A 72,089-nucleotide genomic window follows, 5' to 3' on the forward strand; every position below is an offset into this window, starting at 1 on the left:
TGTTTGCCAGTGTATCACCCTTAGATGCCCCTGTGCAGTAAGAATATTATGTGTTCTAAGCACCTTGGATGCACTATCATCTCTGTAGAGGTCATCAAATGGAAAAGAGGGGCAAATTGAGATGTTCTACACCAGTAAGGCCAGTACACACTGTGTCTGGAACAGACCAAGTGTTGGAACCAACAAACAGTCATGTTATTGTTTGGTCCTGTGTTTTGAAAAGCAATAAATGAATGTAATTAAGCAGACAAAATGGGATCAAATAATCAAATAACATTGCATAAATTACCACTGCAGATGTTAAAAGGAGCTAGGTTAGATTATTCCAAAAATAATCAGTCTATCTCTTTTCAGCCTTCATATGAATACCTAACACTTTTCCTTTAAAGACATACAAGCTGACACAATACCAAACCTTGAATAAGATAACTTTTGTTAGGGAATCAAATAATCATTGTATAGCCACAGAACCAATATCGTTATTTTAAAACACAATCATTATTTTCAAGGTGTCTAGAGTGCCATCAATGAAATGACATTATATTCTGTTCAATTAAAAACTTAACTTGTTGTACCCTGAATGTAACTTTTTTTGCTGGCAGAAAAAATAAACAGCTGCATTTAATTTTGTATTATTGAACACATGGTTCATAGACAAGAGAAACAATAAAGATGTTCAGCCCTTGATGTGCACCATGCTTTTAGTTTAAGTTTTTATGGCCCCTCCTACAGTACCTTTCAGTGTGCATACACTCATCACGTCTGCCTATCCTCTGTTATCCCTAACAATGTTACTGCAATAACTTGAGTGCATTTTCATAAAGCTACTGGGCACTTGGTAGAAAGTAAGATATAACCAAGGTACAGAACCCTATTTAAAAGAAGTAGAATCACACGTTTCTAAATTGGTTAAATCTGGTACCACCGACAGAATTACCTCAATATATTTTTACAGTACAAACTGAATTTCCGTGGCAACTGTAAATGGGATACTTCACACTGCCTAAACAGGTAGTTTCTTACCTGTTTAATATCCTATTATGTGCATTCTTTGTTGTTGCTACATAGATCATTATTGACCAGACGTAAAACATGTCTGCCTTTGATCTTTTGATGTGGCTGAGTGGCTTTAAAGAGAAGGGGAGTGTGGGGCTGATATATTGATGATTAACGAATCTACAGTTAGTGCTACAAATCCACAGAAAACCACAATGAGTCAGAACAATGCAACAGAAAAGTGAATACCCTTTTATTATGCAACAATTATTTAAACAATTACTTAATTAGTATTACACATTTAAAATGTAACACTATTAGGAGAACTAAAGGTTCAGTAGGCATCCTCCGATCCCACGACCAAGCCAGCTTCCCCTTTCACACCCAGGAACTCGAGAGCAGATGTCATTGGCAAAGGCCAGCCCTACAGGTGCCCGCCTGAGCTCACTGGGTGCCTGGCTAGCAGGATCTGCTGTAGTGCAATGAGGAGAAACAGTTCCTGTCAATTATGCCTCCCTAACCCATGGGAGTGTCAGAGCCAATGCGACACTCCCTTCAGAATCCCCAGCGAAGACCAGCAACTTTGCACACCAAAGACACACCTGTGCTCCTCTGACTGTATGACTCACTCTACGCACCACGTGACAGTGAGCCACTCGGGGACCCCCCTCGTGTAGCTTTCTTAAACTGTGTTTGAGGTTGTGTTGAAAAACCTAGTGGCCACCAACTTTTAGTAGAATATTGGTAGTAAATATACAATAGGCTACCCTACTGTTTCCTAGTACATTTCCTAGTACATAATCTTCTTCTTCTTCTTCTTCTTCTTCTTCTTCTTCTTCTTCTTCTTCTTCTTCTTCTTCTTCTTCTAATAATAATAATAATAATAATAATGCAATTAATACCTGGGATGATGCAAGGTTTTCACCAGTAGAATGTTATATTCTTTGTTGTATTGTGGATTCATACTGGTAGCCCATAGTTCGACAAATTCCTTAGTAGATTCTAATCCACGAGCAAGCTTATATTAAACTCTGTATTTGTCTTTTTGAACAAATTTGTTGAACTAACTGATTTGTTTTTCTTTCTTTTTTTTTTTTTTTTTTTTTGATCTGTGAACCAGACGAATTACTTAAAGAGATTTTACTTCAATTCTATACGTGGTTGATAAAGCCTGGTGCAGTCTGTAGCCTGCAGTAATAATATAGGAGACCACTGGCATGAATTCCCAGTTATGCTAATTTAATACATTTTGGGGTGACAGTTTTTTTGTTCTTTGTAGGTACCTATGATATATGCTACTTAAGGCTAGTGTAACAAGAAATGTGTGTGATATGTGCTCACAAGGTCACATTCTCATGACAATGGAGAGAGAATATACAGTTTGTAAACTACATGTAAACCACACCAATGATGAGCCAAATGGACTGGTCCTGTTTTTAAAGGTAACAGATAGAAGCTCACATCCAGTACAATATTACATTAAAGCATTTAAAGAGTTGTTTGCAAAAGGAAAGCATTCTCCATTTGCATCTCTCTTGCACAGACTTGTTTAATGCAGTATTAGCCTTCCTTGTGAAGCGAACCATCTCCATGATAATTTGCATCATCACTGTAGGGTGTGGTTTGTATTTTTACTCAAGACTGCATGTTTCTGCATGAGAGCTAGCATCTACCCCAATTCAAATTAGTTAATCTATTGCATAACGTTACATTTACTGTATGCATTTTAAATCAACAGTAAGTGCAAGACCGACAAGGAATATGTTTACATTATAAATGTCCCAATCGATATTAATATACAACTCTGGTAAGATTCGTAGAGTTAAGCAGGTGAATGGATTGATCTAAAAGGTGGGAAGACAAAGACAAATTTGCTTTAACACCTGGTAGATTTCCATGAATTGCTTGGCATGAAAACTTGTTTTTTCACAGAGCGACACTCATGAAAATGAGATGAAAATGAAGTTTGATCCCGTAACAGGCAAACAGGCGAACAGACCAAGCCTGGGCATGTAGCTGACAGTGAGCTTGTTTTTATAAGGACAGTATGTACTGGATGGCTGCTCAGATGATACAAATTGAAAGAATTAGAACCTAATTTGAATACATTTGAACTAATTTGGTCTTATACAGACACACCAATAGTGCTGTTTTTTTTGTTGTTTTGACGAGTATTAATAACGTTTGTCAATATATTATTATGGGGGGGGGGGGGGGGGGGGCAAAATTTGCCATGACAACGCCACTGGTGTGAAAGGTATTGTCGCAGCTAAAAGAGTTTTATCCCTGGACAAATCACATCGCGCCCACTGTATGGAGACCTTTACACTACCACATTCTTTACTTTTGGAGGTATGAATGATATATGTTACAATTTGGTATTAAGCACTGAGATATATTTTATAAATTTAAACATAAAGTATAGCTCTTAGTCTCTAAGCACCAAACATAAGTCAACAGCTCTCACTGCACTCATGCTGGCTAGTAGGCAATTGAAATATAATACTGCCTGTCTCCTCACACACAAAGCAGCAACTCAGCAGCTCAAGCAAGCTGTGAGGTAGCTAGTAACTTACACACACCCACATACAAACTGAAATGATGCAGACAATCTTAGAATATATCACATCAAGCTTACTATTGGTATATAGATTAAGGATATGGCAAGTCTACTTTAAAATAAATTGTTCATACAACAATATGAGGTAGATTACTTATAGTTACTTCAAGTTATTGTGCATGCAAAGTGTGCAAACTAAATAATGAACAGTTCAATTCTATGTGAATGTGATACAATTAATTAATTTAGTTCCATGAAAGGAAAATGCAACTGAAACTATACTCAATGGTTCCTTGAAGCATAGACTTTTGGTCTGCTGATTTGGAAACTCAACCGGTTGAACTGTCCAGTACAAAAGGCTCTCCTCTCAGCAACAAAGTCTTCAATCAAACGTTGGATCAAACTCGGCAACAAAGCTTTCAATTCTCGATACAATCAACAAACAGCTGCAACAAAGTCTCCTTGGTATAGGATTCACAACAGCGTCCGTCCACTGTCTTCTTCGTTTAATTTTTTAGCTAGGCAGGTAGTAGGGCAATTTCTGTTGGATACTGTGGATTTAGGTGTACAGCAGACCCAGACTGGTTTGTCTGATAACAGTCTCTGTAAGTTTTATGGCAGTCCTCCAGCCGGACCTCAGTCACGTTGCGTGTGGTCGTCGACTAGCTTGCAGCTTGCTTCCTCATCTTGGGTCCATTTTCAGGCAGAGTCCTGTCTTGGATCCGTTTTTAGGCAGAGTCACGGAGTTGCAGCTTTAGCAGAATGACAGCACCTTGTTTAGCATTCAATGTGGAGTGCAAAATGTTTTGCCTGGATATTTATAGTCTTTTCACTCTGCTGAGTAGCCACTTTCAGGAGAGCATTTGTGTATCTTGCCTTTTTAACTCACAAATCAGATTTGTTTTTGGTCTGCTTCCTTTCGCCCATTGCTTGTTGTTGCAGTTGGGACTTGTTGACATCTATATTTTATGTCTTCATACCAAACCACTTATGTTTGCAGTTTTGCAGTCTCTTCACTGTCCCTTAAGCCTGCTCAATGTCAGGCTTAGAAGTTGCCTTCACTGATTCATTTTAACACAGACACAACACAGATTCACTCACCAAACTCCTCTCTCCAAACCACATGCTTTCTGCCCGCTTTTATGCAGGTGGCCACTCCCCAACCCTTATGGAAAAAACATATATTTTAATATATGGCAGAAAAGTATGATCCTTATATTTTCTTATATAGAAATTGGCCACTTTTTTATATATTTAAAATATATGGAATATATTTAAAAGTGCACCATATATTTTCATTAGTCATATGGATTATAGACTAAATATATTTTAAATATATCCCACATTGGTACTAATTTTATCCTCAGCGCTACAGTATTTTATAATCCAAGACTGGCAATGGAACGTGAAACAAGCAATGTGAAGGGTTGCCGCAATGTTCCAGCTGTCTGTATATTGGACTGACAGGGGGAGCCTTGTCACATATTGAAATCACTGCGCTGCCTCATTTAAAGTAATAAGTAGACATGTCGTTTGGATGAAGAACAATGAAATTAACTGAAATGAACTAACAAAACAGAAAAATATACCAAAAAAAACAAACAGCTGTCATTATAATCACTCACCCTGAATTTGTCACTTAAAATAATGTCTTTTAGCGGTTTGTAAACGCTACAGAAAACACAAAAAGACAGTTCTGCACATTATACACCCTCTCCGACACAGAGCTTGAAAAATGACTGAAATCTGAGACCTTTTTTTTTTTTTTTTATACTCCTGTTCTGCTTAAACAAGTGAAGATAAACACTATTTGGCCATTACTAATATTAGGATGAGGGCCATTATTTGTGAATATCCTAATATGAATTAGTATTTGGGAACACCCCTATTATATACATATACATTTACATACTTCACTAACTATTGAAATGCCTTCTGAAAAGGTTTATTATAATACAAGAGACAGTGGAATGTATTTTTAAACAGTTCTATTAAGTGTTTTCAAATGGAACAACTGACAGGATGCAGTGTTTGCTTTACAGTATATGAGTTTGGATGTACTTAATTGTTTTTCCTGTAATAGAGACATTTGGTAGTGTTAATGAGTTCAAAAAAATAAGTTATTAAATCATCCAGCCCTGGAGTATATGGCTGAGAGGGAACAGAGATACCTCTTTTCAATCTGCTGTGAGGTATCCCTTAGTGATACACTGTGCGCCAGTCCTTAGCTCTAACCACTAGGAAACAATGTCTATTAGTCCCTTGAATCTAACTAATATGGACACACTGCCCCCAAATCATTTTGTTAAAAATTTAGACCACACTGCCTCCTTGTTCCATAGCTGTCTCTTACTTGAAATAGACTGGAGCAAGTGTGGATGCTCAACCAGTCCTGTGGAGTTATATAGTTTATAATAGAAATGTTCTGTGACAAATACCAATCCCCAATATATAAGTATTATTATTATTAATAATATAATAATAATAATAATAATAATAATAATAATAATAATAATAATAATAATAATAATACAAGGAGTTTAGAGACAGGCAGCAACACATTTGATTGGAAGACATTAAACAAACTATCTATAACTTTAACGCATGATCTGCTCCTGTTCAGTAAAATATTAACCAGTGTTTTGCTGACTGGAGCTACCTTATTAGGAGGCTGGAGAAGTTGTGTGTGCACAGGGACCTTCTCCATCAAGAAACAGCCCAGCACTTCACTGAGATGAGGGAGAAGAAGATTTTAGGTTGCAGGGAATACCCTACACTGTAAGGAGCAGGTGAAATTTGAGGAAGCCATGGTGTCAATAGTGGAAATATACAGCCTGTCTGAGATCTTCTGAAAGATAGTAGCACAGTACCGACTAATGCAAAGTACAGCACAGTCAGCAGATTCACTTGCTGAATCTCTTCCTTGTTCTACAAAACGGTTTCTGGGATCCAGTTTGGAGGGGATGCAGGAACAGATTAAATGATTTTTGGTGTTGTTCTGTAGCCCACCTGAAAAAGAAGAAGATATTGTTTTTTCTTTATCTCAACTCGTTTCATTCTTGGCTCCAAAGGTGGGCACGATTGCTGAAAGATCTTAACTGGCGTTCTTCCACCTGCAGAACATTACCATTAACACACCACCCAAACACCTCAATCAGCCATCAGGACTAATACTGTACTGGAGGCCATGTCCCAGTTTACAGCAGGCAGCATGCGGGTGAGCTGGAGTGTGCTGCTGGTGCTTGGCTACTTGCTGTACCTGATGTTGGGCGCCACTGTCTTCCAAGTGCTAGAGAAGCAAGCAGAGAGCCAGACACGAGATTACTTCCAGCTTGAGAAGCTCCAGTTCCTAAAGAACTACACCTGCTTGGATGGACCAGCCCTGGAGAAGTTTGTGGAGGTATGGGGGGTGGCCAGGTCCAGAGAGGGGGTTGTGTTAGAGAGAGGGTTAATGCTATTTATTCTACTTTTGAAAATATGTATTTTTAAAGATTGTGATGGACTGTGCATGGGCAAAAATGATGGATGGTGGATCAGATTCCATATGATTTGTCTTCCATGTATCAAAATGGTTCTGGAGGAGTACATGATTAATGCCCTTTCTATTTTCAGGGAGATTTGAGAAGGAAATCTGCAGTAAAGTCTGTTCTTCAGAATGACCCATAGAGTCATCACTTTACTGATTGTTAAACATCAGTTGTGCAGACTTTGTTATATCTGTTGTTTTGCCCATTGCGACTGAAAATAAGTTTCAGCAGGGCAGCTTTTATAAGTTGCAGAATATGTTTCATGGATTCCAACTGCATGACAAATTAATCAGAGCTCGTTCTTACAGAGGTGTGTGCTTTATGTAACAGGTGATTCCATTGTTTTGTCCAACACTTGCAAAGGATCATTGTTTAATATGTGGTCAGTTAAACATCCAGATTAACATGATGTAAAAGATGTGGAGCTTGAAACCTAAGTATTAAAGCAAAAGTGGTTACGAACACTGTTATTAACAATATAATCAGCAACAGTAATGCTGTGTTCTAAAGCACTCAACAAAGGCATTATAACAAATCTTTATAGCAAGTCATCACGTTAAGACATAAAGGCTAGATTCTCAAATTTATAATATTCACAAAACTGGTCCAGCTGTCATTAAACATGCACACTGCAGCCTAGAGCAGTTTCGTGCATTAAACCTTTATGAAGAAGACCAATGTTATTTAGAAGCTGATCTGTACTTTTTCTGTCATGTATGCTTTACTCAAACAGTAATACTAGGCTTTAAGCAATCAAATGTGTGACTTCCATCAAGAATGAACACACACTGCAACAAAACACACATGGGGATAAAATCAATTCACTGCAACTCATTAGCTAAAACAAGTTAATTGAAATCAATGCAGTTATTCAATACCAATTATTTATGTACTTGTCGTAATAATACACCATCTGATCATGTCACTTGAAAAGCCGGTCACAATTGATCAAACCTTGTAATAATTAACCCACGCTGTCAGAGTGTATTACATATTAGGAAATACTAAAAGAAACAGGTCTGTACCATATTATAATTGTGTTGACATTCAAATTCAGTGTTCAACGTAGTATACACTTTTAATAGCTATATCTATTCTAATGGGGTTTTAATAGTAAAAGGTGGCAATCACATGCAGTAAAATACTAACACACTAATGTTGTATAATACAATTAAATTTCTTTACTGTATTTTATTGAAAAAAGTCATTGCTACAAAATTCTATTTTTTTTATTGAAATAGAAGTTAAGCAAGATGTTTGTGTCTCTCATTTATGAAACTGTGAGCCTATGTAATTAATAGAATGTATTAGATTTAAGAGCATTGCCCATGAAGTGTTAAGGTGCTAAACTGCGTCTCTGTCTGTGTCAGGTTATACTTGATGCCTGGGAGAAGGGAGTGAACCCATCTGGGAATTCGACAAACCCCAGTAACTGGGACTTCTGCAGTTCATTTTTCTTCGCTAGCACTGTCGTCACAACCATAGGCAAGTCTTCCTAACACACACTTCCAAAGTAAAACATCTCTCCAAAAAAAAAAAAACATTGTTTATTTGTCTAAATATTATTCATTGTCTTTACAGACTCATGGTAACATTAATAACAAATGTATATATAGCTTAGAAATGGATCATAAAACTAACCTTTTTTTCCTTTCATCACTGTTTCCAATTCGGTTGAATTATCAAGTTAAGGAGTGACTTGCTTCCATTCAAGGACTTTCTCATCACTAGTCTGCATGACCACACGATGAGGCTTTAGAATCCTGCTGACCCCTGCTTTCCTGGTGTTGTTTCAGGCTATGGGAACCTGTCCCCCAGCACAGTGAGTGGGCAGGTATTCTGTGTGTTCTACGCTCTCTTCGGGATCCCCTTGAACCTGGCCTTCCTTAACCAGCTGGGCAAGGGGCTGACGGCACACCTGGGCCGACTAGAGAGGAGCGTGTTGACCACAGGGCAGCACGGGGTATGTGCACAGCTGTTCTTCTCTTTTTTCCTTCATGAAAATGGGATAGAAGTTGGACTGTATGATATATAGATATAGATATTGATAATGCATTATAGAACAAGTTAACAAATTGAATTGTGTATGACCAAATTTACGGTGGGGTTCAAAATTTTACCCACATTAAAAACAAACCAGTTGTTGTGAGATTAATACAGCCTCCATTTTCCACATTAGGGATGTATTCTTTATTTACTTATTGTAATTGCTTTCTTTGCAAACAACTGAGAGCATCTCTTTGTGAAAGATAACAGTATGAGATCCAGTATAAAAGTTTATCATGGGGAATTTAAACAAACAGATTATTATGCTTTTTCCCTCTATGCTTTTAACTTTTTTTAGTGCATATTAATGCTTGTTGTCTACTGGCACCTAGGCACAGCACACTCTGCAAAGGACTCTTCTGCATGTGTTGTTATAGAATCTTAAACCTAATCTCACCAGCAAGGGTCAGAATCCATAACGGAAACGCATCACACAACACTGCCCATTACATATAATAAACAACTGCCGAATCTCAGAAAATCTGTCCAGTAGTAAATGTCTTCTAAAACTAATTTGGAAAGCATTGCTCAGACCAGTCATTCTGATCCTGTGAAGGTCCCAGTACTGTTGACACTTGAGTTCATGTTCCCCTTCTACAGCAAATATTGAAGATGCTGACCGTATCCTTCTTCCTGATATTGGGGACCCTGCTGTTCCTGGTCTTTCCTCCGGTCATATTCAGCTACGTGGAGGGTTGGACATACGGAGAGGGATTCTACTACGCCTTCATCACACTCAGCACCATTGGCTTCGGGGATTACGTTGTAGGTATGGACTGGGGGCGGGGGGTGTCAGAGACTGGACTGTATGCTGGAAGGCAGGGATACAAGTAAGAACCATGCAGTTCTCTGAATCAGTGTGGAAGTACTATGCAGCCTTGAGGATTTAAGATTGGCAGGTCTCAACAATAGAGTATGGCTAATCTTAAAGTGGTTATGATAGGACAGCTTCACTGGCAAGGCTGTTTCACCCATGAGCACCCCATTTATACACCTGTGGCTGGAGCCTTAATTAATCATTTACTCACTTATTCAATTCAAGGCTCCAGCCACATTCCCATGTGTTTGGACAGGGAGAAATTTAACCCCCACCCTGCCAACCCAATATTCCCCACATCAACAAATACACATGTGCACTGGCAGGGCTTTCACCCTGCCACACTGCCACAGTGATCAATGATCATTCAAACCTCATCACGTTGACAAAACTATAAACAAGCTATGATAGTACCCCCTAGGACACCAACCATGCCATACCTTTCCCCATTGTTCTAAATCTTGCTCTATGATATACTCTTTCCTTACCTGAACTTGCAAAGCTAATTTTGAACAACTCTGTATAAAAGCCACCCTCAGTTAAGTACTGCAGAACACTGGTTCCCAACTCTTCTCTTTGCTAGCAAGTTTGTGGTTTTTAATGGGTTAACATTGTTCCAAAAACTCTAGATGAGACATCCTTGCCGTGTACAATGAATTATCCAGGCACTGTCAAAATCAGTGGGTTAAAAACAAAGCCATACACTTTACAGCCCCCAGATAATCCAGCACACGTGTAAAGCTGCAAACAAGAGTGGATTTGGTGATATGCAATGATATGATATGATATGTGGACGCCTTCTACCAAACTGGGCTGGATCTTAACCAGCAACTTTCCATATACAGTGATTTCCTGCCCAATTTTCAATCCACCCAGATGCCTGACTGAATTTTATGAATGGGTTGATCTAAAATGTGCCACTGGGCTTCATCTGCAGGAACAGACCCAGAGAAGCACTACATCTCAGTGTACCGCAGCCTGGCTGGGGTGTGGATCATCTTTGGGCTGGCCTGGCTGGCAATGCTGTGTAACCTGGGGGCCGGTCTGATGGATAGGCTTTTGCAACTGAAACAAAGCTGGAGAAAATCCTGTAGAGCTGGGCCACAGGAAGAAAGCAAGGATGGTGATGTCCTGGACCAGAGAGCCATGCAGAGCCCAATCTGAGAGGGCATCACTGCAGACAAGATCCCCCCTGAGGAAGCTGAGACATGGTCTGCCTCTCCACACTCTGGAAGCCATTGAAGGGGTCATCAAACAAAACAAAAAAACTCTGTGTATGTAAGAACCCATCCTGGTAATGAAGACTTGTACTGACCATAAGAACCTATTATTAATTAATACAAATCCATCAGTGCAGATATTCTAAATGTAAAACTCCAATCAGACTATAAAAACCACCAGAGAGGCCTTCAATATCATTGTCTACAGGAACCTTTTTATAAGCCAGAGAAATAATTATTAGACAATGATGCCTGGAACTGATGACCAATTGGACCTTTAGTGGCAATGGCAATATTAGGGACCACAGGAACTTACTTGTAGGCTATATGAACTGAATTATTTTTATGTATAAAGGAAATGTCATGCAAAACAATGTGACCGTCTAATGTCAAGATTATCTTATTTGTGTGAAAGCATCCCTTAGCTTATAAATATTTGGATGGTCTTATGCCCAACACTTCAAAAAGTATGACGTATGAGGCAATATGACCCTGACAGCCAAAACTGCACCTGTTTGACAATAGCAATGCCATTCAGTAGCTGACCTCCTTAGAGCAGTGGTTCCCAACCTGTGGTCTGTGATTAAACTCCAGTTGGTCCGAAAACAACTCCCAAAAATTTTGTTGCTCAGTTCTTGCAAAAACCCATTTCTAAACAATCACACGTTGTGTTACTACTAAGCACCACAACAAACAACTTTAACCATGTGATATGTAAGCAATAAGGCACAGCAGGATGTGGGATATACTCTAATATCCACATGCCCCGGGTGCGTTGTAAGTCACTTTTAATATTTAATATATAATAATACTTTTAATATTATTATATTTAATATTGGCTTTAATATTAGAGTATATCCCACACCCTGAAGTGCCTTATTGCACTTATAAAATGGATCAACCAACCCCCCCCCCCCCTCAAAAAAAAAAAACATAAAAACATGTTTTAATTAACAAAAAAGTCATTTTTATTAAATATCCTTCCACCTCTGCCTAACCTTAAATAATTAAATAATAATTCCAGATGTTGAATTGAACATTGCCATTGAAAGTGTAGTTCTGATTCGTTACACTTCTTGTAATTCTTGGTTTATTCATTACATTTTAAACTAAAATATTACTGCCCATTTTATTCATGACACAGCACAAATGAGTCTGCCTTTAAATCATGCAGCCCATACAAGACTGCCTTTATTTTAAATCACACAGTCCCTTCCTCACAAGACCTGCAATACTATTTTATTTATTTATTTAAAATAATCCTTTGTTGTCTGGGGTACTAACAGGAGGTATCCATACCAGATTTGTGCTACAGCTTCACAGTGGCGAGAAAGACATTATTTGCATGGAATACCCGCTCACTTATCAAACTGACTTTACAATTTACAGCTTAGTAATGTGGAGAACTACTTGGCCAGTGTTAAGAAATAATTTAAAACAATAAAGGGTACAGCAGAATACATGATACCATCGTACCTGGACATGTTTAAAAGGTATGGCAGGAACTGTCGAGATGAATTCATATGTTCAGCATCAGATCACACAGTTGTGCAGGGGGTGGGTCCAGTGGCAGCAGGCAGGCAGGCTGAAGAACGGACAGCGGGAGCAACGGCAACAAAACATCTTTTAACCCCAGTCTCTATTAAGAGGGACCCAAATCTTTTGTTAAAAGCTGAAAGTTTAAGAGATATTTTTAAAACTATTTATTTTCAAAATGGGATCGGGAAATGGTGTAGTTCAGGGAGAAAGAATAGAGCGATCAGAATGGCAAGTTTTGAATTTATTTGAATACTTTTGCTTTTTTTTCACTACTTTAATTAATCATTGGTGTCTGGTTCAGATTCATTTAATATCTCATGTACACTTCAGTTTCCCAAAAGTTCAACATTTCCATCTCGTTGGTCATGTTTCTTGCGATAAATTCCAATTTGTCTGCCGTTTTTGATTTTAAACTCTAGTGGTATGGATATCTGCCAGTGATTTGCCCGTTTTTGAAAAAAAAGTGCCGACCCATGGTGATATGCTATAATATCAACACCGCCATGTGACCTGTTTTGACCAATCAGGATAGAGTATTTAAAATACCCATTTTATAAATAATTATAAGATATGTATGCAGTCTGAATGTTTCGCTTTATCTGTTTTCTTTTATTACAGTTGTGTTTATAAATTAATATATATTACAGCTCCCTTTAATACAATACCAAGCATCACCTTCAAAGCCACAATTAACTGTAACAGCTTTTTGATGTGAAACAAATACTAACTAAATAGCTTACACATTATGAAGACACTAGCCAGTATTTAAAAAAAAAAAAAAATCAACATCTAGCATTCACGTAAATGCACATCTTTCTAATCTTTGCTCATTCTTCACTATTCAGGGGAAACAAATGTAATCTGGCTGTCACAGCATTTTCGCTTCGCATAAGAGTAGCGCACTGCATTGAATATTCCTAACTCGGTAGGAATGACTAAATTAAAAGAAATTCAAACTACACTTTTTGTACTTTTCATTTTCAACAAATATAAAATGTGTTCTATAATGTTGCCAGGAATATAGGAATATACCTTTTATTTCTATAAGGTTTTGGCGAGGTCACTGCATACAGTAAAATAAGTTCAAGTGAAACAAAAAGAGGCTATATTTGTAGCTTGACTTGTGCAGTGTACCGTAGTGTGAATGAACGATTTCAGCTCTATGTTATTATATGAGTTTATTCAGCCAGATTTAGTAAGTGGCTGTGTGGTCCAGTGGTTAAAGAAAATGGCTCTTCAACCAAGAGATCTCCAGTTCAAATCTCAGCTCATCCATTCACTGACTCACTGTGTGACTCTGAGCGAGTCACTTAACCTCCCTGTGCTTGTTGTGACTGTTCTAGTTCAGACACCTTAGTCTCTGTAAGTCACCTTAGACAAAGGCATCTGCTAAATAAATAAAATAATATCTAACAAGACTATATGCCAAAAGGAAATTCTATTAATACTACTTCTGGAAATATTGTATACAGTCTGTTCTTGATGCTGTCATATTTAACCAAAATAACACAGGAAGTATTTACTGGTACTCTTTTAAATTCTAAGGAAGTTACAAGCTGACCAGTTCCATCAATCAATAATAAAAACACACTTACCTTTTTACTTTAAACATTACAAATATGTCTGTGTAGCAATAATAAATGCCCCCCTGCTTTAGCGATCGGATTGCATAATGAACATTCCACGCTGTCTGGTTATCTTAGCATATTTGAGATCTGCATTACTGCAGTATTTAATTTTAATTTAATGTCATACATTTTGTTGTAATAACATACTTCTAGGTGTTTGGCTATGTGACTAGATTTCTATGCTGCCTCTAGACAGCTTGAATAACCATATGACTCCAGATTTACTGGGACTATTTGAAATAGGTGCTATTCACAACGCACCCAAGGCATCTTATACTGTACTGTAAATCTGTTTAACTGAACCGCCTGTTGTGTGTTAATTTACAGTACAACAAAAGCAGCATAAAATACTAAAAAAGTACATGCAGAATACTCAGAACAATACCCAGCCTGCAATAGAGTCATTTTCCACACGCTGTCGTGATTGGAAAAACAAAGAAACCTTCTCTTTGTGCAGATGCGTGTGTGTGTGTCCCTGCATGGCATTACAATCAATAATCTGCGGGAGCAATGGGGAAGGGAATATCTTGAATCAACACACTGAACAAATTAATCATCGCTTTGGATGTCTTATCAGGCAGGTACATATTGTTTTAAAGACTCTAATGTAGACTATAAAGACAATGCGGAAACAAGGTGTATTTACCATGGCCACTTAAACTCTTACCTGTTAGTTCTTTTGGTTCATGGAAAATGTAATTGTCTTGCAGAGCTCACATCCTAAACAGCCAGTATTAGGGTTATTTTTTCAAACAGCATTTTCTGAGCTTCTAAAATCATTAGCAAATTATCATAATGTGCATGAAGGTCAAGGTAAATGTGATAGGAAGAGTGTCCCCAAATACAAACAAAAACAAGTATTCGCGAGTATGAACCCCAACCCCCCCCCCCCCCCCCCCCCCCCCCCCCCCCCCCCCCCCAAGTTCAAGTAATACACATACACAGGTAATTGTGCTGTTACTCATTATTCAGAGAAAAATAAATATCACAAATACTGCATCAGCTCCTGGTTCCATAGGGCAGTGACGACTGTCATTATCATGTTTGAAAAAGGTGTTTTTATTTGTTATACTGTATTATAATACTGTTCAGTTTCTTTTCGAAATTGGATTAGAAAATTCCACCATAAACACATTTTAAGAATATCTAACACCTAAAATGGAAACTGAGGACTTTTGTCTTACGTTAAATTTTCAACAAACTCAATGCCACCAGTGTAAAACAGAAATCACACTCGTTCCACAAAATTATCAGATTATGTTAATAAATAAATATATATAGGATATTGAATGATCCTCCTGTGCTTATACAACATGCATATTTTTAAAATAAATAACACTGACATTTTGTACATCTTTACTTTCATCTTAAATAGACTATGCTGTGACGTGGATTAATTTAGAACCCTGTTTATGGGCTGTCAGTTTGCAGCCTCCCTGTTGTTATCCCACTGAAATTGGATAATAAAATGCATCCCACGCTCGATACACCCCATGCTTGTGGTATAAATATATTTAATAGATATGTAGGCTTAGAACAAACCTGCTATGAAAATACCTTGGATTGGAGTAGAACAGGCAGCATGAGAATAAAAAAAAAAAAAAAAAAAAAACAGAATACTTGGTTATATAGCAAATGTGTTGAAAAATCATGAGAGATTATGAAGAGACAATCCAGTGTTCAGTTTTGGTCTCTGTATTACAAAAGGACATTCTTAGAGTCCATAAAAAAGCAACCAGACTAACCCCAGCATTAAAATGCATGAATTATGAGGGTAGGTTGTAGAATGTTTCTTATGTTTTTTAAAACCATACATGTTATAATTTAGCTAGCTGACATTTTCTGAACAGTTTTAGCTGGCTTTTTCATTTATATATTCGTTACTATATACAGTATAAACTAACCATTTTACCAAAAAAAAAACAAAAAAAAAAACCACAGCATTTGTTAACATGTTAGTAAAACTGGTTGTTAACAGTTTACACACTACAGAAGTACCCCTTAAAATAAACCCAGCACCAGTAGATTAGTTATTGTTTGTACTGAGACACTGAAGTATTGATCCAACCTCCTATCTGTAGCTACTGATATCAGATCCCATGGTGGTAGTACTGTAGACTATTGGTCTGTATTGTCTTCAGAGGACAACAAAGCATGGTTTCACTGTTTATTTGAAACCCAAAGTTTTTAAAGTGCCTGTCCGTCTCCACTTTATAAACATAAATCCTGCTTTTCAAAACAAACCAGAAAACATCTGCTCTTGAGTACATTTTTGCCAGTGATTGATGACAATGAAGACATTATAGAGTATCTACTACCAAGGTCTTAAGAAAACTGGAACATTGTACCATTCTGTATTGAACTCTGTAAGCAACCTGGGTTATTCTGTTTATCATTGTGATTTATATAGATTGACTGACCTGATTTCTTTATCTTAGGAAAGATTGAAACATTGGTACATACTTGTTTATAAGCAGGGGTACATATAACCATTATTGATAACACTTTATATTGAGGTACTGTTTATTAATGTTTTACAAATGTATAATAGCTACACAGTAACTATGTTATAGAGTGTTAATTATACATTATAGAGAGTTTATAACCATGCAATACACATAGACAGAATTACATTTAAACATCCCAAAGTACAATAAGTGGCTAAAAACTGACCCCTTTATAAAAACATAATTCTGTTTATGGCTGTTTCATGGTTAAGCATCCCACAGTAGAATAGGTGGCTAAAAACTGTCCCCTTTATAACGGCTACGGCTATTGCATGGTTATAAACCATCTATAACAGTCATTAAGCATCTATTTAATGGGGGGGGGGGGTTAGATTCTAGTGCCAAGGTATCTCATATGGCTCAAGGGTCCATGCAACTCTGTCGACAGTAGACATGTTTAATTGTTACTGTTATTTCTATTTTTTTTTTTTTAATTTTTATTGGCAACCATAGATGATGGTAGTTTCTCATTGGGTCTGGACTACTCACATGACCCACCCACACTCATCCACATACACAGGAGAGAAGGTGGTAAGTGTCCTGTGAGAAGTTGTAAGGGGGACTTGAAGAGGCTTTATGGTGCTAAACTTTAAAAACAGCTTAGTACCGATTTTCACAACGATTTGCACCCCAATCAAGGATGCTGGGTTCAAGATCAAAGGTTTCAGTGGCCATCTTACACACATGAATATGCATCAGGGCAGAAAAGCATGAGGCTGACTAAAATACTGACATGTGAAAACACATGCTCACAAGCAGCACTGCTTAATGGCAGTGTCAGACACAACAACAATAGTTTATGAATGTTTAAGTAGGAGTCTGGATTGTTGGTTATTACAATGTTTAACAAATCATCACGCATTCTTTGTTTATTTCAATAGCCTACCACCAAATTCCAGCCCTGGGGATTCCAAAGCAAAAAACAAAACACGTTATTAGTGTTGCAGAACATGTATTTATAGAAGGATATAACTGAGGGATAAAGAAAATATTATTTTAAGTGAAATGTAAGTAAATATATAAATATCACCTTTGAATGTAATGGCTCTCAAACATCGACACCTCCTCTCATCCTTGCTCAGTTTGGGAAGCAAAGCATCAGCGAACTTCTACAATGCAACTCCCTGTAACCAATCCCTCGTCTCTGAATGGACAGCAAAATCAAGATCCCTGCTATCATTGGTTGTTTCAAGTCTCCACTAAAAGAAAATAATTGATGTTATGATTATGAACTAAAGTGATTCCACCTATTGCTCTCCATTTTTGTTCATAAAACCTTGAAGCAGCCAATGATAGCGCTACCAGGGATGGACTTTTTATTCAATTGGAACCCTCCAGCCTTAAGTGAAATATTAGGACTGGTATTTAATAATGGTCACCGATAACAAGCTCAGTTACCTGGAGTTCGTTGACAGATCCCAGAGACATTGAGACTCAATAGAAAATCAGGAGGTTAGGCAGGTATGGGTCAAAGCTAGATAATGTGCTTGACCTTGTTAACAGAAGCACCCACGCTGCCTATAAGAAAAATGCTTTCCTGTTAAAAATGTGTTGACGGTACGCATTTTCATTTAAAAAACAATATGGATGTCCGCATATCAAACTTTTATGAACTCACAAGAAGCATATTTCATCCTGATCTGATTTTGTGCTGCTACATGGATACATCATGTTTGCCTTTCTACTTTAACCTCTGGGTAACTCCCAGTCTATTTGCATGAAAGTTAAGTTGTAGGAAAGGTTTTTCTTTGAGTGATGGGAAGAGATTTGACTGCTGTAGTTTACAAAATAAATCAACATTCTGCTTGCCTCGGCCCCTCTCATATCTAACACCTGTCTCAGCTCATTGGGAACATGGTGTACTTATGGTTTCAAATCCCCACCACTGTGATCCTCAGCTTAATATACGTGGGGTATGTTCTTGCTGGGGGTGCTATTTTCTGGTTCCTGGAAGGGTTTCAACTGGAGGAAAACTATTAATATTTTTGACAGAAAGAGGGAAGAATTACTGCAACAATTCAGCTGCATAGACCAACATGCACTGGAAAACTTTGCCCAGGTAAGACGGAAACCATTGAATCTGAAAAGATAAAGATAACATTATGATCAGCTAGCTGACTTTCCTAAAGACAACCGAACAGCAGTACTACAGAAGTTGCTTTTGAGCCAACAAATACTGACACGAGGGTATCACTTTGATACTCATACACCAAAGGGCTGAGCTCTTTACTCTGTGTTGGCTTACTTCCCTCTCCCCTGTTGTTGCTAACCAACAGTTTCTATGCTGATCTTTATTAGTACCTCATAGTGCATATTTCTAAAGTAAAGGGCAGTTTTACCCAAAGGTAATTGGGTTGTCACGTTATGTTATTATTTAAAAAGGGGTACAGACAAGTTTATAGTGCTTTTGTGGCTTGCTTTTGGAAGCCAGCAGGGGCGCATAAATCTGGTTGTAGAGATCCAGAGTCCTCTAGGTTGTATCATAAAAAAAAAGTTTTGATTAAGACCAAGAAGGGCATAAATTGGCTCAGTTAAGTTTATTTATGGTACACAGGGGGATTTCTAGATTTGTTAACATTCTTTTCTTTGTTCTTTGGAGCCAGTCAGTGTATTATAAAATAGTGGAAAAAATGTTTTGCCCTGTCTTTATCAGATCGATTATTGTTTTAGTTTAATCTCAGAATATATGACTGAGTGTCTGAAGTATTGGATGATGACTGTGAATTGACCAAGTGATTGCACTGAAGCTTCTGTTTCTACAGAGGTACACAACCCTGTGTGTTTGTTTGAAATGGCATTAGCACTGCAATACTGATTTTTTTTTAGATAGGTCTCCTGAAGTTAATTCTAGAGGAAGGTCGAAAAACTGTAATGTTATCATTAATTAATTTAACTAAGTGTTTTTATAATCTCTAATTTTAAATTGAATCTTTCTAAAGTTTCACTTTGGCGGTTACATGACAATAGTGAGATATACAGTATAAGATTTGACATAGTAATTAGTTAAAGCAAAAGGATTTTCATACCTTATTTTGCTGCATGATCTCATCTCTTCAGACGGGTTGAGCATTTTGAAGAACAGTTTTTATTTTTATATTTATTTGATAATATCCATGCTTAATATGCAGTCATCCCTTGTCCATATTACTAATATGGCTGTTAAAGTGAGTCATGTTGTGCCACAGGTCACAGGTAATATAGCAAATATTAAAAAAAAAAAAAAAAATCTCTTCAAACAGGAAATAGTTTTAAGTAGCTATAACTCATTTCTATGTGGGGCCCGTGATAGATCAAACAAACAATTAATTGCACAACCCTAACACAACTTACACAATAAACACAGATGAAAACATGTTGTAGAAATGGCAGCAACAGCAATAATTAACTACTGTGGCAGCTAATTTCAACAGAAACGTGTATACCCGTGTACAGGTGTAAATGGGTATATGTACACAGAAAAATGTAAAACCAAAATCATTGTTTCTAATACTAGATGAAAAGAAAATATAACACTACTTCTGATATGAGGTGCTGCATTGTACTCTATGGAGGAGCGTATGCGTCTGCCAGCTGACTATGCCCCTATCCAGGAGCTGTGTTGTAAACACAGACGCATTTCCATTGAACACCATTGTGTTAATAGATGTAAACAGGTACATACAAACCTGTAAAACCAAAATGTTCTAAAAGTAATATAATAAAAAATATATATAAAATATGTTTTATATTAGTGTAGCAGGGGGAGATCTGTGCTGACTCTGCTGGCGTGTTCACAGTACTGCAGGAAGAAGGCGACAGTCGTCCAACAACAGCCTGTGAGTCATGGCAGTGACACGGGGAGGTGGGAAAGTGGGTGTGTGGACTTTTCCCCTCTCTAAATGGCTGAGAGGCGAGTCTTGGAAGATTGTTAGCCCTATAAAATAATGCTCTGCTGTTTCCTCAGGTCTGCCCTCTTAGATACGCTGTGTGTACAGAAGCGCTGGTCGAGGACCAAGAAACCAGCTGGGAGAAACAAGGCAACGAACAAGGCAGAGAGTGACAGCGGGGAACCCTTGGGCAGACCCCCGAAATATTGTTTAGAGCAGGCAGGGAGCCGCTAGAGTAGGTGGTGATCCGGATTGTGTGGGTAGCAGCGACTGGGATAACGCTGCCAAGTACAGAACCTTTTATTTGTAGTTTTATTATTGTGTTATTTTTCCTTGTTCTTTTCGCCTTCTGTTTTCATTATTACTTCTTTGAGCACCTGCGAGTGCGCCTGCAGTGAATTCACTTACCAGATTTGGTATTTCCTTGGTGCTGTCTATCCTCGTTGATAGGCAGCCCACGGACAACAGTGCCCTCTGCCGGTGAAAAGTAAAAACTGTCCTGAAAATAAAACTGGGCACCTGGGTGGTGTTCCAAGTACAACTGTTCTGTCTGGTGTGTCAGTGAATTACCGACCACCCTTCCACACGATTTAGGATGGCTGCCTTTAGCAGGGGGTAATCCAGCATGTGCTCCGGGGACAGCGCCCTTGCAGCTGCTTGAGCCTCCCCGGTGAGTTGGGGCAACAAATAGCTAGCCCACTGGGCTTGGGGCCACCCGGACGAGATCGCCATAGCCCCGAACACCTCCAAGTAGGTGTCAGGTCGATCCTCGGCCATCATTTTGGTGGGTCTCTGGATGGAGTGGTCTGGAGCTGCGGGTCTAGCTGCCCCCTGCACCGCGGCAGTGAGAGTCTGGTGCAGGAGGTCCATCAGGGCTGCAAATTGGGTGGCATCCATAGCTTCTGTGTCCTGGTTCTGTGGGTGCACTGCTTTTACGGGCAATGCCAGTGAATCCCACTTCTATACCACGTGTGGAAGGGTGGTGGGTAATTCACTGACACACGAGACAGAACAGTGGAACAGTGGAAGTGGAACTTGGAACACCACCCAGGTGCCCAGTTTTATTTTCAGGACAGTTTTTACTTTTCACCGGCAGAGGGCACTGTTGTCCGTGGGCTGCCTATCAACAAGGATAGACAGCACCAAGGAAATACCAAAGCTGGTAAGCGAATTCACTGCAGGCGCACTCACAGGTGCTCAAAGAAATAATAATGAAAACAGAAGGCGAAAAGAACAAGGAAAAATAACACAATAATAAAACTACAAATAAAAGGTGCTGCACTTGGCAGCGTTTTCCCAGTTGCTGCTACCCGCACAACTCGGATCACCGACCTACTCTGGCGGCTCCCTGCCTGCTCTAAACAATTCTTTGGGGTTCTGCCCAAGGGTTCCCCACTGTCACTCTCTGCCTTGTTCGTTGCCTTGTTTCTCCCAGCTGGTTTCTCGGTCCTCGACCAGTGCTTCTGTACACACAGCGTATCTAAGAGGGCAGACCTGAGGAGACAGCAGAGCATTATTTTATAGGGCTAACAATCTCCTCACAGGCGGCTGTTGGACGACTGTCGCCCTCTTCCTGCAGTACTGTGAACACGCCAGCAGAGTCAGCACAGATCTCCCCTTGCTACATAAGGCACATAAGTTTTTATCCTACCTGCCATTTCAGTTTGCTGTATGCATCTGAGTGCAGCTTGCTGATTTCTAATCAAAATAACTACTTTCAAGATTAAATATTTCCTTCTGATATATTCCCAGTTGCATTTCTGGAACAAAACAAAGGATTGTTGTCTCCCAGGTACATTGAAAAATAAACAACTAGGCTTTCACTGAGTTGGCATATTGACAAATCCACAATCATAGCAATCTCTGTCTCGTAGTCAGTCTACAAACAAAGAAAGGCTTGAAATTTAAAAAAACACCTGTGCTAGGAGGAGGAGGTGTGTCTTTTATGCTGCATTTACAAAAAAATGGAATATCTTACATTATATAAAAAAAAGATATGTATTTTAATGCATGGGTCACATTGACCCATGTGTCAGTTCTAGGTAGAACTGTTTTAACTATTTTTTTTTAGATTCTGGCTATCAAACGCTGTCAGAATGTTTAATTCATATATTTAAGAAAAGTAAAAAATGGACACACACATATGATTTACAACAGAAGAGTTATTCACATTTTAAATGCAAAATGGGTCAAACTGACCCACATGGAGGTTCTAGTGTTAATCTAACATCATCTGGTAAAGCATTCTGTAGGCAGGGTGATATGCAAGGGAAGCAGTACCAAAATCCATTTTGAATAGAGGGACAGTGAATGTAAAGGAATTGTACTGTACTACCGTACAACTCCTGTTCTCTTAATTTCTCTGCCTCCAGAAAATAATTTGGGCGTACAAGAACGGGGTCTCTTTTAAAGGAAACCGAACGCTCCATGGCTTCTGGCAATTCAGCAACTCGGCTGTGTTTAGCGCTACTGTTGTCACAACCTTGGGTGAGTAGGAAGAGGATCACTTCTTAACACTGGTAACTGTGTTAGCTTGCACTTCAAAATACATTTCAAGTCTGTTTCGGGGGCGATTATGAATGGTTTAAAATCCAGGGACTGCTCTTCAGTTCTAGTTGCCTGCCATAGACATACGTAACTCATGTAAAGTGTCTTAGGCCAGTTGTTCCCAACCTGTGGTCTGTGAGTAAACTTCAGGTGGTCTGCAAACAACTCCCAAAATTTGGTTAAGCAGTTCTTACAAAAAAAAAATTCTATACAATCTCACATTGTGCCACTACAATATGTATTACTAAGCAATACAACAAACAGCTTTAACCACATTACATATCATTATAAGATATGTATGTAGTTTGTATTTTCCCCCTTCATCTATTTGCTTTTATTACCGGTGTGTAAATTATAAATGAAAATATATTACAGCTCCCTTTGATGCAATACCAAGCATTACCTTCAATGCCACCATTAACTCAAACAGCTTTCTTATGTGAAATTGCAACTTGTTTTCACTATGCAGGAAAAGCCCTTTCCCAGCCTTTTCGCTCCGCTTAAAAGTAGCGCACTGCCTGGAATATTCCTAACTCAACTAAATTAAAACAAGCAAACAAAAAAAGAACCATTAAAACCACAGGGTTAATATTTTCAACAATGTAAAATAAAAAGGCTACAGTATTGCCAGGGATATCCCTATTATTTCCATATTTTAGAGAAGTTAGCTGGTAACAAAATAAAAAGAGGCTATATTCGTTACTTGATTTTTGAACTGTATCGTAGTGTGAATGATTGATTTCAGCTCCATGTTATTATATGGGTTTATTCAGCCAGGTTTAATATCTCACAAGACTATATGCAGGGGTTACATTCAAAAACAAACAAAAAAAAACAGTTCTCAGATACGGACCATTGTAATTATTTTGGTATGCATTGAACCACTACTGAAAAAAACCCCAAAACGTACACATTAAATTCATGCTTATTTACCACGACCATAGCCAGCAATGTAAAATCACTGAGGCACGTGCACATGCACCCCCAAAGTCCTGCATAAAAGATTAATTCTCAAACTGAACGCAGTTGGAATTCAAGGAAACACATGTACATGGATTACGGAGTGGTTAACATGTAGAAAACAGAAAGTACTGATTAGAGGAGAAACCTCAGAATGGAGTGTGGTAACCAGTGGAGTACCACAGGGATCAATATTAGGTCCTCTGCTATTTCTAACCTACATTAATGATTTAGATTCTGGTATAGTAAGCAAAGTTGTTAAATTTACAGAAGACACAAAAATAACATGAGTTGCAAACACTTTTGCAGCAGCAAAGGTCATTCAAAATAATCTAGACAAGATTCACAACTGGGCAGACACGTGGGAAATGACATTTAATAGGGAAAAGTGTAAGGTACTGCACGCAGGAAATAAAAATATGCATTATAAATATCATATGGGAGATACTGAAATTGAAGAAGGAATCTATGAAAAAGACCTAGGAGTTTTGGTTGACTCAGAAATGTCTTCATCTAGACAATGTGGGGAAGCTATAAAAAAGGCTAACAAGATGCTCGGATATATTGTGAAAAGTGTTGAATTTAAATCAAGGGAAGTAATGTTAAAACTGTACAACACATTAGTAAGACCTCATCTAGAATACTGTGTTCAGTTCTGGTCACCTCGCTACAAAAAGGATATTGCTGCTCTAGACGAGTGCAAAAAAGAGCGACCAGAATTATTCTGGGTTTAAAACGCATGTCATATGCAGACAGCTAAAAGAATCAAATCTATTCAGTCTTGAACAAAGAAGACTACGCACTAACCTAATTCAAGCATTCAAAATTCTAAAAGGTATTGACAGTGTTGACCCAAGGGACTTTTTCGTCCTTAAAAAAGAAACAAGGACCAGGGGTCACAAATGGAGATTAGACAAAGGGGCATTCAGAACAGAAAATAGGAGGCGCGTTTTTACACAGAGAATCATGAGGGTATGGAACCAACTCCCCAGTAATGTTGTTGAAGCTGACAGCCTGGGATCCTTCAAGAAGCTGCTTGATGAGATTCTGGGATCAATAAGCTACTAACAACCAAACAGGCAAGATGGGCCGAATGGCCTCCTCTCGTTTGTAAACTTTCTTGTGTTCTTATATGTAACGTTTCAGCAATAAAACAAGCTTAAGCAGGTTAATGATCGCTTTGCCCTTGCTGCTTGGAGGTTGTAGCTACAACATAACTGTTTCAGAAAACAAAGACTTCATCCTTGTTAAATCAAATAAAATGAATAATAATTGCAATGATTAATTATGTGTTTGCATTATAAGAGCACTACTTAAAATGCAGAGCAATTCATTTTATTCAGCCACTTTCATTCTGTACGTTATTTGTTGCAGTAGAAAGAAGTCTTAGTTGATTTGTCTCATCGACATAAAACATATTCACAATTAAAGGCAGGTACATTCATCAAAAACATACAGACAGTAGCCTACTAAACGATAGGTTACGAATGTGACCCCGATTCCCTGAAAGAGAAGATGACCACCAACTGATATTTTTGAGATATGCCTGCCACTGATGGGGTATTCACTGAGCATTTTATATCAAAGCTGCCGATAGGCCCCTACATGGAGTGACATCCTTGTCCCACCTGCCGAGGTATTAAATAGTCACACCGCTGAGATCTCATTCTCTTTTGATGCCACCTTGCAAGGTTTGGTGGTCGTCTGTGGAGCCAAAGCACAGAGGCGTCAAGTCTAAAAGGCAGCAGGGGCACAGAGAGCACTAAAGGTATCAAGGTTATTGAGTACAGAGGCACTGGCACAGAGCATAAAGCACTGAAGGCATCGAAGGACCAAGGTGTTGAAGCCTTGGATCATGAGGCACTGAAGCCCCAAGGCATCAAGCCAATGGGGCACCGAGCTCATGATCGCCAAGGGTGTAGAAGTACAGAGGCATCGAGGCTGTAGGTCACTGAGGCTCTAAGGCACCGAGGGCACTGAAGGTACCAAGGCCACTGATGCAAGGGGACTCTTGACCGTAGAAGCACGGAGGCATCGAGGCTACAGGTCACCGAGAAGCTGAAGCAATGAGGCACTGATGCACAGAGGCATGGAGGGCACCAAAAGTACCAAGGCCACCAATGCAGAAGCACCAGTGCATCAAGGCTGTAGTTCACCAAGGCGTCAAAGTACAGAGGCACCAAGGGCATCAAGGGCTTCAAGGGCACTGAGCTGTGTGTCTAGTCTAGGCTGTTTGCATTCACAAAACCAGGAACAGCGCATAGCTTGCAACGGTGTGGAGCATAGCCTACAGACAGTTGCAGTTTGGTCTGCATGCAGTGACACAACTGAACAACAATGTTACATCTCAAGAAAGTCAGTAAACATAAATAATAATAAAAAAATAATAATCAGACAGAAATTAACATAAAATAGTCCAACTCAAAAGTAATATGCATTTGTAAAAATAAATAAACCTTTGTTTACATTCTGCAAGCACCATTCAGACTCAAATTATTATCATTTTTGTTAGAGCAGTATACAATGTGACATCGCAACATTGTTCTTAAATCAGGGTTTCTATTAAATGCTGATTTGTACTTTCAAGCCATTGAAAAGTCTCTCCTGAAAAGTGTACCATCAGAAGTACAGAAAGACATATTAATGAGACTTGAGCAAGTCTTGGTCTTGATGAGAATGAGATTCATCTAATAAATCAAAAAAATTCGGATCTTTTGTAAAAAGAGATCAACACCCATCACTTGTCCTGCTTGCCTGTGGAAGGGAGCTGAGAACGTTACCATACATGCGGCCCCCTGGGGGTAAGTCTGCGACCCTTGTTGATCCAGAGCGCGTTGCGCTCCAATCACTCAGGGCTGGGACTGTGTTTTTCTACTATTGTTTTTGTTGTTGTGCTTTGCTCCCTGCTGCTGTTGCTGATCCAGCGCGCTGGCAGCAGCTGCCTTGGAATCCAGGACTGTATCGGTGCATCACCGACGGAAGTGGCATCGTTCCAATTTCGGAACCAGATTTCCTGTGTGTCGCGTACCGGGACGTAGCATGTTTAAGATGTGTTGATGCCCAGCTTTTTTAATTTTTTAATTCACAAATAGAGAAAACCTGAATTACCCACCCACAACCAAAACAAATCCCAAAATCACCACCCAGACAATGCTATTTTTTCACACACAATAAAAAAAACTAACTATACAATTGGGTGGTAGCCTGCCCAATCTAGGAACACTGACCATAGACTTACCAAAACAATTATGTTTATTTTATTTTATTAGACCTTTATTTTACCAGGAAGTCTCATGAGATTAAAAATCTCATATGCAGAGAAGATGGGAAAAAACATCAACATCCCATATCACCCAGATATCATCCAGTTAAAATGTTATAGAAGCAAAACTATTATGCAAAAATATATATAAATAAATGCTTGAAATGTTACAGAGATACCAAGGTATGAGTTTAAGCTCTTTCTCAAGATGGTTCCAGGACCAGGGAACAATTTTAAAAAGTTTTTGTTTTGTTTTGTTTACCAATTTCTTTGTGTACTTTAAGGACTGTAAAATACAGTATATGTTTAAGTAATTGCCATAAAAACCACTCAATCAGCATATAAAAAAAAATGAAAAATATGAAGCTGCTCACTCTTTAATAATACTGGTTCAAGATACTGTAACTGTACTCCTCTTTTCTATCACTAGCGGAGTCTTCACAATGGACTTGAGTTGATCTCTTTCTTCTTGTTGTTAAAGGATATGGGGACATGACCCCCACCACGACCCTTGGTCAGCTGTTCTGTGTGCTCTTTGCCCTGGTTGGGATCCCTCTAAACGTGGTGGTTCTTAACAAATTTGGCAAGTTCATGCTTTCCATTGAGCAGAGAATCAGTGATTAAGTCAGAAGAAAGATAAATCGCAGGGTAAATATAGCAAACTGCAATTTAAAATAGTATTAACACTTACAGTAACCTAGAAATACAGTGTAATCCAGCTGCTGACTGTACCTGAGATTGCATTCATTCAAGTCACTGCACTTGCACTTAGCACCTCAATTAATTGTCCGAAACACAAAAAAACCCTCTCCCAAGCTTATTTGAAGCAGCCTTTTAAACATTTAGCACTCTAGGAGGTGTATGGGTTGTCTTAAACAAATGCCCAAAAGGCTGGCAAGCTGATATTATAGATAAAATTGATAAATAATGATAATTGTTGACAATCCTTAAAGTTACCTGTAAAGATGATTTCAGTTTTATGAAATTTTGATTACATTAAGACATAGTAACACTCTAATCATACACCACTAAGTATATAAACCAGCTCCACCTGTTGGAAGACCATGATTTTTATAATGAATTACATGGTGAAGTAGATGGTGTGAAGCTCAGAAGCTGACGTACAGCCTGTGGTTAGAAAAAAATATCTGTGAGGTGATGGGTACAAATGTATTAAATATGTATTATTTAATTTAGTTGCCTTCAAGGAATAGCAACATCATATTTAAGTTATGTTCTATTTCTGCAGAAAACTGCCCGAGTTCTGATCACTGGCATATCCTTCCTGATCGGCATGACATTGTTTATCTTCATCCCAGCATATGGCTTTCACACCTTCGAGAACTGGACCTATAATGAGAGTTTCTACTACACCATCATCACTCTCTCTACCATTGGATTTGGGGATTATGTTCCAGGTAATTAGGATTGCCATCCATTCAGAGAGACGCTTCTACAATATTGTATGTGAATGAACAGGAAGGAAGCTGCTTTGATACTGATAGTACTTCCAGCTGGTTGTGGTTTTCAGCCAATGAAAAGACAGAGAAAAGACATTCTATTGAACTTTTCATTTTCCAGGGAGGTCGACAAAAGCCATTCTCACACCAGACGCATGGTCAGCAAAGCGAGCCAATTTAATTCACTCAAAGAGTTCCACAAAATGCAGCAGTAATTAACTCCTCACCCAATGTGGTTTCCACACTCACTCCTGGTTCCTGACTGGCCAGTGACTGAGTCCTGCATTGCTTGGCATGTGTCCGGTGTGAGGAAGCTTTAGGGTCTTGAAATCTACAGGAATTACCAACATTGAATTAATAAATTTTAGTGATAAAATAATTGAAGATTTGATACTGTTTATTAGATTTATTATGATATAAAATCACTATCTTTTGAAGAACTCAAAAGTCTCTTCAGGTTAACATGGCAAATACTCATCTCATTTAAGAAAGCTTTAGGAATTAAAAAATCCTAGGGATCTGTTTTTATGAATTTCAGGTGATTGTTTTAAAGAACAGTTAAAAGTAAGCAGATACCACTTAATCTTTAAAGAAAAATGGCCTTCCATTTTCCAGCACAACAAAAGCTTGGTAAATCAGTTAGGTTTAGTTTGTTCCTGTTTCTGAACCTCCCATCTCAACCCTGCAAAAGCTGGCTATGTTCTGTTATAGGTTATGCAAATTTGTGATTTTCACATTCAGGAATCTCAAATATTACAGTTAAAAAAATATACTTCTACCTTTCCTTCTTCCCCTACACCCACCTCTGTAGGAAATGACCCTGACATTAACTACCCACTTTGCTACAGAGAGGTTGTAGCCGCCTGGATTTTCTTCGGACTGGCATGGCTATCCCTGGTGATCAACTCATTCATTGAGATGCTGGAGAAGATCAGCAAGTACTTCAACCAGAGGCAGTTGAATACCCTTGAGAATAAAACCATAGAAGGGACTGTGGAGGAGCCGTCCCCTGCAGAGCTTGGAGAGTGAGTGTGTGTTTCCCCTCTCAGCCCACTGCCTGAGGATCTGTACTGGGGTTGTAGGATTCAGAAATTGTTGTGGGTGGGGGCAAGAATGGGGCATAGTTACACCAGATGTGTTATATGCTTCAGATTGCGTGATTCACAATTTAATAGCACAGACACAAAGTTCTCTTCTAGTATGACTCACATCGCCATCAGTTAGAGAAGATTTTAATTTAAATCAATGCGTTGAAAGACGCTGTCTTGTGAACATTGATTGGTATCTCATTATTTACATGCTTTGTTCTGCTTTAAATAGTACCAGTGATCTGAAAACCTAATAAGAGGAAGATGTTGAAAATCTAAATTTTTGTTCAAGCCCTACTGATAGATATTTTATATATTTATATTGTAACTGTATCTGCTACTACTGGTTGCAGTTCATCTGTATTTACTGGTTGCATTTGTACAGTTTCTGACTGGGAAGGAGATAAGCAATTGAGTGTGTGTTTTCCCTCTCAGCTGACTGCTTGAGGATGTGTACTGGGTTTGTAGGGTTCAGCAACTGACATGGATGGGGCCAAAATGAATGGGGCATAGTTTCTCCAGGCATGATTGTTTAACTGTCATGTAATCCCGTTACTGACACCTGTAATCCTATTACTGACACCGATCTTTCTTCTCTTCTTACAGGAGCAAAGAAGAGCCAGCAGCACCAAAATGCTCATAGAGGAGCATCTCTGGAAATGATCTAAAACCTGTTCAATGTTTTTTTCCTGCACAAATTACATTTTATAATGCACTTTCTATATTATACCCTCCAGTAAGCTCCTCAATGCTCAATAAAGTGTCACAGCAGTCAATCCATAAATAACGCTGAATTAGGCTAGAAAACAATGCTGGCTAACCACTATGCCTTGGTACGCCAGTACGGCACTAAAACTGTCAGCACCCCGGGAGATAAGAAAATATTCTCTCAATCAGCTTTTAGAACACTCAATGTGGAAATGTAATATATTTGCATCCTTTTTTGACTTTTCAGCATTTCATTTCATGGCACATTTGCTGGAAAATAATTTAAGCACTCCTTAAAAGCCAAATAAAAGATTTTTGTAAAAAATGTATGTGATTCATGCAAGTAGTATATTAACAAGTATAACACTGATCTGTTCAAACACATTGGGCCTGATCTTCGATCTTCGCGCAATCCCCTCGCTAAATTTGTGTCTTGCAAAAAAATAGTACTTTGGCACAAAATGAGAGATATTCCTAAACAACACAAAGCAGTTGCAAGACATTAGAATATAGCAGTTTTTTGAGCAATTCACAAATCTGTTTGTGCCTCGCAAAACAGTCTGCGCATTACCTACCAATAAATAAATATATATATATAACAATGATTGACAGTCACCATTAGTAGTGGCATTACCCTGAAAAGCTGCTATAATTGGTGTTGCCACAGTATGTACCGATATGACAGCAGACGAGAACACACAATATATCGTGCAAAGATACATACAGGACCATTCAAATACACAATTGGCTCCATAGCTAGGTGCCGAGTTTTCAAATTAATGAACTGATAACACCACTGTTTTATTGAATACGGACAGTATTGTATCACAAGGAAATACTATATAGGTTTCTTTAAAGGCCAGCTGATCCGACATAGCTGTATGTTTTTGAAGTAATTTGTTTTTTTAATTCTTTGGATACTGTCTGTTTTTTTTTTTTTTTTTTTTCTGATTTTTTTTATTATTTTTTTTTTTAATATAAGTCTTGCCGTGACAAAGTCTACTGTGGTAGAACACTCTCTGATTTGTAAATGTAACACATTCATTCACCTGCAAAGTAAACATCAATCAGGCATTTTTGTATTCACAATACACAGAAATGCATTATGTTATTCATTCTATATTCTACATTCATCATGATTAAACCCAGTTTGTAAGGTTTTGAGTGTCGCCGGAATGGATTACTTTTTTTATGACATTTTTTTGTAAGGAGAATAATTAATTCTAAATATGCTCCTAAAATGTTAATTGTAGCCTACTATGATTTCTCAGTAAATGAACAGTCTCTGTACAATTATTGCTATTCAGCAGACTTGACAGCTGCATAAAACCTCGAAAAATTACAGTTAACAGAACTGTTTGTCCCGCCTCAGCTAACTTATGATTGGACTGCTGCAGAGAAAATACAGGTCTTTGATTGGTAGATCGTATCACCAGTCTGGCTTTAGGAAAACGTTAGCATGCCTTTCACAGTAAGAGTGCCCTGACGGTGATTGGCTCTCCGAACTGCAGCTGCCCACCCCTACACCTGTAATACACAGCAACCTATGGAATAGCCAAATAAACAATGGGCCACAAGATGGGTGCATGACGTATTTATACAATTAATTTACAGATGTGTGGCAACACACAGCAAAGATAACAGGCAGGACCGCCCCCTCCCCTCTTCATCCTTCTCTCAATCTTCATTTCCATACTTTGATGGTACACGTTGGATGCCGATATGCCTGTGGATCAGTGAAGAACACATATAACTGTATGTAAACACACTACCACTGTCCATCATATTAATGCAATACTCAATGATGAAACACATAACTGATCCCCCCATCCCATGTGTCTGGATGTGCGGGGGAGGAGATTTGATGCAAGTTTTTTTCAACAATAGCTTTCTTTTTGCCACTCTCCCATAAAGGCCAGTTTTGTGAAGCACCCTGGCTATTGTTGCCGTATGCACAGTGTCTTCCAGCTCAGCTGTGGAAGACTGTAACTCCTTTAGAGTTGCCATAGGCCTCTTGGTGGCCTTCCTGACTAGCTTTCTTCTCGCCCGGATAGTTTTTGAGGACGACCTGTTCTAGACAGATTAATAGTTGTGCCATATTCTCTCCATTTTGTAATAATGACTTTATTGTGCCCCGGGGATATTCAATGCCTTAGAAATGTTCTTATATCGTACCCCTGATTGGTGCTTTTGAAGAACCTTATTCCGGATTTGCTTTGAATGGTCCTTCATCTTCATGATGTAGTTTTTGTTAGGAAATGTACAAACCAACTGTGGGACCTCCCAGAGACAGGTGTATTTAACCTGAAACATGTGAAACACCTTAATTGCACACAGGTGGACTCCATTCAACTAATTATGTGACTTCTAAAGACAATTGGTTGCACCAGAGCTTATTTAGGTGTGTCATAACAAAGGAGGTGAATACTTAAGCAATCAATTATTTTCTGTTTTATATTTGTAATTAGTTTAGAACAATTTGTAGATTTTATTTTTCACTTTGACATTATGGACTTTTTTTGTGTTGATCAGTGGCAAAAACTCCTAATTAAATCCATTTTGATTCCATGTTGTAACACAATAAAATGTGGAAAAGTCCAAGGGGGGTGAATACTTTTGAGAGCTACTGTTCCACGTGCGGCAGGTACGTGAGCTCATAAAAACCCCACATTATCTCCTCCCTGTCTGCTCTGGTACTGGGGAATTTAATATGGTCCTCAGTTCATCACTGCAATGTGGTTATGAACCAGTCGAGGTAGCGGGACCCTGTATCACCTGCTACCTTCTGGAAGGTCCTGGTAGCCAGGATACACATACAGACAGACACTACCAATTGCTCAGACATGGCATGACTGCACAGGTTTGTTCTGGCCAGGTCATCATGCAGCATGTGGCATAGATGAGTCAAGATGATACCTCGACACAATTTGCTCATTGCTGAGCTCCTCATTTGTGTGCTGAGAACGATACACCCTTTCAGCATATCTTTGCCTATGTCGAGGTTGCTGTTGCTGGATGTGCCTTACATCATGCACATCCACATGTCGATGGACACGCTGCATTCTACCTACGTTTCCCATTGTTGCCTGTTTGTAGTCATTGCTGGAATAGTTTCCTTTTTGTAGTCATTGCTGGAATGGTAGTGTGGCAAATGACCGTTGTGCCGAAATTGTGCCAAGTTGCCACTTGGCATACATAAATTGAGCCTGATTCCTACATTTTATCCTGCAAACTGATGCCTCTGACTTAATCAGACTAGGGATGGATCTCTCCCAGGAGGTAGTGTGCATGGAGCATTTGGTATTGTACATTAGCAGGAAACTGCTTGCCTGAGTGAATCAGAGACCAGAACAGAAATAGCCGAAAGCAAGCTTCTGTATGTGTATGCCCGTCCGCCCACATAGTTTTTGTAAAATGTCCCCAACAAACAGTGACCTTGCAGAGACTCCAATTCTACTGGGGGCACTACGCTATAGTGTCATTTGCGTATAGGTTAATCCGGCCCTGGCCGTGTCACAAATTCCTTTTATGAGATGAAATAGATGAGAGTTTACAGAAAATCAAGCAAGGGAGCTAGGTGGTGTCGTGTGCTTGCTGCCAAGAAATCGAAGAGTTTGGGACATCACCCTTCTCTGGGACCACTAAATTATACCTTAAATAAGGGAATTCAAGGGGTCCATGAATCAATTAATTTTGTTAGTAATGTTTCAAAACTTCTTATCCAAAAACAAAGCAACAAAAAAAAAAAAAAAAAAAAAAAAAGAACATTTTACTGTGATCAAAGTGAAAGCCAACAATATACATTTACCTCTAGTAGCCAGTAGATGGCAAAATTATGTCTGTATTCTGCAGGGATGACAGAAGTGAACTCCAACAGGTACATTGGGAGGTTTGGAAGTGCTTGGACAGGTGTGTTCTGTCTATACAGTGCTTGGATAGGATTACAAAAATGACCTTATTTAATATAATTAGTCTAATGCCTAAAGTCCTTTCCAAAATGTTTGTCTACTTGACTTAGTCTCTTAAAAGTTTTAATTGAGAATTAAGCAGTGTTTTGAAGGTAAGGACAGATTACCTACAGTTTGACTTTTCCCCTATCAATGTTTTATCATCCTAGGCTTAAATACTGTATCAGCACTCAAGGGTATTAACAGAGTGAGCTATACCCCAGCAGCCTCTTTAAGTCGGTCTCTGAGCCACTTTTCTTCCTACATTTAGCATTTTGCCATGTAGTTTGCCAGAATTTGTAGCTGGTAGCTGATAGTTGGAGAGGCTAGCAAACTGCTCAAGGTATAAACTCAGACAATTTGTTTGCCTGTTTAACAGTGCTTACATCTATTAGAGAATAAGCCAGAAGGGGCCTGACCAATTGCAGCTCCCAGTTCCCTGACCAGCCCATTCAACAAGCCCATACTTTAGTAATCTGGATGATAAGAAATGTTTGCAACTGTCAGGGTCATTGAGTCAGGCTAGTAATCCCTGTTCTCAACACACTAAATGACCTTAAAAAAAGGAATAATAAAAATAACTTTAAAAAAATAACTTTATTTTCCTAAATGTTTTTAAATTTAACTTTAAAACATATAATCAATCAAAAAGGCTTTGTTTATGTTATGCTACAACATTATCGTGGATGAGCCTACAAGTGTTCATTTATGTGTATAAGCCTTTGATTAAATATGGAATAACCTAAATATTGAATAAATAACCTAACACTGTACAAACACTACAGTTGACCTCTATATTTGACATGCATATCTTTGAAATAGGTATGGTTAAAAGTAGAAAATATTCAAAATATTTAACACTTGGAAAACATTATAAAGTTTAAAACATTAATATCCTTATTAATAATCAATTATTTTGTATATACCTTTGTGTGCATATAGTACAGATTGGTAATTCATAAGGTTGAATTACTTTTGCCATGCTTCTGTATGGAAAAACAAAACATTGCTTGCTGATTTGAAAGTTGTCATCTGTCAAGAGGTATTATGTATTCCTGTAAAAATATTGCATTGTACTGTTTCTTAATTTTTCATGACAACAAACACATTTTCCAGTATAGGGAGCTTGTTACAAGTGTAGTTAAGCTTCAATTGACTACACTACAGAGTTACTGTCTCAGCTGTAGAACTGAAATTGTTTTGCATATGTTATGGTAGCAATCAATGATGACTATGCATCACTCCACATAATAATTGCAGCTGACTTGAAGAAAGGGAAGAAAACATGCAGATAATGCATTTTAACAGCAAAATAAATACATAACTATGCAGGCCAGTGTTAATCATGAGGCCCTTTGCTTACTTAAATTATGTTATGCCCTTCTGTTTAATCTTGACCTTTAAGAGATACTATACAGGTGAGCCAGTTGTGAAATACCCTAAACATATATTTGGATCAAAGCTTTACTGTTTGGTTTGGCATACGTACAGAACATCAGCAAACAACTGGCTTCAAAACAGAAGAGGCTGAGAGACAGACGAAGAAGGAGCGTGTGACTGAGTGACGGCATCAGAAACAGTCAAACGCCTACTAGAATACAGATCCATTAAAGACCATCTATTCACACAGTCCAAGCATACATACATGCCAGTGTTAGGAGGGGCTTCCGGTAGTCGTGTTTATAGTTAATTTCTATTCCTGCTACTCCAAAACGGTAATCTTGAAACAAGCAGGAGAATGGGCGCCCCATCAGCAGCGATCTCGCTACCCTGGCTACACTTACACTTGATCAAGTCTCTACCCAAATTCTTTAAACGGAGGTATCCAGTAAAAATATGTGTATCTAATAATTGTTTCACACAAAAAACTTTTTTTTTTTTTTTTTACAGTTAGAGACATTGTGCTGTCAAGCCTAGAAATGAAGGTCTGTGAGGGGGTGCACAAAACCCTTTGTGAGTAAACCAAACAACTATTGTTAAATTCTGGGTGCCTGTGTGGCATTTTCAATGAACAATCCCTTTGTCTTTGTCTTTGTCCCTCTCTCTCTCTCTCTCTCTCTCTCTCTCTCTCTCTCTCTCTCTCTCTCTCGTGGAGGATTGTGGGAAGGGCTTGCAGAGAGGTGGAACACCGGTGCGGTAGGACCGGGAAATTTAAAATTTGATTTATTTATTTATTTATTTATTTATTTATTTAGATAGTTACTTAGTTGTTCTTTTTGGGTGTTTGTTTGTTCGTAGGTTAGTGGTGTGTGTGTGTGTGTTTGTTTGTTTGTTGAGTGGTGGTGTGTGTTTGGAGATCCCGTTATGGGGTCTCGTTCAGGAGGGCTGGGGGCTCTGACCCGCCGACACGGGGTCCGTTGCCTGCCTGACCCCGGGGTTTCGGTGGAGGAGTGCCTGCTGGCAGTAGGAGGGGTGGTGGGGTTTGAGAATATTATGTCGACGTCAAGAATGAATAAAGCGCTGGTAATATTTTTAGTGGAGGTGTCTCTGGTACACAAGCTGGTAGAGGAAGATGTGGCAGAGCAAAGCTCTGCCCTTTAAATTGGCAGGGATGGGGTTAACTTCCCCTACCTGCCTGGGTTTATTATGTTCAGGTGGCTGGGGTTGATTAGTTGATTAGGTTGATTAACGATCAATCAGCGCCCAGCCACCTGATATAAAAGGAGGCCTCTGCTTCTCATTTGGGGAGAAGGGAGCTGAGGAAGCAGGTTGGTGTTTGTTTTGTGGTTTTTTGAATTTTCTAAATCCAGTGAAGGCATTGCCCAGCCTGGAAACTTTATTTTTGTGAGTTTTGTTTTTGCTTTATTTGTGTTTGAGTATCTGTTATTTTGCCCTTGTGCACTTTATTTTTGTTTATTTATAATAAAATTGTTATTTTTTTGAACTGCAGACTGTCTCTGGGCCTCTATCCACTCGCCAGCCTGCCACATTTGGTGTCAGAGGTGGGATAGCGCCACCTAGAGGCTCAGAGCAGTATTTATTTTTTTTTTGAAAAAAAAAAATGGGAAAGAAGAGCAGACAGTGGAAAAGGCAGGACAAACAGCAGCTGAAGAAATGTAAGCTGCTGCAGCCACCGCTGGAGGACCCAGCCAGCCTCTTCCCCTGGTGTTCCTGGTGTGGGAAGGAGGACCATCGTTGGCGGTCCTGCCCAGACGTGCCACCGGCAAACTGGTGTGGCCGGTGTGAGGAGGACGGCCACAACTGGGCAGGATGCCCCTACAACCAGGCCCAGGAAGAGGTGCAGTGTTCACCCCGGGCATCAGGGGCCACCCCACTACCTCCAGCACCACCACCTTCACCACCGTCCCAGGAGATCTGGGACTGGTTGATGCACCCTGAGGCAGACCTCGTCCACGATCTCCCCATAGTTATCAACACGCTGTGGCGTCGAGATGGGGAGAGGTGGGAACAGTGGGAGGAACAGCACCACCCGGCCTCCTTCCCAGAGGTTGCCCTCATGGTGGTTAATTACCTGGCGGTAGACATGGGAGATCCACCGGTCACTCCAATAAAGAGAGGTGAGCCGCCTTCCCCAGAGCCAGAGAGGGGTGAGGAGCCGCCGTCGTCCCCAGAGCCAGAGAGGGGTGAGGAGCTGCCGTCGTCCCCAGAGCCAGAGAGGGGTGAGGAGCTGCCGTCGCTCCCAGAGCCAGAGAGGGGTGAGGAGCTGCCGTCGCTCCCAGAGCCAGAGAGGGGTGAGGAGCTGCCGTCGCTCCCAGAGCAAGAGAGGGGTGAGGAGCTGCCGTCGCTCCCAGAGCCAGAGAGGGGTGAGGAGCTGCCGTCGCTCCCAGAGCCAGAGAGGGGTGAGGAGCTGCCGTCGCTCCCAGAGCCAGAGAGGGGTGAGGAGCTGCCGTCGCTCCCAGAGCCAGAGAGGGGTGAGGAGCTGCCGTCGCTCCCAGAGCCAGAGAGGGGTGAGGAGCTGCCGTCGTCCCAGAGCCAGAGAGGGGTGAGGAGCTGCCGTCGCTCCCAGAGCCCAGAGAGGGGTGAGGAGCTGCCGTCGTCCCCAGAGCCAGAGAGGGGTGAGGAGCTGCCGTCGTCCCCAGAGCCAGAGAGGGGTGAGGAGCTGCCGTCGTCCCCAGAGCCAGAGAGGGGGTGAGGAGCTGCCGTCGCTCCCAGAGCCAGAGAGGGGTGAGGAGCTGCCGTCGCTCCCAGAGCCAGAGAGGGGTGAGGAGCTGCCGTCGCTCCCAGAGCCAGAGAGGGGTGAGGAGCTGCCGTCGCTCCCAGAGCCAGAGAGGGGTGAGGAGCTGCCGTCGCTCCCAGAGCCAGAGAGGGGTGAGGAGCCTGCCGTCGCTCCCAGAGCCAGAGAGGGGTGAGGAGCTGCCGTCGCTCCCAGAGCCAGAGAGGGAGGAGGAATAGTTTACGTTGGTCCAGTGACTGTGTCAGCACTCTCTCTTGCACCGCAGGTTTTAGGAGAGGACTCTCTGGTCAGCGAGGGTCTCGGTATCAGAATTTAAAGAACAGACCCTGGAGAACCTAAAAGAGCAGAAAATTGTGCTGGGGAGCTTGCTGAAGGAAAGAGAGAAGGGGGAGATTGTGCGTTCCAGATTCATGGAGTTGAGAGACATGGATGCCCCCACTAGTTTCTTCTTCAACCTGGAGAGGAAGAGAGCGGACAGTAGACAGCTGTGTTGTATCAGGACTCCTGGTGGGAAAGAACTGCACACCCGGGAGGAAATCAGCAGAGAGGCGGTGCGTTTTTACAAGGAACTTTATAATAAAGAACTGTGCAACATAGAGGACACTGAGCGGCTGCTCCAGGGGTTACCCAGCCTCAGTGAGAAGGAGCAGATTCAGCTGGACGCACCGCTGACCCACCAGGAGATGACCGCCGCTGTCAAGCAGCTCTCCAGCGGAAAGGTTCCCGGGATCGATGGACTGCCAGCAGAATTTTATAATAATTTCTGGGATATAATGGGGGAGGATTTGCTCCAGGTTCTGAGAGAGAGCCTCAGCCACAAGGAACTGCCTCTTAGCTGCCGTAGGGCAGTGGTTACACTGCTGCCCAAGAAGGGAGACCTTTGCCAGCTTAAAAATTGGAGACCTGTGTCAATTTTATGTTCTGATTTAAAGATTTTATCCAAAACAATCGCTAATAGATTAAAAAGTGTTATTGGAACTGTAATACATATGGATCAAACATATTGTATACCGGGTCGCTCTATTTTTGATAACTTGTTTTTTATTCGAGATTTTTTAACTGTAAGTGATATTTGTGATTTTAATGTAGGAATGGTCTCCCTGGATCAAGAGAAGGCTTTCGACAGAGTCGACCACACCTACCTCTTTCATACACTGGAAGCCTTCGGGTTCGGTCCTGGTTTTATTTCTTATATTCGGCTTTTATATTCCAACATTTTTAGTATTTTAAAGATCAACAATGGGCTGAGTCAGCCCTTCCCAGTGTGCAGGGGTATAAGGCAGGGCTGTGCCCTGTCTGGTATGCTGTATTCACTGGTTATAGAGCCTCTGCTGCACCTGCTGAGGGTCAGGTTAGCTGGATGGACAGTGCCCTCCTCGCCCTCCACACCCTCCTCTGCCACAGTGAAGGTGTCTGCCTACGCAGACGATGTGACTGTGTTTGTGAGTGGGGATGCAGATGTCCAAGCGCTGCAGCAGACTCTAAATGAGTTCCAGAGAGCATCTTCTGCCAGAGTAAACTGGGCAAAATGTGACACCTTCCTGTCAGGCAGCTGGGATGAGGGCACCCCTCCTTTCCTGCCTGAGGGGCTGAAATGGAACAGAACAGGTATTAAAGTGTTGGGGGTGCACCTCGGAACAGAAAACTACATGAAAAAGAACTGGGAGGGTTTGTTGGACAGGGTGAGGGGGCGGCTGCAGAGGTGGAAGGGACTGCTGGCTCAACTGTCCTTCAAGGGCCGGGTGCTTGTTATTAATAATCTGGTGGCCTCTAGCTTGTGGCACAAGCTGGTATGCCTGGACCCACCCCAGGGCCTGGTGAAGGAGATCCAGAGAGTGTTGCTGGAGTTCTTTTGGAGCGGGAGACACAGTTTGAGGCCGGCAGTCCTCTACCTCCCTAGTGATGAGGGGGGGCAGGGGCTAGTCAGCATTGCCAGCAGGGTGGCAGCCTTCAGACTGCAGGCGGTTCAGAGACTCCTGTACACTGAGGAGGAGGCTCATTGGAAGAGGCTGGCCTGTTTCCTTCTCAATAGATTTGGGGGGCTGGGGTTAGGAAAACACCTGTTTTTAATTGAGAACACCAGTTTTAGTAAAGCAGGACTTCCTCCTTTTTATCAAAGTATTTTAAAAGCCTGGCAGCTGGTGAGGGTGGAAAGGGATGTGGAGTCCTTGACAGGGCAGGACCTGTTTGAGGAGCCCCTATTTTTTAATCCACTCTTTCCAGTTAAGTTCCTCCAGTCGATGACGCTCTGTGCCAGTTTTTTAAAAGCAGGTGTAACCAGGATGGTCCACCTGTTAAACCTTGAGCTCTCCTGCTGGCTAACTGCCTCCCAGCTAACTGCACAGCTAGGCTGGCACTCAGAGAGGCTTGCAGAAAGACTGATGGGTGAGTTGAGGGGCTGCCTCTCCCCGCGGCTCAAGGCAGTCCTGAGGGAGGAGTTGTCCAGAGGCACAGAGCAGAGACAGCTTTCCTTATTTCCAGGGATGATCGTGTCACCAGCAGTAGGTGAGGAAGGTGAGGGCGGTGGAGAGAATGGAGGGACTTTGCTTAAATTGCAGAATGTGGAGGAAATTATCTTTCACACAATGAATGGAAAACATATATACAAATTGTGTGTTAAAGCCACAGAGTATAGTAGGCTAAGGGGTCTGGTAGACTCTAAGTGGCGAGCTTACTTGGCTGTAGAGGAGGGGCACAGGCCGGTGTGGAGGGTGCTGTACAAGCCGCCTCTCGCCAAGAGAGTGGGGGACCTGCAGTGGAAGATTCTACACTGCATTGTGTCCACAGGCAGGTTTCTCCATAGAGTGGACCCCAGCATCAGTGAGCAGTGCGCTTTTTGCTCAGCAGAGGAAACTCTCTTTCATGCCTACAGTGAGTGTGAGAGGCTGCGGCCACTTTTTAATTTACTGCAGGGAATCCTGAATAATTTAGGGGTCGTTTTTAGTAAGGAGCTTTTTATTTTTGGGGTTCTATACAGTTTTAAAATGAAAAACAGGTGTGTTCTTATTAATTTTTTAATTGGACAGGCAAAATTGGCTATTTTAAAGACAAGGAAAAATCAACTCTCTGGTTCTGGACTGACCAGTTTAGTGGTTCAGTTCAGGGTGCTCGTGGTCAGCCAGATCAGAGTAGAGTTTGAGTATTTTAAACTGGTCAGTAACCTGGAGGACTTTCAGGAGAGGTGGTGTGTGGGAGACGCCTTGTGTGCTGTGAGTGAGGAGGGGGAGCTCCAGTTTTTGTTCTAATTTTATTTAATTTTTGTTTTACAGTGTTTTATTTTGGCTTTTATCTGTTTTCAACAAAGAAAAAAACACTGTTTAATATTGATTTTTTAATGATCCTTTTATTTTGTTTAAAATCTGTTTTTAAGGAGAACACAATGTATTTTAGGATTTTTTAAATTTTGCTCAGGCAGTAGGAATCTTAACTTTTGTTGTGTTTTACCTTTATTTGAATTTTAATGGATTTTATTTGGAATATTTAAATAAAGGATCTTAAAAGTCAAAGTCTCTCTTTCTCTCTCTCTCTCTCTCTCTCTCTAACATTGTATTCCCATATCCCTTTTACACTTGAAAGTGGTGATCTGCTGCATCCTGCCAAAACAAAGCAAGACCACCTGCCAGAAAGAGAAACGTGGAGATCTCTATGGCTTGGATCTCAGACACCATCCAGTGACTATCTATCACTGACTCACTCAATCACTCACTCACTCACTCACTCACTCACTCTCTCGCCCCTTTTTCATGCAGTATTACAACATTCCAGAATTGTAATTCATTACCTTGTCAGGATTATGAGGTAGAGGGTGTGAAGAATTAAAGTACAACATAATAGTCTGTATTATGCAAACTGAAACCTGCCTTGTTTCTTGTTCTTCACACCCAGAATGCATGACTGGAAGCTGTCTGATGAGGACATAAGATATGCCAGGGCACCTATTTGAAAGAATTAGTCCTTGTCAAATTCCAATAGGTCACACATTCTTGATGGAATCATTTACAGACATAGGTCATTAAGTTACTGTAATTGATCGTCACATGGTTTAAAGTAATGGTACAAAGATAGTGTACACATACAGCTTTACTCTATGTTCTAGGCTAATCTCTTCTAATCTGCCTGCACTGCATGACAGTAACGTGGATCCTATGCACAGCCCCAAGGAAAGGAGACTGATCTTATTATAAAGAATGCTTGACTTGTCTGTCTTTTCTTTAAATAGCATCCCAAAAACATGACTCTGTCATAGCACTCCTAGCAAAAATCTTCAACAGTTTCTTGCACTTAAGTACATACAATAATTTACAAAAGAGTGGAGGCCATCAATGCCGGTCTGATTCCTAGTACCTGGTTGATCTGAAAATGTGTGTTAAAGGCTCCCAATGATTCAACATTATCAACATAGCTAGGTACTGTGGTGGGAAAATTACAATGTTGCTACTGCTGGATGATTGTTTAGGGTTTCCATGCTCAGGTTTAAATGTTATTACGGGTTGTAAGATTTAGGTATAATAAAATAATAATGTATTATTATCGGTAGTTGTTTGTGAACATACTTCCTCTTTCTTGCTACAGGGCAGGTGGCCCATATAAGGGATGGAAAGATACTGACTACTAGCTAGAAAGAGGAAGTTCTCTTTATTTAGTAACCGCAAGCTGCACCCGTGACCCTTCACAGAAATGTCACCAACGTACTTACACTAAGGTATAATTTTAGGATGCTTGCAATTTAAATAAGTTGTTATTGCTGTATATGATTGGGCTCATCTTAATCTTCCAAGTTGTTGCTATCTGCGAATTTTAAGTTAATCTTCTGTGATTGGCTCGCAATAACTGTAGGTTACAAGGTATATATTATGATTACTGGCTCTGATTAGTTAGAGCATAGCTTGGTATTCCTAAACACCTGCGTGTGTTGAGTGTGCTCTCGGGTTTGCAAACTATTAAACTTGTTTACTCAATCTTGTTTGTTCTACTGAGTCTCTGTCTTACAGGAGTTTGAGGTGTAAACTTCCATGACAGTACCCCATCCGATACCCTAACCACTCTCTGCAATAACATGTCTCCTACCCTCTTCTCTAAGTCTGCCTCCACTTTCCAATAGTGTCCTCTGGTCCTGGTTTCTGTGCAACACTTAATGTATTGGCTAGGGTTAACTTAGATTTTTCATGACCTAAAAACATGGTATGGTGAATCACAGAGATATAAGGTAAAACATCGCCAAGACCACGTTCAATCGCAACACTATGCAGCGAGTTAATAGTACAAGCATGGGAAACCCACGGTAAACTGTTAAATTACTGTGCAAATTCAGCATGGGTGGCAATCCTTGGGGGTATTGTATTGAAAGCTTGCACTGGGGTGAAAGCTTTTTTAAATAAGATTGAAGCAGTCAATCATTTTGTACACAGAAGTTGCTGACATCCTAAAATGTAATTTAACTCAATAATTTATACAATTCTTTGCCAATGAGAAAATCAAAACTATTATCAAAGAAATATATATGTTTGTTTTAGTATTACAACTTCCCACTCATAAAATATATAACAATCATGTACTATCAGTTTTATAATAGTTATTTTTTTGTTATATAAGATCCCTGTATTGGTTGATGAAGGAAGTACTTCCTTTATATATATATATATATCTATATATATATATAATATATATTATATATATATGAATATAATAAAGGTGTGAACCCAGATTTTTATATCCAAAACTCAGTTTATTTCTTAGGTTAAGTAATAAGTAATCAACAATATACTGTATCTCTTCTGTAAGAAAGTAATCAGTATTCAGTAACATTCTATTTGGGGCCAGTAATAAGTAATATATTACCATTATTAACATCCCTGATTTCAATAGGCTTTTTCTTGATCAATATTTCCATACTGAGTTTATCATCGCCATACAATATATAGAACTGACATAATGTCATGTAGAAAAATGATTGGGTTTTTTGCTGCTGTGTGTGTTGCCATTTTAAGACCCAGTAGTGAATGAGACTTCTAGATCTGCACTCTCTTGGTAATACAATAAATAAAACAACATGTATTTTGTATTGCTTCGCGTTTGTGTAATTGAAGAAGAAACCTTTTTGGTCTCGATAGCCTGTATTTTCTTTATACATATTCAGCTGACTCTTTTAACGTCTTTTAAAGATATTTGGCAAATAGAAAGTGGCTTAAATGTCCTAAAGGATGAATGTTTACGATATTTGCGTTGTAACCAGCTGTACAGTTAAACAATTATTTACATTTATGTTTCCTTTAATGTAAGCTCTTTGCATGCATTACAGGTTAGACTTAATGTAAATGTTAATTTATTGTATGTTATTTAAATTAGCCATGTCACTCTCAAGAGTGTTGCTCTTTACATTTCCTGCTGCTTGCATATGTTCCTTGTCTACCAGGTCTAACTTTTTCTGAGATCTGCTGATCAGGAATCTGAACAACAGAGAAATACTTTGCATTCCCTACACTGGCATACTCTATGTTTGTGAACAACTGGGAAATAGATTTAGCTCCTCTTCATTTTATCAACAACCGCTGAATAATTTCAATGTCAAACAGTATTCTTAGTGGGCTGCTATGTAATCGGGTATCCCAGTGCTATCATACAATGGACTGTTTCTGTAGACATTTATTTAAGCATATAGCAGTTTCACATAAAAAAAAAAAAAGAATGAATGTTTGTTACTACATACCTGTCTTGTCAGGACTAGTTAGACAGGAATGTTAGCTTTCATTTCATTGAAGGCACAACCACATATATAGCAGGGGGAGTCATGCAGTCAAGGGAGTGCAGGTTCACGTCCTGGCTCTACCAAGGTAGCAGTCTTTCCTGGGGATTCCGCTGTGAGCATTGTATTTGCTCAGGTGCTCTTGCAGGTTAAAGAGGAAAAATTAGCAGGGACCGTTCTTACTTACCAAAGCGGACACCTTTGTCCGCTGATAGTTGGTAGTTCACTGACATTTGTTGTGGCACTTCTAGGTATAAAGGGAGGCAATTGGCTTGGTCATGGGATCAAAGGATGACCTCTGACCTTCAGTTCTCCTGAGCTGGTGTTGGAAATTTGCTGCAGTAAGAGAACATAATTGTACACTATAAATTAGGGTAAAACAAGGGTAAAATAATTTAGCACATTATATAAAAAATAAAAAAATAAAAATGTAGACAGGTTCTCACTATCTTGTCATCCCTACTATGTCACCATAGCAATGGATAATAGAACACACAGAGCTATGAGCTGTGAATATCTTTCATCTGTAAGAATTGTTTATCTCTTTGGAGTTCGAGAACTTGACCTGCCAAAACTCTGAAAAAAAACATTATGCATTATAAAATACTTAACCAAACTCATCTGGGTACAATTTTACACGCAGTCACTGAAGGAGATACATAGCACATTCAATAACACCCTGCATAAGACATTTAATGGGAGCCACATCCCTTTGTTTGACTGAGAACAGCAATGTTCCTGTTGAGGTGAATTTAAAAGGGCAAGACCTACACAAGACTCGAAATGACAAGCACTGTACGTTACCATTGTTTTAACAGCTAAGCTGATCATGTCACCATTTAAAATAATTTATTTAGTTCAAACTCGTCTGAAAGTTTTATAAAATTATACAATATAATTATCTCCCCCAAATACCAAATACACAGCTACTAATTTTGCTAACATAGCTTGCTACAGTTACCTGGTACAAAGTATGTGTCCCTAGTTTATCAGCTGACAGTCTGACAGTGTCCTAGATTTGTCAGCAATCCAGTTTGCTGGTCTGTCCCTTGCTGTTGCATCAGTTGAGTCAGCTGTCTGCAGATTTACCCTTTATCAATAAAATTCTGATTACACAAACTAAAGAATCATACAACATGAGTGTCAATTCTAGAACTAAGCCCTGTACGAGTAATTAATGAGTACAAAGCTTATTCCTACTTTTTTCTTTTGTTTGTTTTTTTACCACACTTTGGTTTTAGCCCTGTCCATTTACAAGTAAGATCCAAGCAGTACCTGCACGAATTGAAAAAACTTTCATTTGCACTGGGTGTATAGTGTACTATACTTCATTACAAATCACTCTGGCAGAACAGTACAAAAAAACAAGCATTTCCAACGACCACAAACCAGCACAACTTGTTCTTTTAGTTGCTCTTTTAGTTGGAGGAAAATAAAATAAAACCAATAATAAATAAGAACAAAATAAAAACACACTCAGTGGACTAGATTCTTTCTGAAATGTTAGCACACAAGTCTTATCTCTGGAGATAGTATTAGCATAATAGACATAATAATACAATCATTATGTAAACTCAAATAAGAATCAAACACACACTATACTGTACAGAGGTCGTACAACTGTCTTGTGCACCACACACCCACACACACACACACACACACACACACATGTCTATGCTACCAATTGAGGACTATGATTCTCCACCAAGTAAGTGGTCACCATGACTTCCCAACATTTTCTTTAAGTCAAATATATATAGTTTAAGCACTGCTTAAAAGCCAAATAAAAGATTTTTGTAACTTGTTAAAACGTATGTGATTCATGCAGGTAGTATATTAACAAGTATAACACTGATCTGTTCAAACACATTGGGCCCGATTTTCGATCTTCGCGCAATCCCCTCGCTAAATTTGTGTCTCGCAAAAAAATAGTACTTTGGCACAAAATGAGAGATATTCCTAAACAACACAAAGCAGTTGCAAGACATTAGAATATAGTAGTTTTTTGAGCAATTTGCAAATCTGTTTGTGCCTCGCAAAACAGTCTGCGCCGTCTGCGCATTACCTACCTATATATATATTATATATATACTATATATAATATATATAGATATATATTATATAACATGTTTTCTAGTTGCAACGTTGATTAATATTTCTTTAAATAAGAAAAATATATTTAAAAAAATAAACAACCAAGTGGGGACTTAAAACACATTTAACCTTAAAAGTGGGGTCTTGCTGTAGCCTGCTGTAGTACTGTGTCTGGGCCGCAGCAACTTCAGGTCCTGCTGTTCACAATCATTACACAGACATTTTGTAGATTGTAGCTCTTTGCCTTTCTTACAACTGAGCATTTAGTAGTTTTTAAGTTATAATTCATTACTCTAGATTACAGAATCTTTGCAAATGATTATGAGAATGTTTTAAAAAGCTCATCAAGAAGAGGTGGAGAGGTGGATGTGTTGTAGCGAGCTACGACTGGTGAAAACCAAAGAAAGAAACTACTTGCTTTATATTGTTTATTGTTTTTGGAGCTTACGATTGTGTGTTGTTAGCGGGGAAGTTATTATTTTTCAGTTAGCGACTGGACAGCTGACTGAGAAGACGAAAAATAAAAATTAAACCGTGGACAAATGTTTTGGATACTTGTCTGAAGAACTGTGTTAGTGGGTCTAACACAAAGCTTGAAAACTTGTACTGGATTGAGACTGTCTGGAATAAACACGAAACCAAGCGATTTACCAAAGCAAACAATTTCAACCTCACCCTAATATTGTTTGTATTGGCAACTTATGTGGTTTTAGAAACTGTTGGTGCAGAAGACAAGGCAAAGAATAGACAAACAATAGTGTTGAGTTGGAAGTTGCTTTATTTTGTGGGAGCCTGTGGAGAGAAAGAAAAATTACCTCGAAGAAAGCACAGGGGTTATTAAAACAAAACTAAACAGCTGCTATTACTTACCTGGTTGGTCCAGAAGGAAGGAACTGTTCCTGGGTTGCTCTTGGGAAGAGCCCAGTGTGGTTTTGTGAATAGTCAACCCTGCATTCCCCTGCCTCACCACAAGGGGACGTAGTGAGACCAGACCTGAAAATCAGCACTTACCTTTGTCTAATAAACAAAGACTTGGACGTGCTCATTGGAAGGTGCCAAATACGTATTAGCCTTTCCCAAATAACGTATTAGAAGGTAAATGTCCCGGTATTTCCTGCACTAAAGCAGCAGGCAATTAGGGAGGAGTCAGCTGACTAAGCAGTGTTATCGCTTGTTTGATGCGTTGCAAGACCCTTTTATCATGTCTGCTTGGCGATAGTAAAATTGTTTGTGAATTAGGTTAAACAAAAGATAGCGCACAGTGTATATCATGTAGTGGATACTAGTTCAAGAAGTAAATCAGAAATGTGGAATTCTTTTGGAATCAGCAAATGAAAATAATGAACATGTGACTAGATTCGTTGCTTGTATATCATTATGTTTTTCTGAACAACAGCCAGAAAACTGGCTCCATTTCAACTGGTGCCACAAAAGGAATATACATGTATTTTATAGTAAAGTAAGTAGAGATAGTTAATATGTGAACTATGTTAAAATATATCCAGACCACTAGAGAAAGCTACCACGCTGTATAGCCTATTGTATAAACTCAATCTGTTGATAATGATAGAGATATCTATGTGTCAATGTGAGAGCGTGAGAGAGTCAGCCGACGTAGGCAGTAGGTGAAGGACAAACACTTGTGGGTTCGAGTCGGTTTGCAAGTCTTATTAAAGCAGGTCAGGTCGGGTCGCGGGTAAGAAGACGGTGTTGCAGTGGATTCGGGTTGGGTCCTGTAGATGCAGGTCTGGGTTGAAAACAGGTTGTACAAATCAGACCTGCACAGGACTCAAGCTTGAGGGGTAGCAACGTCCTAGGTTCCCACTGTGTAGCTCGAGCTTAGAGTGAGGGTTGGGAATAGGATTTAAGATTTATTTTGTGTTTAGCTATGTTTAAATTGATATCATCCCTTTGTCTTGCCTAAGTGACCACAAAACACTTACATTTGCAATAGATGTTTCTCCTTCTGGTTCAGCTTTAACCATAAACAAAGGAACAGATCACTTCACTACAGCCCCTTTTATACCGTCAATCACGCCCCCTTGGTTAACTTGTGCAACCGCTCCTCCAATCCGCGGCTGCCATGTCGTTTCCCTTCTGGGTTGATGATTTAATGTACCATAGCTCCACCCCCTTTCTAGATGACCGACTTCTGCCTAACCCTGGGAATGAATTGTCTGGCCATCCATATATTTTTTTGGTTTATATTGAGCGAGTGGTACATCGCCAGCTCTCTGCTTTCCTGTCAACACACACTCTGCTCGACCCCCTCCAATCTGGTTTTCCCCCGACACACTCCATTGAAACTGCTCTACTCTGTCACTATACCTTGCTGCTCCATACCTGCCCTATACCTTGCCGAATTCTACTACTGCTCTTAATTATAACTACTTCATGTGTCTTGTATTTTACTTTACTCTTATTGGTATCCATATTCATGTTTTTTTTTTTAATTGCTCTTATTTGAAATCATTCTCATCCATTCATTGTTTTTACTTGTGCTCATACTGGACTTTACTTGTATAAGCAATTTTTTTTTTTTTTAATATAAGTGAACTGTTCTTAGTCGAACTACATTTGCATGTAATTATTTGCTGTATTCTCTCTTTTTTTTCTCTTATTTGAATTTGATCTTTTTGCTGCTGATTTTACAACAGCTCTTATCTGTAATATCATACTCTAATGTGATATTTTGAAATGTGATACTTTACAATGTGATATTTTGTAATGTGATACTTTGTACCATTATATTTTGTAGAAATTGCAAGTCACCGTGGATAAGGGCGTCTGCTAAGAAATTGATAATAATAATAATAATAATAATAATAATAATAATAATAATAATAATAATAATAATAATAATTAACTTGGAAATGTAGAGCACAAGAGACTTAGAAATGAAGATTTACATAAAACAAAACAAAAAACTGTAACAGTCTAGCACTAGTGGTAGGAAACTCTGTGAACGCAGCAGCTAATTACATGGAGAGTAGCAACTTCTTAGACTAGGTAGGACTGCGAAAAAGACATTGACATTTTCAGGTAGAAAATAAGGAAAGGGAACTTTTTAACCCTAATTATTTATCTGCCATGATCAACCTCTTCAGCAACGTTAGTTTATTATCTAACAGAGAATATTAGTTCAGATATTGTAGAGCCCACTAGAGTTTTTTGTATATATGTGCTATGTGCGCTGCCATTGCTGGTAGTGTCACATGAGCTGTTCAGTTTGTTGATATATAAATAAATCCTATTCGCCTGCAGGGCGTATCAACTTCAACCTCCGTCTCGATCTCCTGCCTGTCACTCAGCAGCGAATGCACACACCCACACGGCAGGCGGCTACTCTGTCACAACCATTAATACCCTGTATCTTTCTAAACAAGGGATTTAGGTAAGATCCCAAATAAAAACTGAATATCGTGTGAATATAGTAATTGTTACAGGTGTGTATACTGGTATTTAAAACAGGATTCATTTATCTGACTTTTTACATATCCGCTCTTTCTCTGATCTCACTGCAGCTGGATATGCCGTGGACTACTATACTTTGAAATCAATCTGAAGCTTGCAAGTGTTGTGCGATGCACTGCCATTACAGATTCTGAACTTGCTGGTGAGGTGAGGTTAAAAGCTCTATAACTGCTTGAGCAAACCAGCCCTATGGCGTGTGTGGTCGCTGGTTTGCACTCAGTGTCTTAGGCTATTGGGTTCATTTAAAACAGGGCAATGACGAAGCCAGCTTGGATAGAAATGTACATAATAATTCCAGCGGTGTATATGATGAAATGTAGGAAACGAGTATGTTTTATTCGCTTAGTTAAATTCTTTGCAATTGTAAGAGTAAGTAACTATTACACAGTGGCTCATAGAAAAAAATACAATTTGTTACGTTGAAATCGCAAGATATATATTCTTGACATTTCAAATTGTCAAGATCATAGGATAAATTATCTCAGCACGATTTGTTTCTTGACAAACCAAATTTTGATGTTATTTGTTTCCCATGTCCTTAATGCGCCACTGTAGTATTACGATGTGTCTTTCTGCTCTGCAAACAGTGTCCTTAGCATGAGTGTTCACCAAGAGGAGAAAAAACCTCTTCAAAGAATCACTGTGTATCCTAATTATACTCCCTCTTGCAACAAAGCTGTTTTTCGTTCCCACAATCACTCAGTTAACTCAAAGCACCAGCCTTCTTGGGGGAGAGAGCTGGAACTGGATACACTGCAATGTTTAGAAGAAAATCTCTTCCTCCTGGTGTAAAAGCAGAATTTATTTATTTATTTATTTTTAGCTATGATGGGCAAATAAAAAAATATCAAAACTATAGGGACTATGCTTTAAAAAAATTGCAGTGATTATTTTTTTTTTTTTTGTTACCAGGCATTAAATTTAAAATGAAATTAAACACATACACATAGTTATTATACTGATTGGTACCTTTGTCTTTCCCAGCAGCGACCACAAAGCCCACAAAAATGTGCAAACATATAAGTCACTAAAATACATGAGAAGCATTTGAATTTATAATACCCTTGCTTTATGGAATGGTTTAAATTTTCCTTTTTATATTAACAATAGATGAGTCATGTTACCTCCTGGATGGTCAAGCAGTAGCTTGGTTTACCATTACTGAAATAAAGCTCCTTGGTTTCAGGCACACCACAGCTTTTTTTAAACATCACTTTATAAGGCTTATGAGTGTTAACCTAGTTCTGAGATCTCTGTTTTATGCATTTTTGAATTGATCTATGACTCTTTTAGTCATCAATTAAACTGTTATTGCTCAGGCTCTTAGATAAGTTTCATAGACCAATGCCCCTGACTGAAACTTCAAGTCTAATTTGTTTCTCATGGCATTCAGTCAGCTTTCACATCGAGAATGACTGCCAGTTTTTTTTTGTTTTTTTTTGTCTCAAGTAAAGATCTATAAAAACCAAAATAAAAAGGTGAAACCATATTCACACAAGTGACTTTGCCATCTATGCTTTCTCAAACATGAAAACTCGTTCAAATGTTTTCTTTCGAGTTGCTCCTTGCCCGCAGCTGACAAGGAATATGAACTTCCTCTCCAGTCGTCAGAGCTTGCTGTGTCGGTCTGAATGTGTGTGTGACATTAAAGTACATTCACACTCCAAATTACAGGGGCCCCATAGCCAGAATGACTTAAACTGTAAATATTGAGCCTTCAGACGGGGACGTCGCTTCACAAAAGGCAGGCAATATCGTCTAGGCTTCGTTTTTGCAAAGATGTCAATCAGGACATCAAAATCAAGTTGTTTTTTTTTTTTTTACCAAAGATTTTTCAGTTGCCATTACAAGCAGATCACTAAGACAAGGATTGATCATGGAAGTTGGTAAATAGGTTTTAACCAAACTTAAAACAGAAAACAGACGCTCATTGCTAGCAGTGGTTATTGGAAGAGTGATAACTACGTTGATGAGTTTTAATAATATACTGCATAAGCAATAGCAAGTATCCTTTGTACCAGCTCAAAAAGAGAATAAAAACTATGGTGGTGCAAGTTTAGCTTTTTCTTCCACTAGTCGACTCAGTAAAGTCTTAATTAGTTAAAATGGCGCTGGCTATTATCAGGGCCAGTGCCAGGTTTTCGTGGGCCAGGGCAATGGACCTGCAGTAATCACTTGTAGATATCACATATGGCACTAGAATGTTGAAAAAAAATTGTAGCCATATTTAAATTTATATTTATAAACATGACTAACCACATTTTAATATATAATTTTGAAAAAAAAAAAAGGTAGCCGTTTTTAAATTCGTAATAAAGATGACTATCAATTTTTGGATCTTTTGGATCTTTTTGTTAATTAAAAACATGTTTTTACATTTTTTTTAAATGTATATATTTTTTTTATTTAGTTACTTGACCCATTTTATAAGCGCAATAAGGTGATACACTTTAATATCCACATGCCCTGGGCAGTAAAAGCCACTCGGCTTCACCTTGTGTGTGGGTGTGTGGATACTAGAGTATATCCCACACCTTGTCGTGCCTTATTGCTTACATAGACCTTATAATAGAGATGCTTGACAAAACACTTGTCAAATAAAAGTCTTGATTGAAAATTTGCCAATTATAGATGTCTTTCATTTGGCACATTTGTATAATGTATGTTGAGATCAGCCAGCAGCTTTTGGCTTTACAGAGCCCTGGATAGGACAGAAGGGAGTGAGAAGAGGCGGGACTAAGGGAGCAGAAGGCAAGCGGGCAAAGAGGAAACAAAACGAGGGAAATCTGAAAAGTTTCACTGCACACATGCAGTTCATTTTAGTTGTGTGAAAATTAAACATTTCTAGTCTGCTTGAGTAGGATAGCTGGCACAGAAATAATACATTTACTCCTATTTACAATTTTTTTTCTGTTTGTGTGTGTGGGCCCCCCTCTGGCGTCAGGGCCCAGGGCGCTTGTCCAGGTTACCCGGATGCTGACACCGACCCTGGCGGTTATCTTGCTGTGACGTGACAGATCTTATGAACTAAATACTTAAACTGACAAGTTCACAAAACACATTACTACTCTTGAACACAATTATTAGTAAAACTTACCTTTTCTCTTGCTTTTTGTAACACAATATACACAACAGCTGTTATTGTTAATTTTGAATTTCAACAAATGCTAACTATCACAATAATTATGTTTTTTTTAGGCAGAATAATTTTAAAACAATGTAGCATTGCAGCTTTTGGCCAGCAAGATTTTTTCATTAAACAATGTTACCCTCAGCATTTAAGATAGCTGTGGTAAAGCCTATGATAAGAAACACAATTTGGACCCTAAAGTTCTGAATAACTATAGGCCAATGTCCAACCTACCATTCTTGGATAAGGTTCTAGAAAAAGCTGTTGCAAATAATTACAATGCATTTCTTAATGGTATATCTGAGAAGTTTCAATATTGATTCTGTGCTGCACATAGCACGAGACAGCCCTTGTTAGTGGTCTGCTGATAAGCTTTGACTTGGGCTTTCCATAAGTTTTAATTCTCTTAGATCTAAGTGCTGCCTAACTTTGATACTGTAGAAAACTCCATCTGATTGAATCGTCTTGAAAACACAGTGGGACTGTCAACCCTTGTCCTATCCTGGCTCAAATCTTATCATTCCGATAGATTTCAGTTTGTCTCTATTGAGGAGGCAAAATCTGAAAGGTCTGAAATTATGTGTGGTGTTCCACAGGGATCTATTCTAGGTTCTTTGTTATTTCCATTATATATGCTACAGTTAAGTGATATTGTCCACACACAGAGTGAACTTCCATTGCTATGCTGATGATACCCAGCTATATCTGTCCCTAAAGCCAGGAAATACTTCTGCTGTGGAGTTACTTGCTGTTTGTCTTGCAGACATCAAGTGTTGGTTGTCAAGGAATTATTTAATGTTAAATTCAGATAAAACAGTGGTTATGCTCGTGTGTGCTCTCTGAACCAACAAAAAAATGTGGAATTACATGAGCTCAACCATAGTAATCTCTCATTAAATCTTAAACTAGAAATGAAAAATTTGGGGGTCATCATTAATCCTGATCTATCATTGGAGACTTATAATAAGAACATAAGAACATAAAAAAGTTTACAAACGAGAGGAGGCCATTCGGCCCATCTTCTTCATTTGGTTGTTAGTAGCTTATTTATCCCAGAATCTCATTAAGCAGCTTCTTGAAGGATACCAGGGTGTCAGTTTCAACAACATTACTGGGGAGTTGATTCCAGACCCTCACAATTCTCTATGCAAAAAAGTGCCTCCTATTTTCTGTTCTGTATGCCCCTTTGTCTAATCTCCATTTGTGACCGCTGGTCCTTGTTTCTTTTTTCAGGTCAAAAAAGTCTCTTGGGTCGACATTGTCAATACCTTTTAGAATTTTGAATGCTTGAATTAGGTCACCGCGTAGTCTTCTTTGTTCAAGACTGAATAGATTCAATTCTTTTAGCCTGTCTGCATATGACATGCCTTTTAAACCCAGAATAATTCTGGTCGCTCTTCTTTGCACTCTTTCTAGAGCAGCAATGTCCTTTTTGTAGCAAGGTGACCAGAACTGAACACAGTATTCAAGATGAGGTCTTACTAATGCATTGTACAGTTTTAACATTACTTCCTTTGATTTAAATTCAACACTTTTCACAATGTATCCGAGCATCTTGTTGGCCTTTTTTTATAGCTTCCCCACACTGTCTAGATGAAGACATTTCTGAAACAACAAAAACTCCTAGGTCTTTTCCTTCTTTAATTTCAGTATCTCCCATATGATATTTATAATACACATTTTTATTTCCTGCGTGCAGTACCTTACACTTTTCTCTATTAAATGTCATTTGCCATGTGTCTTCCCAGTTCTGAATCTTGTCTAGATCATTTTGAATGAACTTTGCTGCTGCAACAATGTTTGCCACTCCTCCTATTTTTGTGTCGTCTCCAAATTTAACAACTTTGCTTACTATACCAAAATCGAAATCATTAATGTAGGTTAGGAATAGCAGAGGACCTAATACTGATCCCTGTGGTACTCCATTGGTTACCTCACTCCATTGTGAGGTTTCTCCTCTAATCAGTACTTTCTGTTTTCTACATGGTAACCACTCCCTAATCCACGTACATGTGTTTCCTTGAATCCCTACTGTGTTCAGTTTGAGAATGAATCTTTTATGCAGGACTTTGTCAAAAGCTTTCTGGAAATCTAAATAAACCATGTCATATGCTTTGCAATTATCCATTATCGATGTTGCATCCTCAAAAAAATCAAGCAGGTTAGTTAGACACTCTCTCCCTTTTCTAAAACCATGTTGACTGTCTCCCAGGATACTGTTATCATATAGGTAATTTTCCATTTTGGATCTTATTATAGTTTCCATAAGTTTGCATAAGTTTCTCTATTTTACTCCAGTCTACTTCTGTTAGTCTCTATTTTATACCATCATAATTTGCTTTTCTAAAATTGTAAACCTTTAGGGGTTTTAAAAAGCACTCCAAATGAGACCATGTTGTGGTCTGAGTTTGCTAGTGGTTCTCTGACTTCTGTTTTAGTTATTTGGTCTTCGTTATTTGAAAAGACAAAATCAAGGCATGCCTCCCCTTTGGTCGGTGCCTTGACAAATTGTGTTAGGAAGCAGTAATTTGTCATTTCCACCATTTCAATTTCGTCTGTCATGCTCCCCACCAGGTTTTCCCATTTTATATGGGGGAAGTTGAAATCCCCCATTAGTATGGCTTCTCCTTTGCTACACACATTTCTAATGACATTGTATAACAGATTATTTTGCTCACCGTCTGAATCTGGCAGTCTATAGCATACTCCTATTATTATTCTCTTTTGAATTTTTGTTCACTATTCTGACTCATATTGATTCGGCTTTATTTTCTTTGTCCAGGTTTAACACCTGGGCTTCAAGACTGTTTCTTATGTATAGCGCTACCCCTCCACCTCTTCTGTCCTGCCTGTCTTTCCTATACAGTGTATACCCACAAATATTATATTCGTCCCCATCACTCTCAGACAACCAAGTTTCTGTAACACCTATCACATCATAGTTACTTGTTAGTGCAGTAGCTTCAAGTTCTAAAATTTTGTTGATTTTTGTTGATTTCTCCCCCTTTCCTTACTAGATTAAATGCTTCTGAACCTGCTCGAGGATCTTTTCTCCAAGTAGATTGGTTCCCTTTTTATTTAAGTGCAGTCCGTCCCGTCTATACAGATAGTCCTTGTTGTAGAATGTGGTCCAGTGATCAAGATAGGTGAAGTCTTCCCGTGTGCACCACGTCTTCAGCCATGCGTTTAGATTAATTATTCGCAGCTGTCCATATGGTCCTTTGCAAGGTGCCGGCAGTATCCCAGAAAATACCAGTTTTGTTCTTGTCTTTTAATTTCCTTCCTAGCTCGCTGAATTTGTTTTGCAGGGATTTTGGCCTGTCTCTTCCAATGTTGTTTGCACCGATGTGGACGACTACTACCGGGTCATCTCCTGTTCGTTTTAGGAGCCGTCCACGTTCTCAGTGATGTGCGTGACAGAGGCTCTTGGAAGGCAGCACACTGTTGTAGTAAGGGGGTCCAAACTGTAAGCTGAACTTGCTGTGTTTCTCAATATGGAGTCCCCAACAATCATGACCTCCCTTCTTTTTGCTGTCTGGTCACCACTGTTAATAGTGTCCTGGATGTTGTTCCTTTCGTTCCTCTTGATGTTGGTTTTGCTCATCAAAATTTTGAAGTGGCTCAAATTTGTTGGATGTTTTGATTTCTGGTGGTTGTGTTTGACGAAGTTTCTTTTTTTCCCTGCTTCTGCCTACCTGAACCCAACTGTTCTGACCTTCTATCTCCCTGGTGGCTTTCAGTCTGTTAGGGGTGGTACAGACTTCCATGAAATGTGGCTGTGCCAGCTCCTCAAGATCCTGTTGCTGTCTCATTTCTTCCAGCTCCATTTCTAACATACTTACTAGTTTATATTAGGGAAGTTACAAAAGTATATTTTTACCATTTGCGAAATATAGCCAAACTTAGACCAATTTTTTCTGTATCTGATGCCAACAGACTAATGCATGCCTTGGTTTCATCAAGAATTGATCACTGTAATGCACTTCCCTCTAGTATCCCAAAAGGTGTACTGTCTTGCTTACAGGTCACTCAGAATACCACCGCTAGAACTGTAACTAAAACCAGGGAAAGTGAACATATTACGGTACCCCTGTTTTAGCTTCCTTACGCTGGCTCCTGTTAAGGAAGCTGGGACTGTTACAGTTTTTAAGTCAAGGCTGAAAACATGCTTTTATGTAATGGCTTTCTTACCTTAGTGGATTTTAATGTAAGTTTTAAATTTCTGCTTTTTAAGATATTTTATATACTGTTATTTAAATATGCTATTTAATATGTAGCAGTTGTGTGTGCATGTGTGTGTGACATGCCTGGGGAACCTTTACAAAAATGTATTGTGCTGCGTAAATACTTTTTGAATGTACTGTACAGTGCTTTGTGATACTTTTGTATGAAAAGCGCTATATAAATGTAAGAAATACATAAATAAATAATCTATACTTATCTATAGTGTCATACAAGTGAATTCTAGCTGCATGACCAAGAGGGTATTTTCGAAGGTTTTTTTTTTTAATTTTTTATACCATATACATAATATAGGGTTAAATCAACATAAAACTGTATGCACGCAGTAAGCAACGTATTTAAATAGATAAAGAAGAAACAGATATAAATGTAAGTTACAGATGGAACAATTCCAACCATAAAAACATGCTGTAGCTAAGTAACTTAATACACAGTGTGGTGTAATTAGGCTGTATAAAGAAAGGAAAACCTTGTAAATATACTGTATGCAATTAAATGTTTTTTTACGTCATACCTGATGAGGACCAAGCTTGTTCTGACTTAACAAGAGGCCACCATGTGGTCCAGAGACAACATGACACTGTCAGCTTTCAGAATGGCCATTACATTTAAAGGCATGGTTCCTTATTGGAGGCACAAAGGCTGGCCCGTGACACTGTTGCCCTGCGGAGGTGGGATGCTTTATGCACCAATGAAAAAATAGGAATAATTGCATGATCATCACTGTTTTACTCAAGGGGTAATACCCTCCACATAGCATGTACTGTACCAATGCTGAGGCTTTATTTAAGGTATTTTTCCAGTGCCTTTAATTTAAAGCTATGTGAGCTGTTCTTTCATTTTTAATTATTGCGTGCGTGCCTAGGAAACAACCGTGAATGCAATCAGTCAGCTTTGATAGAGTCAACTGATAATATATCATACAAGTGTGAAATAGTGCTAACTCTGCTTAGCACAAACACAAACATACACTTCTGGGCCCCTATCTTCTACTATAAATAACAACAAACATACAATATATATAATTAGCTGAACTCAAACTCCACTAATCTGCAAAAGGTATATTTTTTTTGTTTTTAAGCTATTATATGGTTTTGATCAGAAACGCTCAATTATGGTTATTAATTATGACGGAAATTTCATGTACTGCTCTGAACTGAACAACTGACCGAATCTGCCAGAAACAGTTCAATTGAAGATTATGTGCCAAACATATTTCAAAATAAATTTGGAAAAACAGTTCAAATATGGACAAGAGTACTATGTTGATTGTTATCCAATTTATAAAAAAAACAAAAACAAACCATGATACTTCTATATAAGAGGGTGCTCAAATGTTTGTCCACTAACTGTAGGCCACCCGTAGTCCACAAAAATGTATATTAAATAAACACATCTGTACATTGTCGTGTAGTCAAATCAGGGTTGCCAACCTTGTCATTTTGTGTTTACTGACATACAGATTTACAGTGGAACTGTATTTTTTTACTGCCATCTTAAGAAACAAATAGAAACAATAAATAAAAAATACATCATAAAACAGTCTAGTGGTGTGTACTTACATTTCTTTAGGTGTATTTAGATTTCTTAGTTACTTCTTATGGTCATACATGGACACATTTACAGACTGGATCGTTGGTCTGAAGCTGGTGCTGTTCTTAATAACGGTCTTGATAGTCAGAATTCTATTCAGAATGTCTGTAAACAGTTGATTTCTTGCATCTGTTTTGTCAAGGTTCATCTGAGAAAAGAAAAACGGGTTCTAATTCTGCAGTACTGTGTGGCAAAGTCAACATATTAATGACAACCTTGGCAAGTGCAGGAAACGTGGCTCTCCGCTAGGTATATACAAGAGCACAGTTTTGTGCCAGTTTTCATCAGCTGCCAGATCACGTCTAAAATCCATCAAGTCAGTCAGTCACTTGTTTCCATCAAGGTTATCCAGCATATTTCCAATAACCAAAAAAGCATTGCAAAATGGACGATGTCTCCCGAGCTCGCTATGGCTTGGCTACTTAATTGGTTGAAGAACGTGAGTACTAATTTCAGCACAGTATTGTTATTGGTATTCTTCTTTTGATACTTTTCATTGCCATCACATAAGGTCCTGTCCCCCCTTCACTTTGGGCCCTTGGCAGGTGCCTGGTTTGCCTGTGCGTTGATCTGGCCCTGAGTACAATACATAACATTCTGCTGGGGATTGTACAGTCCCTTTCTGATGTTTTAAAACTAGGTTAGTAGTTTAGTACGTTTTAAAAATATATTAGTATCACCCCCTTTAATATACTGCCTGGTCCCTACTTGCTGTTTAAGTTACATTGAACCCTGTTCTCCACTGTGCTGTTGTTTTAATAAGTTAAATTATGCTATAGCATCAATTCCTATAATTATAAAATAAGCTGGAACATTATTATGACTATAATAATTATTATTCAAGGAAGGGGCGATACAGGAGGCACAGGGACAGCAACACTGCAAAGTGGGGGAGGCAGTTTTAGTAGCTCGCAATGTTGAGTTGTCTTTGAAGAAGTACAGCTGAGGTTTACAAAGTGCATTGAGAGGTTCTGGAAGGGTCCTACATTGAGCTAGTAAATAACTACAAATATCTGGGAGCATGATAGGTTGGAATTTCAGTTTTGAGTATTGATATGCATTCAAAAAAACTAAAATTGAAATGGGGTTCTTTTTATAGACATAAACCCTGTTTTTCAGAACAAACTAGAAAACAACTGATCTTGTGACAGCAATTATAGAGTATCTACTAACAAGGTCTAAGGAAACTGGACCCTTTGTTCCATTGTGCATTGATGTTTATAACCAGCCTGAGTTATTCTGTTCATCATTGTGATTTATATAGATTGGCTGGTCTGACTTCTTTATCTTTTGCGAACATTGAAACACTGGTACATAATTGTTTATAATGCTATATTTGGCAAAATCCCAAATGATCTTAATAAATTCGCAATTACTGTCAATTACTGCTAGTAGTACTTATAATCTTAGATGTCAGACTTTTCTAAGTTTTTCAGATTCAAAAATGTGTATGGAATTTGGAATTGTCTGCCAAATAAATAAATAACAGTAATAAATTGTTGTAATTTGATTAAATGAACTTATTTATATTGGTTGTGCTCATTTGAATTTGTGTTTCTTTTTTTTTTTTTTTTTTTTTTTTGGTGGTGGTGGTGGTGGTGGTGGGGGGGGGGTTGTATTATATGACATCTTCTTGACCAGGTCTCTCTTGAAAAAAGATTTTAATCTCTAAGGGGCTTTGCTGGTTAAATAAAGTGGTTTGCCTTAGGGTTTGCTCAAGGAAATTTATAGATTTCACTTGGAATGTTTTTGTATCCTTGTGGATTCTTTGAGTAAACAGGTAAATGCCATTCTGCCTGTGGAATTTATTAAGATTCACCCTGATTCCGTTTGTGGATGTTTGTGTTGGTATGCACCTGTCTGGTAGATACACAGATTCCTTAATACTGATGAGAACCCCTGATTTCTATTTTTTCTTTCGTAAATTCTTTTCTCACCCACTTTCTGTCAATGTTTGGTTACAGTATTTGTGTTGGCAATCGAAACATTCTGTTCAGGGACTTGCACTGATGTTTCAGATAAATCTGCTGCTTTAATTTGTACTGATATTTTAAACAAATCAATACTTTGCTATTGTGTGTTTTAACTGTATTCTCACAAAGAATGTGCATATGCTTTTGAATTAGTTATATTTTATATAACCTTACTAACTACTAATAACAAATTCCCTTTTTTTGTTTTTTTGTTCATAAATTAGCTATTTTCCTATGTGCAGTACTGTATAATATTTATAAAGTGCTTCATCTCACTTGCATCTGTGAATTTAGATTTTTTTTTTTTTTTTGTTAGTATTACTCATAACATAAAATATTCAATTTTTGCATCCTTCTGTGTTGTGGCAGGTTTCAGATTGAAATAACACTTGGTAACCTGTTCATTAGGAAAGATATTAAAAGACAATTAGCAAGTGGAACTTTGACTCACTCCTGCCAACATAATTTGATGGTGTTGTAGTCGAGTTAGCGAGTAGTCATAAACAGTACACCAGCTTTGTGTGACCTCTGACACCTGTTTCATGTTTTCTTTTTATTCTCAAATTACTTTTTATTCATATTGCATGTCCCTTAAACTGAGATATTTAACTTTACGATGAGTCATTTTCAACTTAACCTAATACAGTAAAGTGGAAAGGGCAGCCATTGTTCCCCAACCTTTGAATTCCTGCCTTTCCTGATAAATTGTTACCATAGTGACTTGAGCCTCCAAAACAATACAATAAAAATACATAACAAAACCACTAATGATAAGACTTTGCAAATATAAGTATGGGTTACACAATTACATGCTACATATACAGTACATTTTCAGTAATTGCCCTTTCTAAATGAATTCACTGCCTCCAATATTTCCCTGATGGTGTAATTATTCATCGCCCTACATTCTGCCTGCATGTCCGTGGTTTAAAACCCGTCTCTAGCATCCTTTGCATTAGATGCTCATTTGGTAACTTCCACCATGAGTGAATTTTCTCAGTCTATGCTCTGCTATTTATGGAAAGAACAAGACTGAAATATCACTTTCGCTCAGTCTCAGTGGCAAATTCAAACAAGGCTTTAGTCTTAACAGTCAGAAGTCAGTAACACATCACAGAATGCTCCTGAGAACTTTTGCAGACACACCAAGGACTGCATGGGCAGGACAGGAAAAAAAACATCCATGCTTATAAGGAAACTGTGGGAAAGCCCAGATTGCAATTGAATGACAATAATTTTGACCAAAATATTTAGTAAATATGACATTTATAATCTGTAAATACAATCTGGAAGTATTTTGTTTTTTCTTTTGTCATGTATTTCACATATTTATAAATGAATTCAGTGGTTTTGAAACAATGTTGAAAGTAAAAGTCTGTATGGAAGATAGAAAGGTAAGACGTTATGAGATCATTTATAATTACCATAGAGAACACGTCATCGCTATTTATATCTCAAAACCAAAAAATAGGTATTGCATATAACAAATTATAAGCTGTACAATGTTAGTAATCATACAGAGGATTATAATAGGCTTTGTACCCTGTGGTTAAAACCGAGCCAGTGTAAACTTAACACTGTACATTATGCAGAATATTGCTTTTGTTTCATTTAATTATTTAAAATAATAATAATAATAATAATAATAATAATAATAATAATAATAATAATAATAATAATAATAAAGTGTGGTTTCTTAACCTTCAAAATATATAATCATGTTAACATGTAAGTAAATAACGTCCAGAAAATTTCTGCTTCATAAAGTGTTACTGTAATCATTGAGAAAACAGTAGGCTTAAATGCCCTTTTGAACTCTTATCTGCAAGGCTGTGTATACAGGACCCTCAGATTGCATGGATTTCTTTGCTCTTATTATCAATCATTGGCACTGCTGGCATTGTCCTGAAGTACTTTTGGAACTTTTTTTTGTCTAGATTAAATGTTGCTGAAGAAATGCAAAGTAAGTGATTTAAATGTAACAGTAGGGATGAAGAGCAAGCATATTTTTATCATGGCCGTTAATAAGGTTGGTAATTGTGATGGTTAGACATAGACATCCCGGGGCAAGTAAGTGCTAATCCAGCCCTGTGGAGGAGGGGTGCTTGTCATGCTACTGCTTGCCTACTGTTTTTATTTCAATTTATGTTTAAACTGTAAAATCCTTAAATGAGCGGTATTAGCTTTCATAAATGTAATCCAAAGCAACACTAGGATAGTAATTTTATAGCTGCTAAACCTCAATTTGTATAGTATCCACATCGGGATTTTAAAAAGTGCCTGCTAATGTATGTGAGCTCTAGTTAAACTCTCTGTCCCAGTAAAAGTGGCACATCTTGTGTACAAGGGTACCCTGGGAGACGCAAGGTGTAACGCAAGGTGACTAAAAAGAAATATAGTGAAACCTGAATTCTAAAATATATTTAAATCTGTTAAATGGACATGGGATGATTGAATCATTTGTCAAATTAGAGAAAAACAACTGCTATGTACACCTTGAATTAACTTCACGTCCCTTGTATAGTGTAGTTGCCAAGGAGATTTCTGGGCTTGCATTTTAGTTGAGGAGCTAAGTGTGAACGAAAGCCAGTTAGGGCCCAGGTAAGTTGAAATTGGAACTTTGATGGATAAGAAGAGAAACAGTCCGCCCTTCTTCAGCTTCGGACTTTGGACTAAGTGTAAACAAAGGACCTAAACCTTTGCGTCTGCCTCTCCGTCATATTTAAAAAAACACCTGTTCTTGAAAATTGTTTCTTAGGAGCAATTGATAGCTAATTATTATTAGCTTATTATTATTGTAGCTGTGAACACAGATTATTTTTTGTGTACACACACTCAAACATAAAGGCAACCCTTGAGGAAAAGAAAAAAAAGTTCTGAGTAATTCCAAGATAAAGTTGATTTAAAGTATGTTGAAAGGATCTGGCACTGATGGACTTGATAAGCAGTATTTATTTGAGTTTTATTTAACAACAAAATCCATTAGCTGGTATCCAATTGAGTTGCAGTCATTTTGAATGTTATACCCTGAGTAAGGGAATGTCTGCATCCTCAACACAAAACAAAGGTCAAGCATATGTAACGGGCAATGTTGTGTGATGCACTGCTGTTTGGTGTTCTTTCCCCTGTCGGTGAGATGAGGTGAGGTTATGGTGCTAAAATTACAAATGCAGATGCAGCTCTTTTGGATAATGGTTAAGATGCTTTCTTGTGGTTTGCAGGGTCACTGGTTAGTGTCCTGCATCTGTCTTGTTACACATGTTCATGGAAGCTTGATTGTACATAAGAACATAAGAACATAAGAAAGTTTACAAACGAGAGGAAGCCATTCGGTCCATCTTGCTCGTTTGGTTGTTAGTAGCTTATTGATCCCAGAATCTCATCAAGCAGCTTCTTGAAGGATCCCAGGGTGTCAGCTTCAACAACATTACTGGGGAGTTAATTCCAGACCCTCACATTCTCTGTGTAAAAAAGTGCCTCCTATTTTCTGTTCTGAATGCCCCTTTGTCTAATCTCCATTTGTGACCCCTGGTCCTTGTTTCTTTTTTCAGGTCAAAAAAGTCTCTTGGGTCGACATTGTCAATACCTTTTAGAATTTTGAATGCTTGAATTAGGTCGCCGCGTAGTCTTCTTTGCTCAAGACTGAACAGATTCAATTCTTTTAGCCTGTCTGCATATGACATGCCTTTTAAGCCTGGAATAATTCTGGTCGCTCTTCTTTGCACTCTTTCTAGAGCAGCAATATCTTTTTTATGGCGAGGTGACCAGAACTGAACACAATATTCAAGATGAGGTCTTACTAGTGCATTGTACAGTTTTAACATTACTTCCCTTGATTTAAATTCAACACTTTTCACAATGTATCCGAGCATCTTGTTAGCCTTTTTTATAGCTTCCCCACATTGTCTAGATGAAGACAATTCTGACTGTAGCAGGTTCCCTGGTTAGTGACAGTAAGAAACCTAACTAAGATGATTTAGAGCTAGGCAATTTGGCCAATCAATGCTTATCGGTTTTCTTGTAGTTGTTCCAGAACTACTTTGCCTGACTGGCTGGTATCAGCCCCTGTCTTTCTTATTGGATAATTGAGGTGTTTCCTGGCTGTTAGCCCATAGTTCATAAGCGCCGACTATGGGGGTGCTCAGGGGCTTCAGCCCCCCTTGTGAAATAAAAAGCAGGCTCAAACCCACCTGAGGTATTGGTGACTTATCTCCATATAATCCATATAGTCATTCAAAATAATAATAAAGACTGGAAAATATAAATTCAACTGATGACCCCTGCAAAGTGCCCCAGCCAGGCCATTTACAGACGGTTGCCAGACTGAGGCACTAGGGAGGCCGCACTTTTGTTGATCCCTGGAGCCAGCATCACCACCACTGTGTGTGCTGAAGTGCCTGGGAGACAGCAAATAGGCTGATATGTTACAGCAAAGCTACGTCTTGGCCACTTCCCACCACTATTAGCTAATTTTATATTGGCGAAAGCTGAGTCCAATATTAGCATGAAGTGAATAACAACGACTCTCATGTAATGACTGTAGTGAAATATCCATTAGAAAAACTTTAGGGTACTTCCCAATGAGAAGTGCAGGCGTTGGCAGTACCAATTGTAAACAAACCATATCCTCTTGCGCAGATTATTTTGACTTGGTTGCCCTGAACTAAGCTAATAGGTGGTGCCAGAGCTAAGCTGCTAATTACTTCCTTTAAGAGACGTAACAACTATGTAGCTCATGTTCACCTGGTGAGTTGAGTGTTGTTTCTTGCAATAATTTAGACATGCCCTGAGAGGATTAATATACATTACACAAGGAATCAAAAAACAAAAGTATTCACATTACCAACTTCATTACACATGAACGCATACGGAACATACAGTATACATTTCAAACAGTATAAAAAAAGCATTCTTTTCACATTTCCAACTAAAACAATGTGACAAATTCAATAGACAATTAATTTTTTAAAAAAGTATTATAAATCCTTAACAAAGTCTGTTGTGTTTATGTAATTAAAAAAAAAAAAAAAAAAAAAAACAAACTTGAAACTGAATATGTCGCAAATATTGAAACTTGTGTAAACTACATATCTAATAATGTTCTATTTTGTATTGGTCTACAGCTCCTTACAGACAATATAAAGAATGCAGTTATCAGGTACAGTCCTGGAAATGAATGTATTATACACAATGTGTACAGACGCACAGATTATTGATTAAAATGCTTACTAACTCTTATAGCATCCTGAAGTGTTTATACAGCTGTCAGTAAGAAAGGAACTTGCCTGACTCTCTTTAGTCTGGTCACTTAAGTTAGGTTGCACTTAAAGCAATCACCTGTTACAGTTCTCTTGGGTGTAACACATGCTTACTTAACACCTGCTAAATAGATAATGGTTTATTATTAACAATCCCTGACTATAGTAATTTAACCCAAATAACTTATTAAAATTTTGAAACTCGGTTCTTTACATCTGCATTTGAAAAACTAGAGGGACCAGACGCCAACAGTTATAGCATAGATTTAAACTGAACATGAACAAGACTTGAAAACTGCAGCTTTAAATATTCACAATTACTTCAACAACATAAAAAAACCTCACTAAAACTGTAAACACTTTTTGGTGTCAAACCAAACCTTGCCATTCCATCAATTGTTTCCTCACAAACACAAGAACTGTTTACACAAACACTTGTATGGTAATTGCTTGTTGTACAATTCAATGAGTGACCCTCCTACTAACCCTTCTTTGTCTAAGAGTTCTTGCATACATAATCTAGTGCACAATCTACCATGTCAAAGGCCAGTCACATTTTTCTGTGTGGGAACTGCAAATATGCAACATGAGATAGTTCAGTGAAGGTGGGTTGCCCAGACAGACAGAACGAACAAACAGCGGGAATAACGAAGCTTAGGCGTTATATTTTCTTTGTTTTGAACAGTTTGTAGGGTTTTTATTTAAACCTTTTGTTTGTTTGCTTTTTGTTACTAAAAGTGTGCCAGGGCCCTTTAAACTGCAGGTCTGTGTCTAGGTTTGCTATTTCTCCCACTGATCAGTCTTGACCGCACGCCACTATGCCACAACAATGTTAAACTGTAGATGGTACAAAGTGTCGCTTTTAAGCATGATCAAAACTGTAAAATAGTTTGCAGTTTGAAGAACTACAACTCTCCAGACAAGCTCAAAGCAGCTCAAGCCCAAGTAAAGGCAGATCTGGACAAAATGGTAACAGATCAGTATTAGAGCAACATAATCTAGACTGAAAACTCTATGAAATAGTAAAGGAAATGTGAACTTGTGAAGAGCATGCAATATGTGAGATTCTCACACATCTCAAGTGTCTTGCTTGGGTCACTAAAATGTCTGTTAACTACCCCTTTCCCATGCACACCACCACAGCAACAAAACAATGTACTGAGATCAGAAAAAAAAGAAACTGCAGTGGCCAGAGGAGGATTAAATCTCTGTCGAGGTTCACATAAATCTTGGTATTTTGTTTATTTATTTACATGTACTACTTAAATATTTAGACAGTAAGGACATATCTCATGTGCAGGGACCTTCTGCTGGCAGGCAGGAGTGCATCATGCTGTGCTGTGTCAACATTAACCCTTTAAACCTTGTCCATCTCTACTCTTGTTTTTTTTTTTTTTTTTTTTTTTATAGTATACTATAAGGTTCCTACTTTTTAGGATTGAACTACTTTTTCTAAGGAATAAAATACCTGCAACTCTCGGGCCAATTCAGTAATACAATTCAATGGGACAGATTTGGTGGTCATCTTCTCTTTTCAGGGAACCAGGGTTTAAAAGATAAAATCAATGACTTGCCTACAAAATAATTGATTTAAAGATTTGCGTTAATTTCAGTGTTGTGTTTTTTTTTTCTTTTGTGTGTGTGTGTTGTTTTGTTTTTTAAACAAAAATGATCATATCATTGAAACTGTACCATTGATCCTATTTTGCTTGAGTCCAGGTGAACTTTAAGAAAAAACTGGAAAAGCAGACAGGGTCAGGCTCATCCCAATTCATAGTGTCTGGATCCCAGAGGTAACCATTCATCTGATTGCCAGGTACAGCCACACAGAAGTCTGAGAGAAATGGCTGCAAGTGTTTAACGTTTTGTTGATGTTGCCCCTCACCCTGTAGATTATGGGATCGGGCTCCAAAGAATACCTTCCTCCTTTTTTTTTTTTTTTTTAATGTAAACAAACCCTAAAAACCACATTAAGTTGCCGCAGTTTGTTTTCACGAGGGACACTGGAAACAGTGTACACAAATACATGTTTAACATTATTGATTCTCACACACGCTTTTCACAGCCACAGTAAAATGACCCTGATTTTGGTTCCTTTTTCCTTCGGTCTTGGTTAGTATTAAAGAACCGCACATAAAGTTTAATTCATTTGTATTGTATTTTAGTACCTTCTAAATGGAATCTACAGCACAAGGATGCTGAGCCCTATAGCTAAAACCATTGGGTATCAACAAACTGGAATGCACGTCTGCCTGGCAGTCGAGTGCACGATCTGTTAAATAAACTGACTAACTCACAACTATAGTTGTGTATAAAATAAAAATTAAAAAAAAAACCATAAAGGGCATACTACAGCTTTAAGGTTGATTCTTTGAAAAAACAAACAAACAAAAAAAAAAACACAGTCAAGGCTATGTTCAAACTTGACCTGAGTTTTATCGATTTTTACGTTGCTGTAGAGTGGTGCCACAAACTGTACCTGCTACAAAACACGCATTTTATTTAATGGGCGGGCCGTTTTTTGTCAAGCTCCCCTCCTCCTTTCTCTCTCTACACTTCAGATGTTATTAACCCGGGCTAACAAATTCACTCATTTGAGAATTTGCATGCCGCTATACAGCTGGGTTACAGCATTCTCTCAAGTTATTGGTAAAGTTCAGTGAAGGTACCACTTTTGTATTTTTAAACGGACAGGGGGGGAAAAAAAAGTTTAATGTCAGACAATAAAGTTGTGTATGGTATGCATATTGATAGAGTTGTGGAAAAGACGAGTTCAAACATGCACATAAGAAGGCTCAAACTTTTCTAAGAATTTCAGACACATTGTGAGCATGCGCTGCGTGTAGAAGCTCCAAATTCAAACGGGCAGGCTTTATTTTTAAACACTGATAAGCATATTATTATAAGAATAACATCAGGGGAATGATGGTGGACAGGGGTCCTTTGTTAACATCAGCTATTATTTTTTACCTGTCCATCGGGGCGGCAATTTTTCAAGTTCTTGAAGAGCCAAATTGGAAGAGTGCTTTTGCGGACTACAAATCGAAAAAGACTCAAATACTGAAGGATTACCCCTGTCTCAAAAAACAGGACCTGGAAAAAATACTCGAGGTAAGGGAGACATTCATATCAGAACTATATTGAACGGAAGTACCAAAAAAAAAAAAAACACAGTTGTGAGTCATCAGTCTATTTGATTATTGTACTATTGTTAAACTGGAACGTCAATGGAAAAGGTTTGTCAAGGGTAACTTGCCAAGCACCAACATAGGTTAAATAGCCTATTCGTAATTTGTGACTGTTTTTCTTCGCTAAGTGGTGTTTGTTTATTTTTATTTACAAAAGTATTTTGCAAGTACACACCTGCCAGACGTCAATAAGATATTTTTTTGGTAAAGTTTTGCGCTTAGGCTTTGTGGTCCATTGAACCTTTTCCAGTTAGAAAGTTGCATTTAATATCGGTTGTAATAGTCTGGCGTTTGTATGGGAACACGGTGGTAATAACATACAACATTTCAAAACAGATGGCTTGTATTGTGCAGGTTTATTTGATCAGTGTATAGCAATGAAGTGTCAGAAACGCTTGCAATGATTCTGATGACATTTCAATTGTAGCAGTATTGACATTTCACAAGTCATTGCCTGTTGCAGGTCCCGTTTGGGGAAAAAAAAAAAAAAGTGTCCTGGCAGAGTTTATTCACACACATTATAAACGCATGCGGTGTATTTTCATGTAAAAGAGATAAGAAGTATTATAAAAGAAGGGAAAATGGCTAGTTTTATATTAAGAATATGTTTTCCGCAGTGAAATATGTTTGGCAGCAGTGAAATGCCTTAGGTAAAAATCTTACTGGTAGGATTACCTGCTTTTGAGATCAACTCAGTCAACATTGTCATCTTAAATGCAACTTCATTGTGGAGTTCTCAATTTAATTATGGAGCAATGCTTTGACTGGCGAAGGATTAGTGCGCTGCTTCCTAGACTGGACTGCCAGGGTTAGTGTGTGGGAAGCGTTTTTGCCACTGTAATAGTAGTTTTCTTTTTCTTCTCCTTATCTGTCTCACAATACAAAAACGTCGACAATTATCTCAAAATACAGGAAAGGCAGAAACGGCTTTTAATAACATTTGCATTTCCTGGTTACAAAGAACAGTGATTAAAGTGACTGTTTTTTTCAAAAGCATTGCACTTTACAACAACATAACTTTCTCTGTTCTAGGTGGCTTAAAGATACAGATTGCTGTACAGTGTTGTTGTAGGGTGTTGTTTATTGCCTCGGTTTAACTTCAAAGTACACCTGTGATGGCATTTCTAACGAAATATGATTGATTGTTTTTCTTTTAGCAAGTTATTATACACAGTTAACATTTATGTTATCTCTTTAAGAGATGCAGGACTGCCAGTGCCAGGATTAATTTAAAACGGCACTGTTCTAAACTGTCCTCGTGAGCCTGCATCATAGTCTTCTCTAAGAGACAGGGGGTTGGTTATTTAATGAGTCATGGTGGGTGGGAATACTGGTGCAAGTGCTTTCTCCCTGTCTCACTGATTTAATGACTTTTATAAAGAAAAGAGGTCCACTGTTGTGGAACAAGTTTACAAACTTTGGTATCTTTCTCAGTTGAGATCATTGAATCAAATCCCGGGTTCTGGAATTATATTATCATTTAGTCTTTAGTCTTTAGTCTTGTATCTGCTTTTAAAAGCAAGATAGCAAAACAAATACACTGTTAGAAGATACTTTGTTTTGTTTGTCATCATAATTATAT

General features: G+C 38.7%; 2 protein-coding genes and 1 pseudogene across 2 annotated transcripts in view; all 3 read left to right on the forward strand.

The window, feature by feature from the left end:
- Positions 1–6,743: 6,743 nt before the first annotated feature.
- On the forward strand, positions 6,744–11,110 carry LOC121317701 (potassium channel subfamily K member 16-like). The gene is made up of 5 exons (XM_041253856.1): positions 6,744–6,956; positions 8,454–8,568; positions 8,880–9,046; positions 9,730–9,898; positions 10,884–11,110. The coding sequence occupies exons 1-5, from the start codon at positions 6,744–6,746 to the stop codon at positions 11,108–11,110; spliced, it is 891 nt and encodes a 296-aa protein (XP_041109790.1).
- A 7,584-nt stretch (positions 11,111–18,694) lies between these two features.
- LOC121317702 lies at positions 18,695–30,666 on the forward strand (annotated as a pseudogene).
- Positions 30,667–69,902: 39,236 nt separating this feature from the next.
- LOC121317347 (potassium channel subfamily K member 5-like) overlaps positions 69,903–72,089 on the forward strand; it is a 22,273-nt gene continuing 20,086 nt past the window's right edge. Inside the window, exon 1 of the mRNA XM_041253186.1 lies at positions 69,903–70,430. Within this exon, the coding sequence (XP_041109120.1) occupies positions 70,242–70,430 (189 nt within the window). The 5' untranslated portion in view covers positions 69,903–70,241. The remainder of the gene's footprint in view (positions 70,431–72,089) is intronic.

This window comes from Polyodon spathula, chromosome 6 (genome assembly GCF_017654505.1).
Source record: "Polyodon spathula isolate WHYD16114869_AA chromosome 6, ASM1765450v1, whole genome shotgun sequence".
Taxonomy (NCBI): domain Eukaryota; kingdom Metazoa; phylum Chordata; class Actinopteri; order Acipenseriformes; family Polyodontidae; genus Polyodon; species Polyodon spathula.

Coding starts and splice junctions, on each gene's coding strand:
- LOC121317701 (XM_041253856.1), top strand. CDS start 6,744: ATGTCCCAGTTTACAGCAGGCAGCATGCGGGTGAGCTGGAGTGTGCTG. Junction 8,569..8,879: donor CACTGTCGTCACAACCATAG/GCAAGTCTTCCT, acceptor GTGTTGTTTCAG/GCTATGGGAACCTGTCCCCC. Junction 9,899..10,883: donor CTTCGGGGATTACGTTGTAG/GTATGGACTGGG, acceptor CTTCATCTGCAG/GAACAGACCCAGAGAAGCAC.